Source organism: Canis lupus, chromosome 28, assembly GCF_011100685.1.
Source record: "Canis lupus familiaris isolate Mischka breed German Shepherd chromosome 28, alternate assembly UU_Cfam_GSD_1.0, whole genome shotgun sequence".
NCBI lineage: Eukaryota > Metazoa > Chordata > Mammalia > Carnivora > Canidae > Canis > Canis lupus.
Genome location: NC_049249.1, coordinates 1,359,161 through 1,422,500, shown reverse-complemented (window position 1 = coordinate 1,422,500; position 63,340 = coordinate 1,359,161). Strand labels below are relative to the sequence as shown.

Sequence of the window (63,340 nt, the reverse complement as noted above, 5' to 3'; positions counted from 1 at the left end):
CTCTGGGGCCTTGGCAAGTCCCTTGCCCTCTTCAAGGCTCAGTTTCTTCATCTATAGAATGGGATCAACAAAGATTAGGCAGGATGAAGCGATGCTGGGCACTGTGCTTGGTGCTCAGGGGTTACTGCTGTAAAGGGAGCATATAAGCTCTTCTAGGTAGTGATGATGATGAAGAGGTTCAGACTGATGAGGGAGAAGAACCCTATTATCTGAAGGAGAAGCCCTTGCGGGTGGAAGGGGATGCACAGTGAGAGCCTGGGGCACCAAGAGTGCTGTGCAGACGGGCCCTGATTTCTCCCCGGGTGCACCTTAGAAGGCATGAACGTCCTGCGTAGAGGTTGAACTGCAACTTACTCCTTATAAAGCCGGCCCTGTCTCCAGAAAGCTACACTATATCACAAATTCTTCAAATATTGGAGGCATACTTTTTAAATCTTTTTGTTATAAACTAATTTTATTCTTTTTTTTTAATTTTTATTTATTTATGATAGTCACAGAGAGAGAGAGAGAGAGAGAGGCAGAGACACAGGCAGAGGGAGAAGTAGGCTCCATGCACCGGGAGCCCGACGTGGGATTTGATCCCGGGTCTCCAGGATCGCGCCCTGGGCCAAAGGCAGGCGCCAAACCGCTGCGCCACCCAGGGATCCCCTAAACTAATTTTATTCTTACATGCAAGTTGCAAAACAGAAGAGTTCCCACGTACCTGTCACCCACTGGATCCCAGAGACACAGTTTACATAACCCTAGCTCAATGGTCAAAACCAGGAAATTGACATTAGTATAATACTATTAACTAAATTACAGACCTTAGTTTGGATTTCATCCATTATTGTCATGTGCTAATTTTTTTTTTGAGGGGGTGGATATTGAAATCTCATCACATGTATATTTTCCTGTAACCATGCTAGTGAGAGTACAAAACTGTTCTATACACCAGAGATGGTCCCCCACCCCAACCCCTGCAATAAAATCTTTAAAAAGATTTATTTTTATTTGAGAGATGGAAAGACAGATAGTGACAGAGATAGCAAGGAGAGCACAAACAGGGGGAGCAGAAGAGGGAGAGGGAGAAGCAGGCTCCTCGCTGAGCAGACAGCCCGACGTGGGGCTTCATCCCAGGACCCTGGAATCATGACCTGAGCTGAAGGCAGATGCTTAACTGACTGAGCCACCCAGGCGCCGCATCATCTTAACCATTTTCAAGTGTACAGTTCAATAGTCTTAAGTATATCCACATATTCTTCAGTATATTCTTGTGCAGACTATCTGCAGAACTTTTTCATTTCTCACAACTGAATCTCTATACTCATTAAACAATAGCCTCCCACTTCCCTCTCCCCGCCAGCCCCTGGCAACCACCGTTCTACCTTCTATGAGTCTGACTATTCTAGGAACTCATAAAAGTGGGGCCCTGTGGTACTTATCCCTTTATGGCCAGCTTATTTCACTTAGCATAATACCCTCAAGGCTCATCTATGTTGTAGATGTAGCCGTTATGTAATAGAATCCCCATCCTTTTAAGGCTGAATAATATTCCATTCTAGGCGTACATCACATTTTGTTTGTCTATCCATTAATCGGTGGACACTTGGGTTGTTTCCACTTTCTGGCTGTTGTGAATAATGCTGCTATGAATAGAGGTGTTCAAATATCTCGTCAAGACCCCACTTTCAATCCTTTTAGATATACATCCAGAAGGGAGATTTTGGATCATATGGCAGCTCCAGGTTATATGATTTTTTTGAGGAACCACTGTACTATTTTCCACAGTGGTTGCTCCATTTTACATTCCCTCTTGTACAGGCGTTCCAGTCTCTCCATAGCCTCATCAACACTTGTTAATTTATTTAGTTGATGGTGGCCATCCTAAGGGGGGGGGTGAGGTGGTATCTCATTGTGGTTTCGATTTGCATTTCCCTAATGATTAGTGATCTTGAGCATCTTTTCATGTGCTTGTTGGAGGAAATTGTCTTTGATGTGAAAAAGCCTTGCTGAAGGGGATTCTGGAAAGGAGTGAGAAGAAGAATGTGAGATTGACTTTGGTGATGTTTTATTAACTTTTTGGAATAATTGTCAAGAGGAGACAGAATGCCAGCCTGTTTGTCTTGGCCAAGGAATCTGTGGTAAGCTATTAACATGAGTGTGTGAATTTTCTCTGCATTTGGATCATTATACAACCTACAATCACATGCTATGAAAAAAGGAAGTGAATTATATTTCTCCCCATTGCCAACTTTTCCTCTTCAGTTTCTCTCTCTAAAGATGCCCATTGCTACCTGGTTCTGTGTATCCATCCAGAGATGTGCATATGGACATATACTTCTTTTCACATAAATAGTCATGTATCATACACACTGTTTAGTCTGTGTTTTTTTTTTTCTCTTAAATACATATTTTGGGGAGAGACACATATTAGTGTGTCAGCTTCTGGAATGTACTTCTGAAGCTAATTCTCAATCCATATGTTTGCATTCCCTCCATTTATATTTCCTTCCAGCATCTGGCCAATGCTCTTCTACTGGTTTATTCCTTGCTCAGGTGGACATTCAGTGCTTAGACTGGCCCGGTGACCATCACTATGGTCAAAGCAGAGGTTTGTTGGTAGCAGTGTGCCTGGTTTTAATATTTTCTTGTCTTAATTCCAGTTAAAAACTTGATTTCCCCCCTTTACATCTTACTTTTTTTTGAAGATGATAAGGACCAGTATTCGCTATAACACAAATATTGCTGTATTGATACCAAATTGTTAATTACTTAGATTACAATATCCATTCATCAGCTGATGTTTAAAAGTCCTACCTTTGGCACAAGAAAGTTGATTTGGAGGTTGATATAATGTATGAAAATTCTGCTTGTGGGAGTGTTGACATATTCATGTCAAGGGCCAATGTAGTCCCAAGAGAGAGGAGCAAAGCGAGGCAGGACTAGGGTGTTAGGAGAGGAGTGGAGAACATAGGCTGAGGGCAGACAGGAGGGACCTTGTGACGAGGGTGAGCTTTCCCCTGGAGGTGGTGCAGGAAGTCTTGGTGTCTGAAGCGTTGTTGGGTTGTTGTCTTTTATTGTAAAGGTAATGATCACTGATGGATACCATCTATGTGCCAGGAGTTCGACAAGATGCTTTCCATGTATTATTTCTAATGCTCACATGAATTTACAAGGTTTATTTGTTTTTCTCACATTACATCTGAAAAAAGCAAGGCTAAGAGGGTTTAAGTGACTTCTCCAGAGACAAACAGCTAGTGATTAGTGGAGTCAGCATTTTCACTTGGGGCCATCTGACACCAAAGCCATAGTTCTTTGCCTTTTGCAGTACTTCCTTCTCTACTATTGCTGCCTCAAAGTGGTGGCAGGTTCTGTGGTGAGCACCAAACTACTATAAGCCCTTCTGGTTGGAGGGAGGAAAGCATCCTGCTGGCTGCAGTGTTGGTCAGTGTATTGGTTGGTGCACTTTCCGTGGGCTTCCAAGCAGAGGCAGGCCCTCAGCCCTTCCCAGTCCAACCAGATAGCCTGATTCCCTGTCTGCTGATGGGCAAACCAGGTGCCCCACTTTCCATCCCTCCAAGGTTACTGTGGGGTTCATGCCCCTCCCTATGAGCAGATTAGGTGTCCTAAGCATGGAGCTGGAGGAGCTTCCCAGAGTGTGGGAAGTGGGACCTCAGTCTGACCCCAGTCTGTGAAGCAGCAGGACACTCCTGCACAGCCATGGATTATGCCTGGCTGGCTCAGCCTTTGGTCACCAGGGCCTCACTCCCCTCTGTCCAGTTATCACTCCTGCCCTACTCTACCAGCTCCCAGCTCTTGACAGATTCCAGTCCATCTCTAGCAGTCAGGGTCCAGCAGTTCTCCTCCCGTGGATGATGGAGAAGAGCTGAAGAGAGGGCCTGTTTTCAAGCACATAGGTGGGGTCAAGGGAAGCCAACAAGAGGTGGCAAAACCCTGAGGGATTGGCAACGGTGGAGAGCCATTCCCACCCGCAGACCCAGCACAATAGGATGGTATTGGAACAAGTGGGCTGTGTCACTTGGAGAAGGCTGCTGGGTAGGAGATGGGGCCTGGGGAGAGGAATCCAGACACTGCCAGCCCTCAGCTTCCCAGCAAGAGAGCCAGGGGAATAAATATTCCTGGCCCACATTCCTGCCAGTTTTCCATTGCCTTCTGGTGCAGTCTTCCACTGCCCTGGCTGGGCCTCCTGTTCTTTTCACCTCCATAGCAAGGAACACTTGACCCTTGTCAACATTTCCCTGACTTCCTGACAGGCATGGGTAGGTAGCAAATAGAGGACAAGAAGTGGAAGACAGTGTGAGAGTTCTTGGAGGTCCTGAGCAGAGTTATAAGGGCCTTTGGGGCCCCCCTGTCCTATCTTTGGGGAGCACTGAGGCTGTCCGCTACTCTTGCTCTGCCTTGCCCTTCCCTTACAGTTTCAGTAGTCATTGATTACTCATGGAAACGATGGCATGGCTACTCTTACGCTTTCATTAATGTCTATATCTCTTTCTCCAGATGTCTGTTCAGAGCTGACTCCCCATTGCCAGTCCTGGCCCAGAGGCCCGTGTTCCTCTGAGCTCCGTCCTCCCAGGAGCCAGGTAGAGCAACAGCTGCTCTGGGATGAGCCTGTGTGGAGCCCGTGAGAGGGAGCCCTGAGGATGGAGGGGGACCCCAACTGCCACACGAGTTCGGTGGCTTGTTCTTGTCCTGAAAAGGTGGTTTGTTTCTTGGTTCCTGTTTCTCCATGGGCCAACCCCTCTCATGGGTGCAGGGGTTGTGGGTGTGGCTGGAGGAGTCCTGGGAGAGAAGAGAGCGGGCATGTGATAGCAGGCCATGGCCACTGCCCCATTTTCTCCAAGGATCTTCTTCATTCTCTGTTTTTTAGAATCTGTGTTGCCATGTTTATGGGGGAATTAAGGAGCAGATGTGGGGTTGACATGATTTCCCGAATTCCTTGTTACTTTCTGAGCATTTTGTAACTGCTGGGGGAAATGGAACACAACTTGGGAGACAATATTGCATCTTGTTAATAAACTTCTTTCACCACCCCTTCTGTTTCTCCCTCCCACCCTCCCCCCACCTCCTTACCTTCTTTGGCTGTGGCTCCCTCTCAGCCAGAAGGCTCCTCGGCCTGTCAGCCCCATCTTGTCACCCCACTCACCCACATGTAATGACTTTGGAAGGCAGCTTCTAAATAGACCCCCAGTGACCCCACCTCCCACTTAATCCCCTTCTTGGGTAGGTCTAGATTTTGTAACTCGTTTCTAATGAATAGAAGTAATGGGATGTGTTTTGGTCTGTCTCTTTTTTCCCCCATGATTCATTTGTTTTGTTTCTCGAATCCCACATATGAGTGAAATCTTATGTTATTTGTTTTTCTCTGACTAGCTTTTTTGCTAGCATAATACTTTCTAGATCCATCCATGTTGTTGCAAATGACAAGATTTCATTCTTTCTTATGGCTGAATAATAATCCTGTGTGTGCATGCGTGTGTGTGTGTGTGTGTGTGTGTGTGTGTGTATCACATCTTTATCCATTCATCCATCCATGGACACTTGGGCTGGAATGTGGCTTCTCAGATTAGGCTATGAAAGGATGGTGGCTTCCACCTTGGGACTGCTCACTCAGGGTGCGCGTGTATGTGAGGAAGCCAGCTGACAAGTCGTGAAGCCATCCTGTGGAGAGGCCACATGGTGAGAAATTGAGGGGGCCTCAAGCCAATCTACGAGGATTGGAGACCCATGTAGTCACCTTGCACAAACAACTTCCCCTGCAGTCTTCAGATAAGACCACAGTCCGGGACAACAGCTTGATGGTAATGTCATGAGATACCTTGAACCAGACACCATTGTGCCCACTTCCTGCCTTACAGAACGGTGAGACAGATGTTGTTTGAGCTGCTAAGTTTTGAGATAATTTGTTATGCAGAAGTAGTCAGGGAGGTTCATTAAAGCATAGAAAGGAGGGGCTGACCCTCGGTGTAAGTTGGTGGTGGGATAGTACGAGTCCTGCCTGCCTTCAGGAGTGGGATAAAGGGAGCCAGGGGTGTCTCCATGGCTGTGGCGTCATGTGACAGCCTCACCTATCTTGGAGCTGATATTAGCTAGAGCGCAATGTCAAGGCTGAGGGACAGTGGATGACTTTATTGGGGGAGGGAGAAGGCTGAGGTCTCTTTCCTTTTATTATTGACAGAGCTCAATGCCTATTTTATTAATAATACATGCCTGGTGGTGATGTCTGTGAATGAATGTTTGTCTCCCACATCTAATTGTTCTGTCGGGCATCCCGCCTGTAGATTTATCATTCTGTCTTTTCTTTATTTGGTAGTTTTATTGCCAGTGATTAGTAATGGCAGCAGTTGGAGTTCTTCTTTATGGGAAATATTCATCTCTGTTTACTAATGGGATGAATCTGGAGGGACGAGTCTTGTCTCTACCCCTGCCCACATTTAGGAGTATCTACAGTCAAAATATCCCTGGGGTCCCTCCCCTCTCTCTCCCTCCCCAGCCCTATCTTTAACATCACATTCTTAAGGGGACTTTACAAGCTGAGGAGATGTCCCTGTTGCAGACCTGGAGGTCTGGGCTACTTGCACTGATACCACACAGGGTGAGATTCCCTGTGGCCTAACCAACCCATGTCCCAGGGTTAGAGCTTTCTAACTTTGAATCTGACCTTCTGTTGCAATGCCCTTGATGACAGCCTGCCTCCAGGCATGTCCTGAGACCTACAGGACTCGAGGCTGGGGTCCGAGGTGGGGTTCTGATCCCTGGTATGACCTGCCTCAGCATGATGCATCTTTCCAGACACACTTGTTCCCTGTGTGATTTCTGAGAGCTAAATGGGCTATCAAGTGAACCTCTTCTGCTTTTATGGAGAAGACAGAGAGCTGCAGAGGTGAAGCAGGTTGAAAGTGAGAGGTTTGTGGGGAGGAATATATTTCTGTGGATGGATGTAGTTATGTCTGCTTGTGGGGAAGGTAGAGGGCGGGGCAGGAAGAGGCTCCAGCTGCTGTGTAGCACACCGACCTCAGATGTCTGTTCAGAGCTGACTCCCCATTCAAGGCTGGTCCCCAGAGGGTGTCTGGATGCCCTTTCAGGGTTCCTCCCTACCTGCTCCTGTACTGGTGCAGCCTGCATGGCATGGCTGGGCTCTTGTTTGCAGATCCATGGTGTTGGCGGAGCAGCTCTGGTCTTGAAGCTGGACAAGCCTGGTGTTTGGATCCCAGCTCCATTCTGTGTATGCACTGAGCTGTTCGGACCTTAGATTTTTCTTCCTCACAACGGAGAGAATAACAACTAACCTGTAAGTGGCTCACCAGGCTCCTCAAGAGTGAGCCCAGCTCCTCAAGGCCAGAACTCATAGCCTTAACACCTGCCCCTGCAGAGACTTCCCTTGTTCTAGAGCTCACCAGCTGCTTCCTCCATGCTGACTCTAAGAGTTGCGTCTCCTTTAATCCCGTCACAGATAACTGTCTCTCCCTTTTCTCTATTCCTTTCTTCTTTCCTCTCTTCTCTCTTCAACACATATTCACATCTACTGTGCATCTCTGCATCTACTATGTTCTAGGTGCTTTGGAAAGAGCCAAGAACAAAATAGATAGAGACCCCTGTTCCGTGGTTTCTATTATCACAGAAGGGAAAGAGACAATAAATAATAGACATGGTTTAATCCTAAATTACATGGAATGTTAGTGGGTGATACACATGTGAGAAAAGTAGCAAAGAGGAATAAGGGAGGGGGGCTTGGCATGAGGTGGGCACTGGGTAGGTTTTGGCAGACAGCAAGATAGTCAGAGCAGGCTGATCCAGAAGGTGAAGACTTAAAGGAGGGGAATGAAGGAGCCAGGTGATCATCTGGAGAAGAACATTCATAGCAAAGGAAACTGCCAGGGTAGCCAGTGCAAAGGCCCTGGGGCTGCAGCATTAGAAGAGCAGTAAGAAGTCCCCATGCCTAGGGAGGATGGAGGAGTGGAAAGAGACAGGCTGAGGAGCCCTGATGGGGGGTTGGGGAGCTGATAGGAGCCTGAATCCTTCCGACATCTGGCTTTTCCGACACAGGCACTGTAAAGATCAGGGCCTGTCCCAGGAGCTTTGGGCAGAGCATCAGCCTCCTTTCCTCAGTGACCACTTCTCACAGGGAGCTCAAGGAAATTCTCTGCCTAGGGCCAGAGCTCGAGCCCAGGACACCATCCCAGAAGCAGAGCTCTGGCTGGGCCGCCCATCTGGCAGTATCTCTGGTTCTGCCTCAGGAGCAGGGCTGCACTGGGGGGGTGGGGGTTGAGGAAGGAGGGAGTAACTTTTTTCCAATTAAGCTGCATTTGCTTTGTCATCTGAATCCAATTCCCCTTCAGTCTCGCAGTCTAGGAATTATCCTTTATTAAACCCGAGCCGTTCCTGTGTGTGCAAGGCTGGAAGTGCAGCTACAGCAGAATCAGGAGCAGTCCCCCCTGGTGCTGTGTGGCCCTGCACTCCTGGAGGCTTTCCTCTTGCAGCTTTTTCAGGCCTGCTTGGTGGGGGGAAGCAGCCAACGAATGAGCTCAGCATCCAGGAATGGGAGCTGTGGGTGTGCAGGGGAGGACCCAGTCCTTGGAGGGCCCAGCCAGGCTGTGCGGCTTCTGTTGAGCAGTGTGGGGTTGTGGTGGAGGGAACCAGATGGATGAGCACTTGGTTTTAGGTAATGGGCTAAGTGCTTTACAGGTAGTAACTCACCTAATCCTCATTATCATCATATGAGACTGGGATTAGAATGATCTCCATTTTATAGACAAAGATACTGAGGGTCAGAGTTACAGTTACCTGCTCAATCACTGAGTACGTGGTCCAGTGGGGATGTAAGTCCAGGCATCCTGATTCCAGGCCCTGCCCGAGCTCCTCACAAGTGGGGTCTCTTGTCAGTAATGCCTGTGGTGAGTCTTTGTGGGATGGGGATAAGTTGTGTTTTTACTACCCTGGCATGCTTTCATTGCAAGTCTTCAGGGGCTCCCTTCTGGAGGATGGGGTGAGGAGGGTCCTCTACATCCTCTCAGACTCCTTGACTGAGGAAAGTCATGGGAATGTAGCCCTAATGGACATCTTGACTCAATTTCATGAGAGAAATGCAGCTAAACCATGTCTTCGCTCCTGCATTTGTGACCTGTGATATTCAGTGAGAAAATAAACATTTGTTTTAAGCCACTAAGTTTTGTGTTATTTTCTTACACATCAACATATAGATAATACAGTGTTTGTATGAATTTGTATTCTCACAAGCAGTGTATGAGAATTCCCATCACTCTGTGTCCTTGCCAAGGCTTGGAATCGTTGGGATTTCTTATTCTGCCAATCTGATGGGTAGGTCGTGCTATTTCATTGTGACTTTAATTTGATTCATTTACTTTAGAGTTCTGTTATTAGATGCATACACATTTGGGATTGTTATGTCCTCTTGATTAATTGGCCCCTTTATTATTATGAAAGATTTCTAGTTATTCCTTATTGTAAAATCTACTCTGATTGATATGACTATGTCCACTTCAGTTTTTTTTAAATTTTTTATTCTTTTGCCAGTTGATTTTATTCCTGTGAACATTAAATCAGTAAGTTATCTGTGTTTCTATGTGTAACTTAAGTTTATTCATGCTTCTTGCTGAATGATATCCATTCATTTTACTCTACTATTGGCTTATTAGTTCCATCTCATTTTATTTTTTAATGGTTGCTTGAAGGTTTGCAATATGATCTTTAACTTATAATAATAAGGTTATCCTGGGGCGCCTGGGTGGCTCAGCTGGTTAAGTGTCCAACTGTTGATTTTGGCTCAGTTCATGATCTCAGGGCTGTGAGATTGAGCCCTGCATTGGACTCCACATTGGGCGTGGAGCCTGCTTAAGATTCTGTCTCTCCCTCTGCGCTTTCCCCTGCTCATGCACATGAGCATAATCTCTCTCTCTATCTCTCTCTCTCTTTCTCAAAAAAGAGATTATCTTGCCTCTCCTATAGCATAAGAACCTGACAGCAGCATTCTTCCTTTTGCCTTCTTTCATCCTTTGTGCTACTGTGGACATATATTTTACTTCTGCTCATGCTGTGCACCCAACACCGCACTGCCATTATTTTTGTTTTAAACAGCTATCTTTTTTTTTTTTAAAGATTTTATTTACTTATTTGAGAGAGAGAGAGTGCACGCGCATGCACACATACTTGCATGAGTGGGGGGAGGGGCAGAGGGAGAGAGAGAATCCCAGGCTGACTGTGCTGAGCACAGAGCCTGGTGCAGGGCTGGATCTCATGACCCTGAGATCATGACCTGAGCTGAAATCAGAGTTGGCCACTTAAGCCACCCAGGTACCCCTTAACTATAGTAAATATAAGATAAAAGTCTTTTAAATTTACCCACCTATTTACCCACAAATTATAATTCTTTAGAGCTACCCTATGATCCAGCAATCCCACTGCTGGGTATTTACACAAAAATACAAAAACACTAAACAGAAGGGATACATGCACCCCTATGTTTATAACAGCATTATTTGCAATAGCCAAACTATGAAAGCAGCCCAAATGTCCATTGATTGTGAATGGATAAAGAAGATATGGTATATATAATGGAATATTATGCAGACGTTAGAAAGAGTGAAACTTTGCCAGCTAGAAAGTATTATCTTACTGAAATAAATCAGTTAGAAACAGACAAATATCATAGGATTTCACTCATATGTGGAATTTAAGAAACAACAACAAAAAAGGAACAAAGGAAAAAGAGAGAGAGATAAACCAAGAAACAAACTCTTAACTACAGAGAACACACTGATGGCTACCAGAAGGGGGGTGGGGAGAGTTGGATGAAATAGGTGATAGGGATTAAGAAGCGTACTTGTGATGAGCCTTGGGGGATGTATGGAGATGTTGGATCACTATATTGTACACCTGAAACTAATATTACACTGTATGTTAACTAACTGGAATTAAAATTTTTAAAAATCCCATTGATTGGCATGGTTTTCTTTAGATTTATTCTGCTTGGGGTTTGTTGAATTTCTTGGATCTTTGGGTTGATATTTATTACCAAATTTGGGAAAAAGCAATCATTATTCCTTCAATGTTTGTCTTCTCTCTTTAAAAAAAAGCATTTCAAATAAATGTATGTTAAACTTCTTGATATTGTCCCACAAATTGCTGATGCTCTGTTAATTTTTTAAAGTCTTTTTCTGTAGCGTATTTGGCACAGTTTCCATTGCTATATCTTCTAGTTCACTAATATTTTCTTCTGATTATATAATCTGATTTTCACTCATCCAGTGTATTTTTCACTTAAGCTCTTGTATTTTTTTTAAAGATTTTATTTATTTATTCATGAGAGACACAGAGAAAGAGGCAGAGACACAGGCGGAGGGAGAAGCAGGCTCCCCAGAGGGACCCCGATGTGGGACTCAGTCCCAGGACCCCAGGATCATGCCCTGAGCCAAAGGCAGATGCTCAACCGCTGAGCCACCCAGGTGTCCTGCTATTGTATTTTTCAACTTTAGAAGCTCCATTGGGTAATTTTGTATATCTTACATCTCTTTCCTCATTACCCTCACGTTTTTCTCTGCATACTAGAATATATATAATATATTTAGAATAGCTGCTTAGTGTCCTTATCTGCTCATCCACTATTCCTTTCATTTCAGAGTCTGTTTCTATTGAATGATCACCCCACCCCTGTTATGAATCATATTTTTCTACTTTTTTGCATGCCTGGTAATATTTGATTGAATAGTGAATATTGTGATTTTCGTATTGTTGGTTGCCTGGATTTTACTGCATCCCTTTAAATGGAATTAGGTTTTGTCTGGTAAGTAGCTAAGTTACTTGGAATCCATTGGATCCTTTGGAACTTACTTTGATGAGAAAACATTCTATAATCTCTGTTGTTCAAAATGATAGGCACTTCCTATATGGCTAGTGAATAGTATTAAATAGCCATGTTTGGCTAGTGGCTATCATATTGGTCATGGTAGCTTTAGAGGCTTGCTGTCTAGCTTTTTTTTTTTTTTTAAGATTCATTTATCTTAGAGGGGGAGCACGCACGTGCAAGAGAAAAAGAGAGAGAGAGAGACAGAGAGAGACAGAGAGTGCAGCAGAAGGGGCGAGGGAGGAGAGAGAATCCTCAAGCAGACTCTCACTGAGTGTGGAGCCTGATTTGAGGCTCAATCCCAGGATCCTGAGATCATGACCTGAGCCAAAATCAAGAGTTGGCTACTTAACTGACTGAGCCATCCAGGCACCCCACCTACCAGCTTTTTAAGGGCAGGTCTAGTAAGTCTTTATTCTAAGAGTCATTTCACTCCACTATTAAGGTGATGTTCCCCCGAAAATTCCATATAATGCCCTGTGTCGTGGGAGGCATTTCCACTCTAATTAGTGGGAGATGAACTGTCTCTACTTTGTATGAGCTCTGAGAAGTGTTCCATCTATGAATTTCTGGTGATTCTTTTCCTGGCATTGGTAGTTTTCTCTCAAACATATGTGTATTTATACTTGGCCAAAGACTTGAGGGGATCCCTTTTGCAGATTTCCAGAGCTTTCCTTCTGTACAGGCCCCTCCTCTCTAGTACTCTACCCTAAAAATTCTGGCTTTCTTGGTCTCTTGAAACTTTGATCTCTGTACCCAAAAGCCAGACTGCCGTTCCTGAAATCCAGCCTGGGAATTGCCTTTGGACAATAAACTGGTGAAATCTTGGGGTTCACCTTATCTGTTTCCCTTCTCTTCAGGATCACAGTCCTATGCTTCTTGCTGTCCAGTGTCTAAAATTGCTGCTTAATGTAGAGGAATCCCTGCTGCCACAGGAGAGGCAGATGAGGCATGCTTTCACAACATGTAGCTTAGTAGTGGTAATGCTTCATTTCAATGTTTGGTAAATTCAGTTAGGAGGTCATTCATGAAATATGATAAAATTATTTTTAAGAAGATTTCTGTTAATACCAAGTTTTCATTAAAAAAATCCCAAAGATTCTTGATTTAAATAAAGATGGCCAAGTTGGATGGGCCTACTGACATACCTTAGAGGGACACATCTCTTCTGGCTTGCTGGGGTTCCTGCTCAAGTGGCAGACAGAAGTCCCTGCTCAGGTGGCACAGAAAAGGGAGCTATACTGAAAGTCCTTTTGGACTTAGCAAATCTCCCCCAGGGCCAGCAATAAGGGCACTCAGATTTATATAGAAAAATTCTTTTTCTTAGCATCTTTTGCCAAAAGATGGAAGATTTGCCAAAAGATTATATCTTTTGGAAGATTCAGATTATATTCAAATATGTTGTGGGAATTGTGGGGGGGAATAGCATACAGCTTCTCTCTTCCTTCCCTCTGCTTCTGGTGGCTTCTGCCTTGCCTTCTCTATCTCTCCTGCAGAGTGCAGACAGGGAAAGGTCTCTCCCTGGACTGGACCTATCAGCATAATAACATGCTCTGGGGAGATGGTGTGGTAAGGGGGGCCTTTAACTAATGTTCTTAGCTGGGGTCTTCTAATTTTAACTTCTTAAAGCCTCAAGAATGCACCCAAAGGCAGCTGTTGAGACTTTTAGGGCCTTCTTAGTCGCTGATCTGACTTCCCAAGAAACTTTGGAGTCACCTTACTTCAAAACCTCTTAGAGAAATTGAGATGTGAAGATGTCAAGCAGTGTCTCCTCTAGGATTTCTAAAGCTCTTCCAAGCTTGATAATATTAAAATCCTAGGGGGAGCCCAGGTGGCTCAGCGGCTTAGCGCTGCCTTCAGCCCAGGGCGTGATCCTGGCGTCCCGGTATCGAGTCCCACGTCAGCCTCCATGCATGGAGCCTGCTTCTCCCTCTGCCTATGTCTCTGCCTCTCTCTCTCTCTCCTCTCTGTTTCTCATGACTAAATAAATAAAATTTTAAAAAAATATATTAAAATCCTATCTACAGAGTTAAACTGGATGTGTAGGTATTTTAGGTCGTGATGTTATTTGTCTTTTAGAGTCATTTTTTTCCCTGTCATAATACTTATTGCTCCATCTATGGAACTAAAACGAGACAGTTTCATTGGATTGAGGGGAAATGAGAAGAGGAGAACCAAGTGAATTTATCCTCCTTGTCCTGAAGGAGGACAACCTTGACTTTCCTTCAGTTCCTTAAGAGTTAAACCCCATCTAAACCAGCCTGGCCTTCCCACTTGGCAGCCAAACATGGTGAAATACTTCAGAAGACTGGGGTCTGGTGCTGAGTCCTCCCATGTCAATAAACACAGAGTTCAGGTCCACTCATTGCTTTCATTTAATGCAATTTGTCTAATATCCTCATCATTTCATCATCACCAAACCAAATAATAGTTGGTTTCTAATTTGAGTTTTGGATGTTGATGTGAGCACCAGGCAAGCCGTTGGCCTCCTTTTGTTGGCAGGTGTGAATTTCTCATCAAAGAAAATTAGTTAAATGTGAATGCTGACTTATGGGATACATTGTGGGACATCTGTTCTTGGGCCTCAGGTCCCTGAGACCCCATTTGTGGGGCACAGCCTGCCCAGCTGCTCCTCCTACAGGGTCAGGAGAGCAGAGTGCCTGCTCTGGTTTGGGAGTGGGTTGACTCATCCACATGGTGTCAACAACTAGTTGGGAAGGTAAGGAAATAAGATCAAGATGGCATGAGTTGCTTTCCCAAAAGATCCTTTTCACTGGCTTCAACACTTCTATTTAAAATAAGAATCCCTGGGGCATCTGGCTGGCTCAGTTGGAGGACCATGGGACTCTTGATCTTGAGGTCGTGAGCTCAAGCCCCATGGTGGGTGTAGAGATTACTTGAATAAATAAAATATTAAAATAAAATAAAATAAATAAAATAAAATAAGAATACCACTGAATTAAGTGATGTTCACCTGTTGCCTACCTTGGATCTCGCACCAAGGGTAGAGTGGTGCTAGGCATCAATGATGCAGATGATGATGTAGGCAAAATCCCTCTCTCCAAAACTGACCGTTGAGTAGGTGAGGGAGACAGTTAAACAGGCAATTATAATCTATGCTGTAATGGGGGAAGCACACAGACCAGCAGCCATGGAAAGTGAGGTGCCTGGTCAGGAAGGAGCGAGGGCGGTGGTCACAGCCTCCAAGAAGATGCAGTCTAAGTTGGAGGGCCCCAGGGTACACAGAAGTTAGACAAGAGGAAGCTGGCAGGGAGAGGGCGAGAGTGGACAGGGAATGGAAGGTTGGCGGAAAGAGAGAGTTCCAGTCATCTCTTGCTCTGTCACAAACTACTCTGAAGCTTAGTGGCTTAAAGTAACAGCAGCAATCACTTTATTATCTCTCATGGTCTTGTGGGTGAGGAATCAATCTGGCAATGGCTTGGTGAAATGGTTCTGGCTCAGGCAGCCAGAAGTAGGAGCTGGAACAGGAGAGCTGGGGTCTCTCCCTTTCTTTCCATGTGGTCTCAGGGCCTCTCCAGACCATTTTAACATGGTCAGTGTTGGCTTCTTTACAGAGGAGTGAGCCAGGCTATATGGACTGCTCCATGGCAGCTGGAGACTTAAGGAGTATGTGTTCCAGGGCACTGGTGAAGTTGGTGTGGTGTTTTTTTTTTTATCTGGGCTTGGGATTGCACACCAACTCTATCCTGTTGGGCATGGACCAGCAGGCAAGGAGACACAGATCCAACACCCTGTGGAGGGGTCAAAGAATGTGCAAAGGGTTAGAAATGGCCCATTTGATCTACTCAGAGAAGCCCAGTATAACTGGAGTCCAAGGAGACAAGTCATGAGGCCATTTAGAACTGAGGTCCCAGTATGTGACAGTCTTGCATGTCTTCCTTTAGAGCCAGCTCTGCTGAGGTGATCAGGAAATCCTGGAACACTCTGGATCAGGGTGGGGCATTTTTAATTTTATTTTTTTGTATGTATTTTTTTTATTGGACTTTGATATGCCAACATATAGCATAACACCCAGCGCTCATCCCGTCAAGTGCCCCTCTCAGTGTCTGTCACCCAGTCACCCCAACCTCCCCCACCTCCCTTTTCACCACCCCTTGTTTGTTTTCCAGAGTTAGGAGTCTCTCATGTTCTGTCACCCTCACTGATATTTCCCACTCATTTTCTCTCCTTTCCCCTTTATTCCCTTTCACTATTTCTTATATTCCCCAAATGAATGAGACCATATAATGTTTGTCTTTCTCTGATTGACTTACTTCACTCAGCATAATACCCTCAGTTCTATCCACATCAAAGCAAATGGTGGGTATTTGTCGTTTCTAATGGCTGAGTAATATCCCATTGTATACATAAACCACATCTTCTTTATCCATTCATCTTTCGATGGACACCGAGGCTCCTTCCACAGTTTGGCTATTGTGGCCATTGCTGCTAGAAACATCGGGGTGCAAGTGTCCTGCCATTTCACTGCATCTGTATCTTTGGGGTAAATCCCCAACAGTGCAATTGCTGGGTCATAGGGCAGGTCTATTTTTAACTCTTTGAGGAACCTCCACACAGTTTTCCAGAGTGGCTGCACCAGTTCACATTCCCACCAACAGTGCATGAGGGTTCCCCTTTCTTCCCCATCTTCTCCAACATTTGTGGTTTCCTGTCTTGTTAATTTTCCCCATTCTCACTGGTGTGAGGTGGTATCTCATTGTGGTTTTGATTTGTATTTCCCTGATGGCAAGTGATGCGGAGCATTTTCTCATGTGCGTGTTGGCCATGTTTATGTCTTCCTCTGTGAGATTTCTGTTCATGTCTTTTGCCCATTTCATGATAGGATTGTTTGTTTCTTTGGTGTTGAGTTTAATAAGTTCTTCATAGATCTTGGATACTAGCCATTTGCAAATATCTTCTCTGATATGCCATTTGCAAATGTCTTCTCCCATTTTGTAGGTTGTCTTTTAGTTTTGTTGACTGTTTATTTTGCTGTGCAGAAGATTTTTATCTTGATGAAGTCCCAATAATTCATTTTTGCTTTTGTTTCCCTTGCCTTCATAGATATATCTTGCAAGAAGTTGCTGTGGCCAAGTTCAAAAAGGGTGTTGCCTGTGTTCTCCTCTAGGATTTTGATGGAATCTTGTCTCACATTTAGATCTTTCATCCATATTGAGTTTATCTTTGTGTCTAGTGTAAGAGAATGGTCCAGTTTCATTCTTCTGCACGTGGCTGTCCAATTTTCCCAGCACCATTTATTAAAGAGACTGTCCTTTTTCCAGTGGATAGTCTTTCCTGCTTTGTTGAATATTAGTTGACCATAGCGTTGAGGGCCCATTTCTGGGTTCTCTATTCTGTTCCATTGATCTATGTGTCTGTTTCTCTGCCAGTACCACACTGTCTTGATGATCACAGCTTTGTAGTACAACCTGAAATCTGGCATTGTGATGCCCCCGGCTCTGGCTTTCTTTTTCAATATTCCCCTGGCTATTCGGGGTCTTTTCTGATTCCACACACATCTTAAGAAGATTTGTTCCAACTCTCTGAAGAAAGTCCATGGTATTTTGATAGGGATTGCATTAAACGTGTAAATTGCCCTGGGTAACATTGACATTTTCACAATATTAATTCTTCCAATCCATGAGTATGGAATATTTTTCCATCTCTTTGTGTCTTCCTCAGTTTCTTTCAGAAGTGTTCTGTAGTTTTGAGGGTATAGATCCTTTACCTCTTTGGTTAGGTTTATTCCTAGGTATCTTATGCTTTTGGGTGCAATTGTAAATGGGATTGACTCCTTAATTTCTCTTTCTTCAGTTTCATTGTTAGTGTATAGAAATGTCACTGATTTCTGGACATTGATTTTGCATCCTGCCACACTGCCAAATAGCTGCATGAGTTCTAGCAATTTTGGGGTGGAGTCTTTTGGGTTTTCTTTCTTTTTTTTTTTCCCTGTACAGAGATCAATATATGTCTTTTGGGTTTTCTATGTACAGTATCATGTCATCTGCAGAGAGGAAGAGTTTGACTTCTTCTTTGCCAATTTGAATGCCTTTTATTTCTTTTTGTTGCCTGATTGCTGAGGCTAGGATTTCTAGTACTATATTGAATAGCAGTGGTGAGAGTGGACATCCCTGTCTTGTTCCTGATCTTTGGGGAAAGGCTCCCAGTGTCTCCCCATTGAGAATGATATTTGCTGTGGGCTTTTCATAGATTGCTTTTAAGATGCTGAGGAATGTTCCCTCTATCCCTACACTCTGAAGAGTTTTGATCAGGAATGGATGCTGTATTGTGTCAAATGCTTTTTCTGCATCTATTGAGAGGATCATATGGTTCTTGTTTTTTCTCTTGCTGACATGATCTATCACGTTGATTGCTTTACAAGTGTTGAACCAGCCTTGCATCCTGGGGATAAATCCCACTTGATCGTGGTGAATAATCTTCTTAATGTACTGTTGGATCCTATTGGGTAGTATCTTGTTGAGAATTTTTGCATCCATGTTCATCAGGGATATAGATCTATAATTCTCCTTTTTGGTGGGCTCTTTGTCTGGTTTTGGAATTAAGGTGATGCTGGCCTCATAGAACAAGTTTGGAAGTACTCCATCCCTTTCTATCTTTCAGAAAAGCTTTAGTAGAATAGGTATTGTTTCTTCTTTAAACGTTTGATAGAATTCCCCTGGGAAGCCATCTGGCCCTGGACTTTAGTGTCTTGGGAGCTTTTTGATGATTGCTTCCATTTCCTCCCTGGTTGTTGGCCTGTTCAGCTTTTCTATTTCTTCCTGTTCTAGTTTTGGTAGTTTGTGGTTTTCCAGAAATGCATCCATTTCTTCTAGATTGCCTAATTTATTGGCGTATAGCTGCTCATAAATATGTTTTTAAAATCATTTGTATTTCCTTAGTATTGGTGGTGATCTCTCCTTTTTCATTCATGATTTTATTAATTTGAGTCTTTTTTCCCTTTTCTTTTTAATAAGGCTGGCTAATGGTTTATCTATCTTATGAATTCTTTCAAAGAACCAACTCCTGGTTTTGTTGATCTGTTCCACAGTTCTTGTGGTCTCTATTTCATTGAGTTCTGCTCAAATCTTTTTTTTTTTTTTTTTTTAATTTTTATTTATTTATGATAGTCACAGAGAGAGAGAGAGAGAGGCAGAGACACAGGCAGAGGGAGAAGCAGGCTCCATGCACCGGGAGCCTGATGTGGGATTCGATCCTGGGTCTCCAGGATCGCGCCCTGGGCCAAAGGCAGGCGCCAAACCGCTGCGCCACCCAGGGATCCCGAGTTCTGCTCAAATCTTTATTAACCCTCTTCTTCTCCTTGGTGTAGGTTTTATTTGCTGTTATTTCTCCAGTTCCTCTAGGTGTGAAGTTAGCTTGTGTTTTGAGTTTTTTTCCAATTTTTTGAGGAATGATTGTATTGGGATGTATTTCCCTGTCAGGACTGCTTTTGCTGTATCCCAAAGATTTTAAACAGTTGTATCTTCATTCTCCTTAGTTTCCGTGAATCTTTTTAATTCTTCTATAATTTCCTGGTTGACCCTTTCATCTTTTAGCAGGATGGTCTTTAATCTCCACGTGTTTGAATTTCTTCCAAGTTTCTTCTTGTGATTGAGTTCAAGTTTCAAAGCATTATGGTCTGAAAATATGCAGGGGACAATCCCAATCCTTTGGAATCGGTTAAGACCTGATTTGTGACCCAGTATGTGGTCTATTCTGGAGAAAGTTCCATGTGCACTTGAGAAGAATGTGTATTCAATTGCGTTTGGATGTAAAGTTCTGTAGATATCTGTGAAATCTATCTGGTCCAGTGTATCATTTAAAGCTCTTGTTTCTTTGGAGATGTTGTGCTTAGAAAATCTGTCATTTGCAGAAAGTGCCGTGTTGAAGTCTCCCAGTGTTAGTGTATTATTATCTAAGTATGTCTTTTCTTTGGTTATTAATTGATTGATATACTTGGCAGCTCCCACATTAGGGGCATAAATATTCATGATTGCTAGGTCCTCTTGTTGAATAGATCCTTTAAGTATGATATAGTGTCCCTCTTCATCTCTTACTACTGTCTTTTGGATAAACTTTAATTTATTTGGTATGAGGATTGCTACCCCTGCTTTCTTTTGAGGAGCATTTTAAGGATAAATGGTTCTCCAACCTTTCATTTTCAAGCTGTAGGTTTCCTTAGGTCTCACATGAGTCTCTTGTAGACAGCAAACAGATGGGTCTTGCTTTTTTATCCAGTCTGAAACCCTGTGTCTTTTGATGGGATCATTAAGCCCATTCACGTTCAGAGTTAGTATTGAAAGATATGAATTTAGTATCATCATAATACGTATTCAGTCCCTCTTTTTGTGGATTATTTCTTTGGGCTTCCTCTTTCTTTTACAGAGTCCCCCTTAATATTTCTTGCAGAGCTGGTTTGGTGGTCACATATTCTTTCAGTTTCTGCCTATCTTGGAAGCTCTTTATCTCTCCTTCTATTCTGAGTGAGAGCCTTGCTGGATAGAGTATTCTTGGCTGCATGTTCTTCTCATTTAGGACCCTGAATATATCCTGCTGGCCCTTTCTGGCCTGCCAGGTCTCTGTGGAGAGGTCTGCTGTTAATCTAATAGTTCTTCCCATATTAGATAGGGATCTCTTGTCTCTTGCTATTTTAAGGATTTTCTCTTTATCTTTGGAATTTGCAAGTTTCCCTATTAAATGTTGAGGTGTTGAACAGTTTTTATTGATTTTAGTGGGGGAATCTCTTTATCTCCTGGATCTGAATGCCTGTTTCCCTTCCCAGATTAGGGAAGTTCTCAGCTATGATTTGTTCAAATACACTTTCTGGTCCTCTGTCCATTTTGGCACCCTCTGGAACCCCAATTAAATGTAGATTTTTCCTTCTGAGGCTGTCATTTATTTCCCTTAACCTTTCCTCATGGTCTTTTAATTGTTTTTCTCTTTTTTCCTCAGCTTCCTTCCTTGCCATCAACTTGTCTTCTATGTCACTCAGTCTTTCTTCTACCTCATTAACCCTCGTTGTTAGGACCTCCAGTTTGGATTGCATCTTATTTAATTGATTTTTAATTTCAGCCTGATTAGATATAAATTCTGCAGTCATGAATTCTCTTGAATCCTTTTGTTTTTTTCCAGAGCCACCGGTAGCTTTATAATTGTGCTTCTGAACTGGCTTTCTGATATCGAATTCTGTAACTCTGTGGCAGAGAGTACTGTTTCTGATTCTTTCCTTTGTGGTGAGTTCTTTCTAGTCATTTTGCTCAGTGCAGAGTGGCTAAAAACGAGTTGTACTGGAAAAAGGAAGTAAAAAAAGAAAAGAAAACAAAAACAAAAACAAGGAGGGGGTGGAAATCCCTCGACCTCTCCCTGGAGCTTTCCAGCACTGCTCGGTCAAGAACTTGCTCTTCCCCTGTCCTTCCCGCTGGTCTTCTGGGGGAGGGGCCTGCTGTGCTGATTCTCAGGTGTGTGCACGGCTCAGTGGGAGCTGTTTATCCTGTGAGGCCCCTGTTCCCTGGCAACACCCCCCCCCCCCCAATCCCGCTCCGTCCCAGGCACAGGGTGACACCAGGAGGAACAGCAACACTGGTGGTGGTCAGCGCTCCAGCCCTGGAGTCAGCTCCCCTAGTAACCACCCACAACTCCCAGTCCACAATGGTCTGGATGCTCCCAGGGGCGGGGGGCGCTGATCTGCACAGCTTGGAGGGCGCCCGGGGCAGGAGCGCCCTCGCTGTCCTGTGCCCTCCCCTGCTCCGCCTGTCCCAGGGGGGAGCCCAGTATCGTGGGCGGTGTCCCCCGGCGCCCTGGGATCCGGGGCCTGCGCTGCTGGATCGCACTCCCGGGGCGCAGCTCCCCAAGGCAGCAGGGCGCAGCCCCCTCCGCCCGGAGCCGCCGCCGAGCTGCTCCCGGGGCCCCGCCGGGCGCTCCAGCCCTTTACCGAGCTGGGCCCCGCGGTGTGCGGCGCGCTCTCCCCGGGCGCCCCTCCTCTGTTAGGGACCCCGGGGGACTGGAGGCCCCCCTGCCCCTCCTGGGATCCTGCCTGAGCTTCCTGTGAGCGCCTTTCCGTCCAGTAAGACTGGTAAAGCTCCTGCTTCTCCGGGACTGGGCCTTCCTGTCCTGGGGGCACTAGCCTCAGGGCCTTAGCCTGGCTCCTCGGGGGCCCCTCCCCCTTGGATGCTTTTTTATTTCTTTATTTTTCTGTCTTCCTACCTTGATAGAAGCGCGAACTCTTCTCACTGTAGCATTCCAGCTGGTCTCTCTTTAAATCTCAGGCCGAATTTTAGGTTTTCAGGATGATTTGAAAGTTATCTAGGTAAGTTGGCGGGGACAGGTGACTTGGGGACCCTACTCCTCTGCCATCTTCAGATTGGATCCCCAGGGTGGGGCATTATTCAGGGCTTTGGATTCCTTGTAGGGAGAGTGGTTTGGAAAGGGGTGATATCGGGAGTGGGAGCAGTGAGGAGGCTCTAAGAGCAGTCAGGATGAGGGTTGATGGGGTGCAGATGAATGGTGCATATTGATAGATGCCTGGAGATAGAATTGACCGCTTTGGGGTCTGACTGAAATGGGGGCAAGAGATTGGGAGCAGTGGGGATGGGGACTGTGGCTTGGCCACCAGGGAATGGCCATTGTGGCGCTGATCTGGGAAGTCAGGAAGGGGAGGACCTTGTTTGATAGGAGAGCCCCGGAGCTTTTTCTTTCCCCTTTTCTCTCTTTGGAGTTAGATATAGTTGCTCTGCCATCACCAGAATGTGGGTCTGAACAGGCCCCCCACCCTTGGTTTGGCCCACAGTCCTGAATCCTGCCTTCCTCTGGCCCCTGCAGCTTTGTCTCCAGGAGAAGGCGGAGCCCAGTCTGTTCTCATCCCCACGAGGGGCATGGTTTTCTTTGAACTCCAACCCTGCTCTAAGGCCGCGAGGTGAATGGGCTGTTTGTGCTGGACAAAGGCTTTATTTATGTTTCTGTTCTGTTTTTTAAATCATGACAAAATATGCACATCATAAAATTGACCATTTTAACCATCCTTAAGTGTGCATTTAAGTACATTCCCCACCAACCATCTCCAGACCCTTGTGATCTCCCCAGCTGGAACTCTGCAGCCATTAAACAGCAACTCCTCATCCTCCCTCCCCTGCCCCTGGCAAGCACCGTTCTACCTTTTGTCTCTGAATTTGACTCCTCAGGCACCTCATAAAAGTGGAATCATGCAGTATTTGTCTTTCTGTGACTGGTTTACTGTACAGACAAAGTGTCCTCAAAGTTCATCCGTAAAGCGTGTGTCAGAATTTCCTTCCTTTTCAAGGCTGAATAATATTCCATTGTATGGATAGACAACATTTTGTTTGTTCATCTATAAATGACATTTGGGTGGCCTCCAACCTTTGGCTGTTGTGGGAATAATGCTGCTATGAACACAAGTGTGCAAATATCTGTTTGAGTTCCTGCTTTCAATTCTTTTGTGTATCTACCTTGGAATGAAGTTTCTAGATCATATAGTAATTTTGTTTAGCTTTTTGAGTAATTGCCATACTGTGTTTTACAGTAGCTGCACCATCTTCTACTCCTGCCAGCAGTGCATAAGGATTCCAAGTTCTCCACATCCTCACCAACAGTTGTTTTCTTTCTCTTTCTCTCTCTCTTCTTAAATACTAGCTATCTTAATGGCTGTGAGGTGATACCTCTTTGTGGTTTTGACTTGCATTTTCCCAATGAATTGTGATGTTGAACATGTGTCAAAAAAGTCTCCATCAGGAGATATCCATCTTCTGGGAAGTCAGCAAACTTGGCAGAAGAGATATGGTGAATGTGTATGGGTCAGGACTGGTGAAGAGGCCATTGAAATCACATTGCCCAGTGTAGTGGATCCCTTGGCTGGACAGAGGGCCCTCCATATACTCTGCACACATGGGTACACAATAGGTGACCCCTGCAAGGAAGAGCAAAGGTGGGGCTCCACTTATGGCAGTGTTGGCTGAGAGTCTCTGCTAAAAGCAGACCGCTTGGTCAGTTCTTGACTTGGCTTGCTGGGACTTTCCATCAGCGGAGAAGAATGGGCTGCTGGAAGCACAGGAATGCAGAGTGAGACTGATAATGTCATCTAGAGTTTGTAAATGTGAAAGAAGAGCACATCAGCCTAAAATTTTCCAAACTCAGAAGAAAATATAGGACTAGCCATCGAAGACAGGATGATAGGCACCAACAACATCACTCAACACCTTTTTACAAAGGGGAAAGGGAGGGCTCTAAAGAGAGCAAGGAACACTTCAGAACTTGGGAAGAAGGATGGGAATGAGAGATGGAAGTCAGGGCTGGGACCCAGGAGGAGAACCGATGGCAGGGAGTACCTGGAGGATGGTGTTTGTGTGGCAGTGCCCAAAATAAACTGAGCTTGAGAACAGTGCTAGAACAGTGAAAGGACTTAAAATCTAGACTGCATTTGGACAAATGATGCAAACAGCAAGACTGACTTTGCTTGGCAATGATGATGTGTGTGGCTCCTTAACCCCCCACTATCTCCTTGTGTGCCAGGAGTGCTGGCTCTACCACCTTGGAAGGGAGCCCCGTTCCTCACAATGCCCCCTTCCTCTCCTCTGAGATCAGGCCATGGCCTCCTTTCAGAGCTTCAAGGACATGAGCTTGCGCTTCTGTAATTCCGGAAATCCCTGCCTCGTTTGCTGCAGATACTACAGTTTCAGAATCTGGGACCTGCTTTGTCACAGAAATGTAGTGCCTAATGTTCTTCAGGATCTGCAGCTCCAAATCCCATAGTAAAACCTGCAGGTCATCTCTGCTCACGAACTGAGAAGAAACTGTCTGTAGCAGCCATTTGAGAGAACCACCCTGGAATACCTTGGAAGGGAGCCCTGTTCCTCACAATGACCCCTTCCTCTCCTCTGAGATCAGGCCATGCCTCCTTTCAGAACTTCAAGGAATACCTGGCTCTGGCAGGGCTGGTGGCTATGCTGGACAGTCCCAGACCCTGGCTGTGCCTTTGCCCATCCACAGCTTTCCACCCGGAGAGGGAGTGCCTGTGTGTTCTCCCTGCCCATAGGCAAACCCAGATGTGCCCTTCCTCCTCATATCCCTCCACTGGCTAGAACTCTAGGCCTGGGCAGTGCAGGGCCCTTTGTGTGGGAACACTTCTTAGGATGGTGTTTATGAATCTGAATGTACCAGAGTCTCTGGGGGAGCTTTTCCACTTACACTTCCCACAGAGGCTGATGAGGTGAATTGGAAGTGGAGCTGGTGCTGTCCTTAACAAGTGCCCAGGTAATGGTAAAGCCCAGAAAGGCTTGAGCTTCCTGTCTGAGAGCTGGCAGGTGAAGGAGAGAAACCCCACCAGAATCAGCTGCAGTTCTGGATCTACACAGAGGAGTGCAAGAAGGAGGCCTCTGCTTGGATGGCTCTGCTAGGGTGATACTAAGGACATGTAAGCAGGTGGTGACAGGCTCTAGTGATATGGCCCGGGGCTCTGCTTACCTTGGACTTTATATCTGAATGATATAGATGGCCCACATAAGACAATCATGTGCAATGTTACAATGTTATTTGGGCCAAAATGCTTTTCGCCTGCATAGAATTTGGGTTTTGCCTAGAGCTCTTTTTTAAAAAATATTTATTTTTTTATTCATGAGAGACACACAGAGAGAGGCAGAGACACAGGCAGAGGGAGAAGCAGGTTCCCTGCAGGAAGCCCGATGTGGAACTCGATCCTAGGTCCCTAGGATCATGCCTTGGAGCCGAAGGTAGACGCTCAACCACTGAGCCACCCAGGCATCCCTAGAGCTCCTCTTTCAAATTGCAAATGTTTCACTTCTATATTTCACTCCTGTGGCCATGCCCTGTTTTGACTTTGGACTCATGACATTGTCATACCCGAGTCCCACATGCAGCCTGGGGACTCAAAAGATGTAGTTAGGACATATTTGGCATTGAATCTATCCGTGTCTTGGAAAAGGGGTCACTAGCTTCTATGGCACATTTGCAGTGTTGGGGAGCTTAGTGCACCTCAAGCCCCTGTAGCCAGGTAGAGAGGGCTGTATTACTAGACACACCCTTCGTATAGGGGATGTGAATCGGCTTCCCTGCAGCTCTCCCCCGCAATGTGTAACTCTCTTTCCATGCCCCTGGAGAAGCTATAGACATGAAGGCATGGACGCATCTCCTGGAATCTTTACCCTTCCAGGCCAAAAAGAGTCTCCTCGCACTTCTCAAAGTTTAATGTGCAAATGTATCAGTGGGGACTCTTGTGAAAATGCAGACTGAGATTCTGGATTTCTAACAAACTCCCTGGTAATGTGGAAGCTTCCTTATCCATTGACCACACTTCGAGAAGCATAAGGGGTGTTAAGAGTGTCCACCTGCTGAGAGTGAGAGCCGCCCGAGTTCCTGGTGTGGCCCCCTCACTCAGTGACTGTGTGACTGTGAGAAGTTACTCAGCAGATCAGTGCTTTTGCAAACAAGGATACCTCTCAGAGGTTTGTTGCGAGGATGGAGGCCAGTCTCAAAGCTCCCGGCTCCAGGGCTGGCACATAGCATGTGATGGACAGTGTGAATTCCTGGTCACTTTCTACTGAATAGCCCCAGGACTTTTGATTGTTCCCTTGAAGTACATTTATGTACCTTCCTCAGGAAATACTTAGAGGAGTCATAACTCACAGGAGGGCCGTGCACTAAATAGAAGATGCAAGCATGGCCTTGACCTATAATTTCCACAAATAACTGTTTTCACAGTTCTTGCCACTGTTCTATTAAACACAATAGTAGAAATAATGTTTTTTTTTTCCAGGTAACTCAGAAGAGTGAAATATTAATTCAGAAGCTGAAGGAATATATCAACAAAGGTCTATCTTGTGAGGCTACCCTGGTTTCATTCTTGTGCTGATTAAAAATGCTAAAAAAAATTAACAATTAGCTAAGCCATTATACTTTGACATCGTAAGGCAAATCTATTAGTATTTAACAAATGTCATCTTTGTTTGATGGATAGATTAAAGCTGGGGAAATTCTGGTTTCTTCAGAAGCTCATGTACTATTTGGTATTTGCTGACTCAGCTTGGGTGCCATCTCCTGTAGGAAGCCCCTTATCCTTCCAGGCTGAGTTAGATTCTCCTCAGACCGGGATCCCTGGGTGGCACAGCGGTTTGGCGCCTGCCTTGGGCCCAGGGCGCGATCCTGGAGACCTAGGATCGAATCCCACGTCAGGCTCCCAGTGCATGGAGCCTGCTTCTCCCTCTGCCTGTGTCTCTGCCTCTCTCTCTCTCTCTCTGTGTGACTGTCATAAATAAAAAAAAAAAAAAAAAAAAAAAAAAAAAAAGATTCTCCTCAGACCACTGTTAAATTGCTTACCATGCAGGACTATAACTGTCTTTCTTCTTTGTTAGATTTTAATTCTCTGGGTGTGAAGACCAGATCTTATTATCATGGTATATCTTTAGGTGCCCAGTGAAGTGCTTGGCAGCGAGTAGGGACTCTGAAAATGTTTGTAATAGGAGGGAGAGAGTAAAACAGAGAGTTAGGGAAAAGGAGAGGAGGGGAGGAAGAGAGGGAAAGAGGAAGGAGGGAAGAGAACATGATTTCCAAATGAGTTGGTGTTCATTGCTTTTGTCCCCTGGAAGCATTACCTGCTTCCTAGGAACATAGGCACCTTGCTGTCAGGTGGAGGTCTTCCCTCCGGCTGACCTGCTGCAGAGCCAGGTGTCCCAGGAATCCCTGCACCCTGAGTGGATGTTGCTTTCTGCCAGACGCAGTTCTCGCCGTTCCTCTGGCACATTCACAGGGAAGTTGGCCTTCATCTCCAAATATCTGCCTTTATGCTTTCAGCTCTACCGTAGCTCTGCTTCTGTTGTTTCTAAGACAGATGATGACTGCTTCCGCAAACATGAGCTACCCTTAGTGAAAATATATTTTTCCTTGTGGGGACACAGTTACCATTACTATGGTTTTAAAAAAATTTTTATTTATTTATTTATTTATTTATTTATTTATTTATTTATTTATTTATTTATTTAACAGAAGGATTCTACTTTTGTTAGGCTATTCTTTTCCCTGGGGCCCTGAGAATTTAAAAATGAGATATCACATTTCCTATTTGAATAAGATGAAAGCAAGGTGGGAGGATGCTTAAGCCACAGTGGCAGAGCCAAGATCGTAGCTTGTTTGTCTCACTTGCACCCCGATGAGTGACTCCTGGGAACCAGACTTCTCGGACGGCAGCCTGCCTGTGTTCCTGGCTAATCATCTGGTTGACTCATCACGGCATTGAGCCAGGGGGTTGGTGTAGTATTTTCACAATGAAATTAAGGTGTGGCTGTACTTGTTGGGAAAACAAATAGGTAGAAATTCCTGAATCCAATTCATGACCAAGAATAAGCTAGAGCCCTTGTATTTGTGCGAATCTGGGACTTGGTGAGTTCTGTGCCATTTTTTCTAGCCTGGGAATAGCATCTTTGCCAAAAGAACAAGGATGATGCATTTAGTGGGGTCCCATGGGACATGGGCAGCACAGTCCCGACAGCTGCCATGACAGCTGCCCTTGCTAAACAAGGAGGGAAGATGTGTTTGCCCCTGTCTTTCCCATAGCACAAGAATGAAGTTGCTTCAGCGAATGCCCTGGGTGGAAGCCCATGAGGACCAGCCTGCTTTCCTTCTCAGCACAGTTGCCCACAGTGGGCTTGTGCTCACAGACCGTCCCTGTTCTCAGAGGTGCAGAGATGGTTATTGCATTTTGCTCCCTTGACCTGGATCAGAGACTTCCCTCCACTTCCTCGAAGGCCAGGGAGTTGGGAAAATACAATTTCCTTTTGAGCACAGGGCACAGATAACAGTCATGAAATTGGGATACCTGGGGCCTGACTCAGGCCTTGATGGGGAGCCCAGCCCTGGGAAGGCAGGGATGATGCTGGGAGCTCGAGGAGGAGCATCAGAATGACATTAGGTGCTAAGGCTGCTCTGCTCAAATGTGAAGCCCCCGCGTGGCTGGCGGTGGGGGAAGGCTGGGAGAGCACAAGGCACTTAACCTACCAGTGGAGACCCGCCACTGCCCAGAGATGGAAGGTGGGAGTGGGACAGAACCATATCCACAAGCTTGTTTCACTTTTTAAAAGGTAGCCTTTTCTTTATCAGAAAATAGCTTTCAGAGGAAAGCTTCCTCAGTAAAGAAAACCCATTCTATCCAAATAAACATTTCTGCAGGGTTGCCTGGGGCCAGTCCTGAGCCATTTCTGCCTGGTGAGCTGGAAATGGCTCCTGCAGTGGGGAGGGATGGAGGCCCTTCTCTGGGCCCACTGGACCTGGAGGGGCTGGGCTGGGTGGTCTGCTCGCTGGGCAGGGCTGGGCACAGTGCAGTGTGCTGTTTCTGGGGGTCTTGGGAGCTTTCTCACTGCGTGAGCTGGCCCTTGAGAAGAATTAGGTGGGATGCCGGAGCAGAGCAGTTACGGTCATTAGGAATAGGCTGGACCCACCGCAGTGGCATGGCCAGAGGGGGACAGAGTAAGGGAGGGGAGAAGGAAGAGGGAAGGAGGCCAGATCCAGGATCAGGGAAGGAGCTTAGGAGGGACCCGGTCATGCAAACTGTGCCCTCCCAGGGAGGGGAGGCCCAGGAAGCCTTTCAGCTGGGGTTTTCTCAGAATCCCCACTTCCTTTGAGACTTTAGGGATCCCACATGGCTAAGTATGTGTTGATTTGTGTATGTGTGTGTGTGTGTGTGTGTGTGTGTGTGTCTGTGTGTGTGTGTCTGTGTGTGTGTATGTAAGTGACTGTTTTGGGGAAAGGGGAAGTAAGTTCTTCTGGGTTTATTTGAGGGGGGTTAGTCTGCTGTGGTTCTCAAGAAACGCCTTCTGTGGCAAAGTCCTCTAGGTCGTTGGTGGAGATGATGCCCAGGTGTGAAGCATCTCCCTCCTCCCCCAGGCACCGCGGAGGTGCTTCAGGGCACTGGCCTGCGGGGTGCTGGGTGGGGTCGCCTCGAGGCTTTGGGGCCAGCTGCAGGCCGGCCTCACAGGCTCTCTGGGACCCAGGGCTGGCCGCCTCGGTGGGGTGAAGGCCCTGCCTTAAGAAGGTGGGGGCAGAGAGCTGAGAGGAGCAGCGCAGGGGCATCAAGGCTGTCACGGGCAGGGGCCGGAAGTGGGGGTACAGCATGTAGCGAGCAGCAGGTGTGTTGGGTGGGGGCAGCTCGGGGGAACCTCCCTCAGAGGATGGGATGGGGACCTTGACATATTTGCCCGTCTCTGGGTCATAGAAGGTCTTGATTTTCACCTGGAGTGGCAGATCGAAGACAAAGTACTCTCCAGATTGGGGATCTTGGAGGACCTTCTGGGTGGCAGGGTAAGGGGGCAGAGGTGTAAGGGACTGGGGTCCCCCAGGCTGCCTCCTGAGTGGCTCTGAGAAGGCAGACACTGAGTGGCGGTGGATGGGAGGCGGCAGGGAGCGGACCGTGGGGAACCTGGGTCGGGGTCTCTCTCCAGGGGACGGTGGCCTCTGCTCCCAGTCCTCCAGGCAGGGCTTTTCTTCTCCGGTTTCACCATGTTTTTCTTGCAGTTGGTCGGTCTTTCTCCTCTTGCTGGCCAGCTTTTTCGCCCGCCGTAGGGCCTTCTCTGTTTTGGGGGGCACCGCAGGTGGCTTGCCGGCCGCTCTCTCCAGCTGAGCCGGAGGCTCTGGTTTCTCAGGGAGGCCCACAGAGCTGGTGGCCGTGTCCAGCACCAAACCTCTTGGAGAAAGTGTCCGGAGGTCTTCTGTGCTTGGCTCAAGTTGGGGGTCTGAGCCAGCTTCCCATGTGAGGGCATGTGTCAGGTCCTCCCTGCGGGCAACCCCAGCAGAGTAGGGGCTGGCCCAGGGGCTGGGGTGAGGAGGCTCCCCTGGCAGCAGGCCTGGCTTGGTGGGGGCCTGGGAAGCATCGTCCCAAATGCTGCTGGTGGCAGGGGAGCACGCGCTGCTCTCATCCAGGGAGCTGGCATTAGGGGAAGTTGCCATCTCACCAGGAACCAATCTTCTCCCTGGGGGCCCTGCTCTAGGTGTAGACAATAAGTGACTTTTGAAATCTTGTGTGTGCTCTTCCCAGCACATCCCCAGCTGCTGTGGGGGTGGCTGGTCTTCTGGGTCGCCTTGGGGCAAAGCGATGGTGGGGATGCGCCTTGGAGCATCCGGCTTCCCCTGGTCCATGGAACTGTTCTTGCCTTCCTTTGCCGCAACCTGTCGTGGCTTCAGCCCTTTATCCTCTCCCATGAGTGGAGGAGATGGGACATTTCTTGTTGGGACTGGCTGAGGAGTCTCCATCCAGCCCACCATGCTGGGCACCTGCCCATGGTCCATGCCCTCCCAGGCTGTGTGCTTCAAGTGTGTGCCCTGCGTGCTAGCGGGTGTCGGGGTATTGGCCATTTCCTGGCTCTCAGGGCCACAGAGACCACCAGCCTCTTCTCCCCAGCCTGGCTTTGGCAAGTCCTCCTCTTTGTGGCTACTGCCCAGTGGGTCCTCTGATGACAGGGTCCTCAGAAGGGGCAGCATGATGGGTTTTATCACGGGGGTGGCCCTGAGGGTGTTGTCTTTAATTGCAAACAGTATGTGCTTGTTTGAAGTGGAAGATGGTGAGGGGGTAAGGTCTTTGCTTGTATCCTTACTTCCCCCCATCCAAGTGCCTCTGAAGTTAGCTTCCTCTCTCGACGTCTTCCTGGGCCTACATCCAGACAAACCTTCCCCTTCTCCTTGCAGCAGTCCCCCCTTGCTGTGCTCCTGTATGCACACCGGCCCGTTACGTAGGGCACAGTGCGGCAGCTCATCTTTCCCCATCGTCTTCTCCTTCTCATCCTTCTGACTGTCTCCTGCACTTCCATCATTCCTCCTGTCTTCCTGCTGGCTCTCGCTGAACCACGTTTTCTGCTGATCCTCAAATGAGGCAAAGGACTGGTCTGAAGAGCTGGTGCTGAATTTGGCCTTACTTTTGAAGCCTGGCATGAAATCAGATTGTGTGTCACTGTAAAACACATCTTCTTCCTCGGGAGAGAGGGGCCCTGGGGAGAATTTCTGGTTAAAGTTCGGATTCTGGAATCCTGCCTCTCTCTCGGATTCTGTTTCTTGAGACACGGATCTCAAGAACCCCTTCTCTAGGCTGGGGGTCCCTGATTTCTCTGCAGCCTTCCCTGCTTCAGGCTCTCTGCTGCAAAGCCTCAGGGACAGGTGCTTCCTGGGGCAGCGTTCCCCAGAGTCTGGACACTCGGCGGACTTGGCAGTGCCCATCTCTGGTTCTCCGTCATCCTTCTCGTAGCTGTTTCTGTCATCTCCCTCCCCGTTGACACAGAAGGGGGCTTGGGTGGTAGCTGGAGGTGAGCTAAGAGTTAGATAGCTGTCTTCAGAGGCAGCACCAGGGTCAGCCTTAGGGTCCTTCTGGGTACTGATGTGTGACCCAGAAGGGCCGTCAGCTGGCCTCTCCTTAGAGAGCTCGTTTGGAGAGCTCTCCTCAAGCCCATTGGGAAGGATGACGCCATTGCTCATGGGTTCTTGCTTGCCTCTGGTTTTCTCCTCAAGGCCTTTCAAGAGAGGTGACGGACTGTATGTGCTCTTAACACGCTTCCGCACATCCTTAAGGTTGAACAACAGGCTAGGGGCTTTGGATTTGTAGGTGTCCCAAGATTGACATTCACTGGGCTCCTTCTCTTGGTACCCGTTGAGCTGTCCTGAGGGAGATGGGGTTATCTCCACCAGCTGACTGTCAGGTGGATCCAGGACATGCTTGGTGGGTATGACAGGGGTCAGAAGCTTACTGATGTTAAAAGGAGGACTGTAATGCTCATTGGGGTCCATGGGCATGTCAAGAGCCTCGTTTTCTGGAAATTGTCCCTGGGGATTGTGCTTTGTATACAAGGCTGGGCCTCTTCTGGTGGCCTGCTTCTTCTCTTCCGAAGCATCTGGTAGACTTTCTTTCCTTCCCTTGCTAGGCTTTGGTTTCCTCCATGGGGCCTGGGTCGGCTTCACCTGAGGGTCAGGCTGTGAGCTAGAAGCTTCTCCCTCCACAGGGAATATCTGGGCTCCTGGATCTCTAGCTCCCCAGGATCCAGATGTGGTGAGAGCCCCTGCTGTCAGCCTGTTCTCATCCTGACTACAGCTGGCCTGGGCTTGGCAGGGGGAAACATGGTGTTCAGGGGCCAGGGGCTCTCTTAACAGGGGTGTGTCCTCATAGTGCTTGGGAGCCTTGCTTTCTGGGACAGGGTCAGCAGCCTCCTTTCTCTCAGGCAGCCTCGGTTGGTGGGCATTCCATGACTCAAAAGCACTGTTTTCACTATGAAGAAAGGTCCCTTTGCGAGGCCAGTCCTTACCCCTTCCAGGCTCGCCCTTGGCTGGCTTGTGGGGCGAAGAAGGGAACTTTGGCTCAAACGAGTTGGCCACATTTTCGGGTGTTGGGAGGAAGCTGCTGGAGTTGTGACTGGCCATTTCAGGATTCTTGGGGGACTCCTGCTCTCCGTGCTTCCTGCCAGGCTGATGGCTATTCTGATGGGCACTAGAGACTTCAGCAGGCACCCTCCTGACAGTCAGAAAGGCAGAATCGAAGCAGAAGTTGATGCCACTTTCTGGAAGAGGAGCAAATTTGGGGGGATTTTTGAGAGCTGGGGGCTTACTGGTAGGAGGCCGGCTGTCACAATGTTGGCTCTCGGTCCTGTCAAAAGATTTGATTAGCGATGACACTTTAGAAACAGGCTTGTTGCTGCTCCTCAGGCCAGAAACTGGCACCTCCAGTCTCCTCTGGGCTGGTGTCAGTGGGGGGCTGCTTTTGGGATACTTTTCCTCTCCTTGAACATACTTGGGTAGCTGTTGGAATGTGGCCGCCCAGCCTGCATGCTCGGTGCCTTGTGATGGTAACTGGCTCCAAATGCTGCTCTTCCTGTGGGTGTGGCTCACCGTTCCCTGGTGAAAATTTCCAAACACCTGGCGGCTGATATCCGGGGACAGGGTCAGGTCAGAGTCGTTAAAAGATGTGTCCTCTGAGATGCACAAGCTCCGGAACGCCCGGTCTGTGAGGCTGCTCACTTCCCTGTCCGCATCGTCCAGCACACTGCCGATGCTTGAGGAGTCGCTGAACCCGTCCGTGCACTTCTTATTCCCCTGCATCATCCACCAGCTGGGAAGACTGTCCCTGGTCAGCCAGAGGGTGCCTCTGTGTGACGATTCTGGAAGAGCAGCCCTCTTCCCACAAAACTAGAGCTTCCTATTGACCAGATGCAATCAATTGCACAGTGTGGTTTTTTTTTCTCTGTAAAAGAAAGACGTGTAGGGTATGAATAGGATATCCAACTTAGTGGCTCCATATGAGAACTACATGCTGGTCTAGATGGGTAATCGTACCTTTGATGGTTAATTTTATGTGTCAAAACCTGGTCAGGCCCCAGTGGCCAGTTTTTGGGCAAATATATCTAGATGTTGCTATGAAAGTATTTTTTAGATGTAATTAACATTTAAATCAATGGACTACGAGTAAAGCAGATTCCCACCTTCTGTAATGTGGGTGGGCCACATCTCAAAGACTGAGCTCCCCAGAGCACGGGAGAATTCTGCCTCAGGTCTCCGGACTGGAGCTGCAACACCAATCCGCCTGGGTCTCCAGTCTGCTCTGCAGATGTCACACCCGCCAGCAACCATGACTACATGAGCCAGTTCCTTAAAACAAATCTCTTTTTATATCTACACATGCTATTGGTCCTGTTCCTCTGGAGAACCCTGCCTGGTACAGTGCCTGTGGTTCAGATGTGCCATTTTTGTGGAGAGGTCTTCCCTGACATTCCAGGGGGTGTCCCCTCCCCACATTCTCTCACTGTGCCCAAGAGGGTACAGTCCCCAAGAGCCTGTAGCACCTGGGCTCCTGAACTCTCTAACTTACCAGTTAGAGAGTTGGGTGACCAGTGGAAGATGCTGGGGGGAGCCTGGAGGGAGCCAGATTCCCCAGCATTTTCCCTCCATCCCTGTTCCTGGCTGTGGCATGGGGTCCTGGCAATGCTGCAGTCTTCTCTAACTACGGCCCCCTCCCCTGGGCTCAGACTCTCACTGCTCCCCTTGCCCCCTGGGGATGTGGGGAGGATGGCTTCCTCACTTCCTGAGTGGCTCCACATGCTGGGCTCTCCCTAATTCTTATACCTCTGTTATGGTCTCTTCATTAGATTTTCTTCTTTTAAAAAAAAAATGTGGTGAAATACACATGAAATAAAAGTTACCAACTTAACCATTCTAAGTATACAGTTCAGTGGTGTTAAATGCATTCATATTGGTGCAGCCATCACCACCATCCAACTCTAGAACTTTGACAGCATTCCCCACTGAGACTCTGTATCCGTCAGATATCAATTCCACTCTACCCTCCACCTGCTGCCGATGCAGCCCCTGGCAGCCACTGTCTACTTTCTGTCTCCATGAATTTTATTATTCTAGGTCCTTCATATGAGTGGAATCACACAGTATTTGTCTTTTTGTGACTGGCTGATTCACTTAGCATGATGTCCTCAAGGATCATCCACTTCCATTCAATTTCTTTCCTTTTTAAGGCTGAATAATAGTCCACTGTATGTTTATTCTCTTTTGTTTATCCATTCATCTCTCAATGAATATTTAGGCTGTTTCCACTTTTGGGTACTGTGAACAATTCTGCTATGAACGTGGGTATACAAATTACCTGTTCAAGATTCTGCTTCCAATTCTTTTGGGCACGTGGAATTGCCTAGACATGGAATTGCTGGATCATATGGTAATTCCATTTTAAATCTTTTGAGGAAGTTCCTTACTGTTTTCATGGTGGTTCTATCACTTTGCATTCTCACCAGCAGTGCACAGAGTTCTAGCTTGTCCACAGCCTTGCCAGCACTTGTTATTTTATGTTTTTGTTTTTTTTTTTTCATGGTAGCCATCCTAATAGGTGTGAGGTGGTATGTTGCTTTTCCTTCTGGGTCCTGTCTGAGGAAGCTGCTTCTGCTGGGACCCTGACCACTACTGCTGGGGTACATCCTTCCACTGCCTGGAACAGTTCTGGCCCAGACAGGGAACAAGTCAATGAATACATTAAAAGTTAGATAAAATAGCAGGTATAGACCCTAGAGTGGGCCCAAGTGGTGGGCATTTGGGACAGTGAACATCTGGCAGGGTGCTCTGAGTCCTCAGCTGACAGATGACATTGTCACATGGTAGCTCCGTTCACATCAGCAGCAGAAGCCGGCAAGGCTGCATGCTTCCCTTCTTGCCTGGCTGGTCAGAGTGATGACACCACCAGGGCTTTAGGGGATGGAAGATGAAGATGCTCCCAAGGGGGAGGTAGGGCCTGCACATCAGGCATCCCGTGTCCTCTCCTGGTCCCCCATGGGGGATAGTGCATGAGATGTCCCACCCAGGTCTGTTGCTGCTGTGCCAGTGGCATTGTGTTTCGGTCCTGAAGGCCAGCCTTCTTTGGGCTTTTTGTTTGCTTGTTTTACTGTATCTTGACCACAGCCTGATGGTGAGTTTCCAGTGCTGACTTGTTGGCAGGCTGACCTGGTTTTGTGAATGAGAAAACTGAGCTGGCTGTGCTGGAGGAAGGAGGGACCCTGAGTTCTAGTGAACTGGATGAGCCAGCTCTGTGAAAGCTTCTATTTACATGTTCCTTAGCCCTGCCTTGAAAATCAGGGCTGTGTCTCCCCAGAGAGGAGAGTCCAGGCCTTTTAGAAGGCCAAGGACTTCTGCTTCAGCTTTCAGACCCTGCTGGCTGGCCAACCTCACTCCCTTTCCCACTGGCTTCTCCTTCTGGGTGGCACAGCGCCTGTCACAGGGATGGAAGCATTCTGATGTTGGGGAAGTTCTGGCCTTTCTTTTTTCCTTCTTTTTTAAGGATTTTATTTATTTATTCGTGAGAGACACACAGAGAGAGGTAGAGACATAAGCAGAGGAAGAAGCAGGCTCCCCAAGAGGAGCCCGATGTGGGACTCGATCCCAGGACCCTGGGGTCACGACCTGAGCCGAAGGCAGACCCTCAGCCATTAAGCCCCCAAGGAGTCCCTGGCCTTTCTTTTTTTTTTTTTTTTCCTGGCCTTTCTGATCAAAGGAATAGTCCCTGTTGTTTCCATTCTGTTGGTGCTGTTTCCTCCTGCTTCTAATGCAGACACAAAGCCAGAGACAGAGTGTGTTTGTTTGCTATGGCCAACGATGAACCACAGAGTGCTGGCTTGCACAACAGAAATTTAGTATCTCACAATTCTGGAGGCTAGAAGTCCCAAATCAGCTGTCAGTGGGGTTTGTTCCTTCTCTGGGCTGTGAGGGAAGGTTCTGTTCCAGGCTATTCTCCTTGGCTTTTACATGACCACCTTCTCTCTCTTCATATTGTCTTTCCTGTGTCTGTGTCTCTGTGTCCAAATTTCCCCTTTTTATGAAAGCACCAGTCCTGTTGGAGTAGAGCCCACCCTATGATCTGATCTTAACTAATTACATCTGCAATCACCCCATTTCCCAAATAAAAGCACATTCTGAGGTCCCCGGGAGTTAGGGCTTCAACATATAAAAGTCTGGGGGATACAACTCAACTCATAACACCAAGGCATTGACTTTGCAATGACAATTAAAAGGCAACTTGCCTGGTGAGCAGAGTAGCCCTGGGTCCCTGACAGCATTGCTGAGCTGTGAGCATGTGCCAGGACTACCTCTTCTGGAAGTTGTGTTATTGGGGTAGGGTGGGGGATCTTAATGGCTTCGACCACTGTGAGTCAAGTTTTCTGGACCTTGAGGTTCTACGTATATAGTTAGGGGAGGCTTCAGGTGTCCTGAATGCTGGGATCTTAATCTTAGCAATGGCTGTACTTGTTAATGGTGATACTGGGGTTTCCATACTTCCACATTTTAGAGGAAAATAAAATAGTTGGAGATTTAAATTTAGAATCTTGGAGTTAAGTAAAAAACCTCCAGGCAATGAAATCCACCCCCGCCCCCGCCTCACTATTAGCAGATACTTGTTATTTTTTTGAACACTCAGCTTCCATCTTTCTCCCCTGAGTAAAAACATTTGATGGTTTGGGGGGCAATTTCTTCTCCCCACTGTGTTTAGTGTTGGTGGGGCTGAAAGTCAAGGTGCTTGCTGAGACCTCCCTGGGCCAAGCGCAGATGTGAGACCCAGGCCATGCCCCTGTCCTGTTTCTCCTGGGATGACACCAGGATGGAAATACGCTTGGATGTTCTCTCCAGTGGCTGTCTGTCTGCTCATCTTTTCCCAGCCTGGAACTTCAGCCTTCACCTTGAGTCTGCAAGGGCTCCAATTTCCTTTTACCACCTATTTCAATTGAATTTGTCCAGTTTCTGTTTCTTTTGTGCATAGTCAAAGAACCCTAACTGGTCTGAGGTTTGTGTCATAATTCCAAACAGTAATAAAAGATGTTCACTGATATTGGAGTATTCGGAAAATATAGTAGTCTCCCCCTTATCCATGGGGGATACATTCCAAGACCCCCAGTGGGTGGCTGAAACTACGAATAGTAGTATTGAATCCTATACATACTACGATTTCCCTATGATAAAATTTAATTGACAAATTAGACACAGTACAAGATTACCAATGCTCAATAGTAAATAGAACAACTGTAACAATATACTATAATAACAGTTATGTGAATGTGGTCTCTCTCTCTCTTTCAAATCTTATTGTATTATACTCACCCTTCCTGTGATGATGTGAGACGATAAAATGTCTACGTGACAAGATGATGTGGGACGAATGACTTGGGCACTGTGATGTAGGATTAGGTTACTATTGACTTCTGACCATATGTCAGAGGGAGGATCATGTGCTTCTGGACCGTGGTTGACCGTAGGTAGCTGAAACTGCAAAATATCAAAACCATGGATAAGAAAGAACTGCTGTAACCACATTTCTTCTGGCTCAGGAAGGAGACCTTTATTCAGATAGCTTTGTCAATTCTGATTTGATTTGCCTGGGTTGGGATGGGACACTCATAAAGTAGTCTCCAAGCCTGGTCCCACTCCCTCTTCTCCCAACGCCCAGTGGAGCCCTTCAGCACAGTAGCTGACAATGGAAGGTGTTTCTTTGGGTTGGTTCCATACCTGTTACAGCAGTGGGGGCTGCATGTGCCTGCTTTGCTGGGATTTAGGATCTGTAGTTTTAAAACTTCTTCTCATGCTTACATTTGCTATCATCATAGCCCATCTAGAAAGAAGAAAAATAGTGTCAGTGACCCCAACTGACCAACTGGTCAAGATGCATCAGGTGCAAAACATGTCTTTAAATGTCAATAATACAGTTGGGTTTCAAATATATATTTTTAAATCCACACTTGACCTCAACAAAATTCCAGACATAGGCATTTTTGGTGAAAACAATATAGAGCCCATATCTATTGCTTTCAATATTCATTAAATCTTTAGGAACCTGTTTTAAGCCTTTGGGATTTCTAATATGGTTGGCACAGTTGTGGACTATTTTTTGCTAGTCGAATCTGACCAAAGGCCTTTTCCCATGTGGATTAATAACTCAGGTTTTGCAATAAAGAGAACTCAAGTGGCAGAACTTGAATCCACTCAGCAAGCAGTAGCACAGTGTTCGATTTATTGTTGGCAGGAGGCTTGAGTATCTATTTTGACAGCTTAAAGAACCAAAAAGCTGCCCAGGAGAATTTTAAGAGTACTCAGAATGAAGTGTAAACTAATTAAAATAAATCCATTATGCAAATTTTCAATGCAGACCACTGGGGCTTCCTGAAGGACCTTCCTCTTCTCAGCTCCTGGATGTTAACCTAGTCCATGGTATTTTATTAATAATATTAATAATCACAGTCACTCAGATTTGTGGAGGACATTTCTTTGGAGGCCCACAGAGGGCCTTGTGTCTACCACTGTGGGGCCGGCCTCGTCCCTGACTCCCAGACTGTCATTTGTCCTCACACCATGCTGGGCGTCCTGTTTCCATAGCTCATGCTGTATTGTCACAGGTCACACATAAAAATCCATATGTCTTGGGAATGGGTGGTTGTTTTGTTTTCTCCTCAACTACAAAGAAAATTGCTTGACTCAGAAGAGAAGTCTGATTTGCTTTTGTGGAGTCAGCTTGTCAACATAGAAACTGAATAAATGTGGTAATGTTCTGAGCTGGGTATCCTTATGCTCAATTTTTCTGGAGGGCAAACTGAAACAGAGAAAAGAAGGAGTGAGACTGAAGGACACATTCTCTTGAGAAGAACCACAGCCCTTGGGTATTAAGGCCATCAGAAAAATTCGGACTGATCCTTCTGTGTCACGGAATAGTGGGCCCATTCCACTGCCTGCTGCTCCCCCGAAGTATAGAGCTTAGGGCTAAGGATGGAACCAATCCAACTTGCACCTGGCTAAGATGTGGGCGCAGAAGGATGTGGTAGCATTTGTTCTGTGAACAGTTAGGGAAACTGTCTCACAGGATCTCTGTCATTGCCGCTGAAGCACACTTTTTAGAGGCCAGTGTGGATCTGTCCTGCTCACTGCTTTGGGCTACTCCCTTGGGCTATTCTGTATTCATTCTCAACACTGCATTCAAGAACATCTTGTAAAACTCAAATCTGTTCATGTCAGGCTCTTGCTTAGAATCCCTCCATGGCCTCCCAGTTTTATTTTTATTTTTTATTTTTTTTTAAGATTTTATTTATTCATTCATGAGAGACACACACAGAAAGAGAGGCAGAGACACAGGCAGAGAGAGAAGCAGGCTCCATGCAGGGAGCTTGATGTGGGACTCGATCCCAGGACCCCAGGATCACACCCTGGGCTGAAGGCAGTGTTAAACCACTGAGCCACCAGGGCTGCTCGGTCTCCCAGTTTTAAAGAATGAAAATGAGCTTCCTTAAAAAGAGCCTCCGTTTCCATCCTCCTCTTGGGCTGTCTCCCTCCTCATGCTTGGCTTTCAGAGCATGCCTCAGGGCCTTTGCACACATTGCTCCTGCTCCCTGGAATTCTTTACTTTTATTTTCCACTGTTACCTGCTTGGGTCTTACCTATGCTTCAGAACCCAGTTCACATGATCCTTCAGTAAGGCAGCTTCTTTAGGCTATTTTAAGTCTTCCTGTTATATGCTTTTGTAGCTTGCTATTCCCTCTCCCTTGCAATACTTACTGTAAAGTAGTCAAGTACTGAAATGGTTAACTGGGTGATTATTACTTAATGTGTATCTTTCCTGATAACCTGGGAGTTTCAAGGAGTCTGGGTCCGTCTGTGTCCGTCTGGCTCTCCAGTCTATCCTTAGGGAGCATAGTGCATAGCACAAGAGAAATCTGTTAAATGAGTGGGCAAATCATTCCACTTCAGTCATCTATTTACACTATTGACTGCTTAGCAGGACTAATTTTATTGAAAGTCAATTGTAATTGGATAATTCCAGAATTATCACAAATTTCAAATCAGTTAATTTGGATTCAAGTGCATTTAACTTACTTTTTGATTCCAAGCCCTAAAATTTATAAAATCTGCCTGTGGTAAGAGATGGAAGCGGGTGGAACAGATCAGTTTTAGAGAGGGCTCCCAGGTTGGCACAGTGAAAGGTATTCATTTGTACCATGGCACAGACCATTTAAGTCAGGATTGAGTTTCAGGATAATCAGGGAGAAGTAAGAAGTGACTTCGTGACTTCTCCATTTTCCTGGTTGTCATTTGAATTGCACTCAGGACTCCAGTCGGGGATAATTTGATTACTTCTGGAGGGCCAGCATCCAGCAAATATTTGTTGAGTACATTAACTGGGGTGTTGTTTACAACCGCATTGCAAATGGTCATTAACTGATACATTATCTAAATTGCAGGTGTCAGCAGATGACTGTTGGCATCTGCCCTGTGTTGTACACGCAACCCTGGAGAACACCCACAGCCTTGGCTTGGTTATCAGGTTCTCCAGCACTTCATCCACTGATGCTAAATGTTGGTCAAGCTTGCATCAGGTAAAGCAGGCTCTGTAAAGCATCAGAATGCAGAAGTTAGTGGACTGGACTTTCCAGTTCAGCCCTTGGGGAGAGGTAAGGAGGGTTTGGTGACACCCCATCCTATAGTTGCTCGGTGGGGAACTGGGGGCCTGTATGTGCTCCTGTGGCCTTGAGACAAGGAGAATTATACATGAGGATGTGTTTTGTTTTCCCTTATTGCCAGGATCATCTTTTTTTTTTTTTTTTTTTAAGATTGTATTTGAGAGAGAGAGCAGGCACGTATGAACAGGGGGAGGGGCAGAAGGAGAAGCAGACGCCCTGCTGAGCAGGGAGCCTCATATGGGGCTTGATCCCAGGACCCTGAGATCATGACCTGAGCTGAAGGCAGATGCTTAACTAACTGAGCCACCCAGGTGCCCAACTAGGGTCATCTTTTTGAATCAGAATATATCAAATAAACCAGATCTGAGCGTACATCCTCGTGAATCAGCTTTTTCTCCCGACGAGCAACAAAATATCCTTTGCATGGTCCTTACTGAATTCCACCTCTTCTGAAATGTTTCCTCACCTGATGCTTTTTCCCATGTCACGTGGTTGAACTGGAATACATTGCTCTTTGCAGGTACAGTGTTCTCTCTCCTGGTCCCTTACAAATGCCTCTGGGTGACCCTCACGAAGTGCCAGCTCTCCTCACACTCCCTCCCTGCAGGCCTGTGGTGCATGCACTGGGGAAGCAGCTACAGGCCCAGGTGGGTCCCGGCTTGGCTCCTGGGAGTGCTACCTGCCTGCTGTGTCTCTTTCTGTCTCTTGGCCACCAATGGCTGACTGCTTATCCTCAGCTCTCCTCTTCCCTGTTGGGTTTTTTAACCACTTGCACTGCTGTATTCCACTTTATCTGCTGTAAATCCAGCTTTCCAACAAGGCTTTGAACTCCTGGGAGAGAGGGCCCCGACCTGGTTTGTCTTTGACTGACAGGATTGCTAGCGAGTGGTGGTCATACCAGGGTTTCCAGCTGCTGATCCTGAGTGAGCCTCCTGGATGCCAGGTCTGGAGGACAGAGCTTTGCGGTGAGCATGCAGTGTGGTGCAGGACAGCTTAAAGCACTGCCACCCCACGTTCTCCTTTCCTCCCACGGGGCTCCTGGCTGGGGCTGGCCCAGGCCTGAGAGAGCATGCAGCTCGGCTTCTGCTGGTCGGTCCCAGACAGTGAGGACAGGAGGTGGCTGGAGGAGGGACTCATTCTGGTCACCCTCTACAGGCCCTTCTTCAGATGCTCCACCTACAGCTACTCATCCAAGATCCAAAGCTGAAGTGTGAGGGGCCCACAGAACCAGAGCCCTGCTCCAAGGCCCCAGATCCAGCCCCATAATTGCCTGCGTGGCTGTGCACTATCAGCTTCCTTTCTGGCATGAGACTGTGGACCCTCAGAGACGTGAAGCGAATATTCCATGTCACACAGCTGATGAGTGGCAGAGCTGGGCTTGGGATCCAGGGCCTGTTGTGGTTCTGGAGTTGGACATAGCAAGGGAGAGAGCCATTGGTGGTTTGTCCTGGCTTGGTTGCCAGATTGAACAAATTAAAAATACAGGACATCCAGTGAAATTTGAATTCCAGATAAACAACCAACCTAGTATGAGTGTGTCTTGTCTAATAGTGGAATATACTTTGTATTAGAGTTCTCCCTAAAATTAATCATCACATACTTCTAAAAAATAGGTGTCCATTGTTTATCTGAAATTTAAGTTTCACTGGACATCCTGTTTTTTTATCTCACAATCTGGGGTCCTCACCAGCTTTTGGGACCCAAAGTGGATCACCATCAGAGGAGGCCAACACCATGAGTCAGTATGGGATGACTCATGTTTGCATATCACCCTGCAGTTCAGGACACATTCAGTGGACATTATCTTGTTTGAACCTTGCAGTCCCTATGAAGTGGGGCGAGCAGGCCTTATTGTCACCATTTTCCGGGTAGAGAAGGAAAGACACAGAGAGGTGCAGACAGCGTGTAGAGAAGAGAACGCAGGCTGGGATTCAGTTCAGGCTTGCAACTTGGTTACCCCACGCTTCCTCTGACAGGCAGCCCTGACCCTCTGGTCCACGGGCTCAGGGGGGGTAAGCAGAGGGCCCTCCTGCTGGGGAAAGCAGACGGCAGGAAGGTTCAGGTGGGCCTTGTAGAGCCAGCAGGGATGCTCTCGACCTGCTAAGGAGGTCGTTTCACTCCCCTCTGGTCCCTGCCTGTCTTTGCACAGGAAGCTATTGGGGTTTGCTTTGCTGCTGGGTTTGACCACTTGCCTGTAGTGTGGTTTCTGAACCTGAGCTCTTTGGGTGGATTTAATTACCTTAATTGAATGGTGTTTTCACTTCTCAGTAAGGGGAAGCAGGAAGCTGGTGGAGATGACAGGGGGTGGCTTTACCACACCCAGAAAGCCCTAACAAATTGGAATTGATGCCTCTTGGTCTTCTATCTAGGTGGTTTTTTTGAGATGTTGAGGCGGGTATGCCTTGAGGAACAGCTGAGTGTAGTGAATCATGACAGTCCCCTGTCTGTGTGCCAATGGGTCCTGGTCCAGCTCATGAATACCCAGACATCCCACATGCAGCCTTCACCACCCTACCCCAAACCAGGCAGGTGCCTTGCTCTGGAACACTGCCCTGCTGATCAATCTTGGGCCAAGCTCTTGACCCCTCTGTGCAATTGCCAATAGCCCTCCCACCTTGCAGTTTCAGAGACAATGCCCTTGTCTACATTTTGTAGACAATGGTGAACAATGATGGCAAAATTGGCTTCTACAGTCGGGGTCCTCCAGAAGGGGGAGCAGATGCCTGTCGAGTGTCTACAGTGTGGCAGGCCTCAGGCCCGCTACTATGTGTGCCTGTGTTCACCCATTCCTCATGAAAACACTTCAGGGTAAGCGCCTCTCCCTACCTTACAGGGACAGGAACTGAGGCTACCACCTGGGTTCCTTGCTGTGTCGTGCCGAGTGCTGGAGCTGGGGTTGCCTGCTTTTGGCTCCAGGGTCCTGCTTCCTGGCCCCATGATGATTCCTCCTCAGCTATCCTAGTGTGATGATTGCTCTATCCTTTTAACTTTTGGAAATCAGAAATTTCAAGGTCATTACATTCTGCTGGAAGAACACATGGGCTCTCATAAGGCAAACTTGAAGGTCTGTCACACATGCACTCCTTCCCTTGGCCACCTCCCACAGAGCATCACCGTGTGCCAGACCTGTCCTGGTGCTGGAGATGTGGCCCTGCCGGGACTGACCTGGACCTCACCTTGTGGAGCTGTGGTGAGTCGCTGAGGGTACTGGGCCACATCTACCTCAGATGGCCTCTGATTGGCTTCCACTGGATGGTGTCTCTCATGCACGGAAAGCACAGCTTTGATTTGCTCATGGGTCATCGTGCATCTGCTTTGGCCATTTTGGCTCCTCTGGTCTGAAACTTGTGAGCAGGGGATGAGTGTTGACCTGCATCCTGGCCTGGTTGAACGGCCCCAACCTAGGAACTGGACTGGGGAAGCCAAGGGCTCTTAGGCTGATCCCCAGACCCCTGTGCCCTGGGAGATGACAGGGCCAGCTTCCTCCAGCCCTGGGAATACAGTGTGGTTGGCACTGGGGAGCCCTGATTGTGGCACTGGCCTGGCATTGTCTGGATCCTCCCTGAATCACATCACATGCACAAGGAACTTCAAAGCCCTGCTGCATGGGGTCCAGTGGTCAAAAGGAATGTGGCTGAAGGAACCAGCATGTCTGAACTTGCTGGGCTCATAGAGCCCATTGTGGGCAGGCAATCATAGCTACTGTGGGCATTTTGCTGCCCGCGACAGACAGCTCAGGAAGAGAGAGTCTTTCTCCCATGAGCTCGGCCAGCCTGCATCCCCTTCCCACCTGGGTTATCAGTGTGCTGTGACTGGAGGGGACATTTCCTTAGGAGCCTCTGAGCATCACCCATGTCTGCAGGTAGAGGTCAGGGAGCCTGGCATAGGGAATGCCTGGCCTGCTCTCGCCAAGCTCACCACAACAGAAGAGTGACAGCACCTGGCATTGTACACCCAGTGGGTGGCCCAGTTGCAGGAGGAGAGGGGAGAAGCAAGATCTGGAGGCCAGGGGAGGTACATGAAAGAGGTGGATAATGCTGAGTTCCAAGATGCAGTGAGCTGCGCATCCTGGCTTCTGTTCCCATTCCCTGATTGCATGACCTGGGGCTGAGCAGCCTCTGGAAGGGGGACACACAGCTCTTTCAGAAACGTGGGGACCACCAAAATGGTGGGTCTACTTGGGTGTGAGCCAGGTCCTGGGGGTCTGACACAGTCACTGGGGATGGTCTTGGCAAATTACAGCAAGTCCGTGAGCCTCAGCTTTCTCATCTGTAAAATGGAGCCAACGCTACCTACCTTGTGTATAAAAAATGGGTTCTCAACCTTGGCAGTATTGACTTTGCTGAAGTCCTCTGGGGCAAAATCACCCCTGGTTGAGAACTGCTGTTATGGAATCAAGGAGAAAGCATAGACCCACCCCTGGAACATCAGTCAGTCAGTCAGTCCAGCTGGTCATCCCTTCATATTTCCCAAGAACATCTTGCCCTGAATTGTGGAAACGGTAGTAGCTGAAGTGAGATGGTAATCAAATAAGCACTTTCAGGGAGTAGAAAGAGTGGGGGACTTGGTGCCAAGCCAAGGTGGTCTTGGGCAAGTCACTTTACTTCTACATATACCTGTAAAATAGGAATAGTAAAGACCCACCTTGGCTCTGGCTCTGCCCACCCCTTCAGGGCTGCTCCCCGTGCTGGAGAGAATGGAGAAAGGAATGGTCATGAAACTGGTCCCTGCAGCAGCCACTGCCTGAGTCCCCAGATGATTGGAGCCCCCTGACTCACTAGGTCCTGGGTTCTCTCCCTGGGCGGGGGGGATGCCTGTCCCAGAAGGAGGCCCAGGGAGCCCCAGGCACCACAGGTCTGTGTTTTACCTTCTGGTCACAGGCACCAAGGGAATTATGTGCATGCCCTTTGCTACACATCTCTCAGGAGCAGATGTTTCATACTTGCTTGTTTTTCCCTCAACATGTAGTAGGAAATATATTTACATTAACGGCATGGAAAATTCTCAGAGACATACAGTTGACCTTTGAACGATATGGCTTTGAACTGCGTGGGTCCACTTATGCACAGACTTTCTCAATAAATGCAGTACAGTACTGTAAGTGGGCTTTCTCTTCCTTATGATTTTCTTAAAAATATTTTCTTTGTAAGAATGCAGCGTATAATACATATAACACACAAAATATGTGTTCATTGACTGTTTATGTTATCAGTAGTTACATTGTTGGCAAGTCAAAATACTCAGATTTTTTACCGCTTGGGCTGGGTGTTGGTGCCCCTAACTCCCTCCGCCCCATTGTTTAAGGATCAACTAGACATCAAGGAAAGTCCATGAAGCAAAATTCACCCTACTTATCTGTACTACTCTGATATCTTCTGTTCTATTCTATTCTTTCATTAAAAAAAAAAAAAACCTATTTGCAATTTGGTAGGTAGGTGATTTCAGACCTAATAATGAATTATGATCTACAGTGTTTTTTTATGAACTTCTCTGGACCAGTAACACCAGGCATTCCTGCTTCGGTTCCATTGCCGCTGCTCTGTTTATAGCGATGCTGGGTTTTCATATGGATGGAGAAATGGGGACCCCAGACATAGCCGCTGTGACTGGCAGGGTCTGATCAGATTCTTGTTGGGCAGGGGAGGAGACCACCTCGGGTGGTGGGTTTACAGGCTGGGCCTTGCCTTTGCTGTGTCTCCTGGCCCTGCTCAGTGCCTGTGCTTTTGTCAAAGGAGCAAATGAATGAATAAGAGAAATCCCCATGTACTAAGTATGTCTGGCATAAGACAAGCCCTTTATATACTCTAATATTATTGTTCATGTTTATTAATATGCAATTAATATTTGCAACAGCTTTGAGAGGTGGAAATTAGCCTTGTTCTTTACAGAGGAGGAACCTGGAGTCCAGAGAAGTTTACTCCCTGAGGGCATGGGGTTTGAGTGGGTTTGAGTCCCACTCCCTGGGACTGCTGAGAGGGAGAGGGTGCCTGCAACCTGCATTTCAAAGGGTTCCTCCAGGAGCTTCTGAAATGCCTCCTGCAGGCTGAGAACCTCTGCTCAGTACTACCCCACCCCTGGCTTCCTGTAGCCTCCATTCCTGGTTCTCTTTGGAGCTCATCTTAAGACCCTTGGTCACAGGCTGTCCTATTGCTCACACCCCTTCACACCTGAGATTCTGCATAAGGGGTGCAGACGCCATGAAAGCCTACCCTGTGTCTCATTGGAAAGTGGGTCTCTCTGGTTATGAGCTTTGTAGTCAGACAGACTTGGGGCAAATCTCTTTGTGTTTCTGAGCCTCCATCTCCTTTTTGTAGGCTGGAGCTTATGGGTAGGGGAACCCAGCAGCCCAGGACTCACGACATCTCTATGACTGATGAAGCAGTCTTGCAGGGAGAAAGGGTTGTAGCCAATGGCCTGAACTCCATCTTGGAGAGCCTTGTCCAAAGAGGAGGCCCCTTCAGGGTGTCCCAGGGGAAGAGACACTTGGCTTTGTTGAGAGTGGAGGTCTCTCAGCACCCATCCTCTCTCCAACCCCTGGAAGGATAGCCAAGAAATTTGGGGAAGAGTACCCCCTAAGAGGAGCCCTGGAGTGTCCCAGGTTTGGGCGATGAGGGGAGATTCTGGGCAGGGCATCCAGACCACAGGGTCAGGGGTGCTACAGCTTTCACCATGTGCCCAATTTCCCCATCTGTAAACTGATACCATGAGGCTGGGCAGCAAAGGGGCAGAAGCTGAGCTAGAAGAGGCACTGCTGAGTGCCAGCACTCTGCTGGACAATTCTGGGTGTCCATGCCATTTATCCAGCTCCTACTACCTGCTACAAGGTCTTGCTCAGAGGTCACAACCAGAGGCAAGTTAGGTAGGGCTGGTGCCAAAGGAATTTGAGGCAGGAAAATTGAAGGTCAGAGAGGTTGAGGAACTTGCTCAAGGTCACATAGCCAGAGAGTACCCATGTGGGGAGTCAGACTCAGGTGCTACATGGCTCTGCCCTTCCTAGGCAACCAAGGCAGAGGGATGCCTTGAGTTGCTGAGGGTGTCTCCATCTGCCATGGTGTCCACACGGGGTGGGGAGGGACAACAACTTCTCACTTAGTACCTTCTCTTCTACCTTCAGTGGCTCTCCTCTTCTTCCCATCAGGGAGCATTGGTTTTGGCAAAGCTAGAAATGGCATCTGTCGTATCTGGCTATCCTTCAGGGAGCATACTGCAGGGTGCCATCTTGCTTGTCCCTGCACAGCCAGGAGGGCATGACTTTCTGGGATGGAGAGTCAAGGAAGTCCTAAACCCAGGAATTTCTAAACTCCATGTGGGTGTGCGCGTGTACACACACACACACACACACACACACACACACACACTTGTCAGAGCCCAGCTGTCCCTGGCCTTCCCACTTCCTGCTGGAAGTTGGAAGTAGATGGGAGACGTCTGTTTGGTAGATGACAGCTGTCCTTTCTCCAAGGGGAGTGGCAGCAGAGAGCCCAACTCTTCCAGGGAAGGAGAGACAATCATCCTGCTTTCTTTGTGGAATTCCTCAGGGGAAGCTTGGAAAAGAATCAGATGTGGACATCCAGGTTATCCTTCTAAAAATTAACACTGAACAATGCTCTTCCAACAGGCAAAGTTATTTAAGATTACAGCTTAAGTTGATGGGAAAAGATCAGCTTCTCGGAGCATCTCCTACTATGTTTGGGAACAATGCAGGGAACAATGTTCCCAAACACTGAACTATGTTTGGGAACAACGTCCCCTCTTTCCCCAAGGCAGTGGTCCTTCTCAGAAGTCCCCAGAGGGCTGTCAGAGTGCTGGGCCCTACCACAGAGATGCCCACTCAGGAGGTCTGGGTGGGGCACAGAAGATGCTGGTGCTGCCAGTTCTGGGACCGCACTTGGAACACCGCTGCCCTAGGTTGGAGGCTGCAATCCCTTTTTCTGGGAGGTTGTACTGATAAGCCATGGGCTCTTGGGCCACTTGGGCCCCATGGTCATCAACCACTGTGGTTTGGGCTGTGTCTGCCTCACTCAAGGCTCAACTCTAGGCAAGCTGGGCCTGTGTGGAGTACAGAGGTGGATCAGAGATGCTGTCCTCTTAAAGGGACCGTCACCTAGGAGGAGAGAGCAGCAGAGGTGAATGCAAGCTGTGGGTCCAGAAGTTGGAAGGAAAGAGGTGTCACGGGGCAGGGCTTGTGTGAAGGCAGCTGCAGGAGACCTTTGGCTGCCAGTGTGTGCATGAGCATCCACCTGGTCCTGCCTGGGCACAAAGCAGAGGGTGGTGGAAGAGCACAAGATCTAGAGTCAGACCAAGGCTCCCCTTTCCTAGCCCTGGGTGATCTCAACAAGTTATCTCCCCTCTCTGAGCTTCCGATGCTTCATCTGCAACAGTTCCCACCTCACTGGGTGGTTGTGAAGGGTGGGGGTAAAAGAAAAAATATCAAGAGCCCAGAGGAGACTTACAGAGCATGAGGACTCAATGAATGGAAGCTTCCACCAGTCCAGTGACCTTGGGTTTTTGAAGCTGACAGCGCAGGGAAGGAATCACGTATCGACCACGGTATTACTAACACCCACCAACAAGATTGCTGAGTGCATTAAATCAGTATACATGTGCAAAGCACATGGTAGGTGCTCACTAAATGCCAGCTGGCATCATTTCCAATCCCCAGAGAGGGGGAAGTATAGCATAGTGGGAATGGCACGGACCAATGCCAGATCCCTTTGGGCAGGGCTCCTGGTTATGCTAGCTGTGAGTGACCCTCTGCAAATTACACACCCTATTTGTGCTTCAGTTTCCTCATCTGTAAAGTGAGACTAACAGTAGTACTTACCTCATGGGGTCATTGTGAGGACCTAATGCATTGTGCAAGGTGGCCGGGCCCTGGTAACTATCTGTAAATGTTGCTATCTTTGCCACCATGCATCATGCCCAACTTAGGGCAGGAGCGCGAGGGTCACTAGGATGACATTGCCTTTTGCCAATGTAAAAGGGGGCCCTAAGCAAGGTGGTGACTGACCAGCGTGCCAATCGGGCTTCTCTGCTCTGGGATCCGCTGCCAAGTGTGTCCTCTCCACCTGGTTTCTCTGCCTTAGCAAACCACTCAGCTCCCTCATTCTCAGACTGGATCTTGGCTGACCTTTCACAGCATTGGTGCTTGTAGGGCGTTCCCCATAAACAGTGAGTCTGGAGTTCCTAGGCAGTCACCAGAAGCAATTGGGGGAAGCCTTCTACTCCAGTTAAAATTTAGACTCCTACCCTTGCCCTTGAGATTTAAGTTAAAGTTAAGTAAATTTAAATTACCTAAAATTAAGTAGTTTTAATCTCCTTTCTCTCCCTTGGGAGGGGTTGGGGGGCAGAGCAGGGGGCTGATGTTGATGTGCACTGAGTCGCCCAGATACTGCCCAGGTTGCTGTGTGGGTGGGAACCTCGCTTCCCCTCTAGAGTCTTCCACCGTATGTGGTGAAGGTGCACAGGGCCACAATGCTATTTGGTATACGAGGGAGGGTAACAATGATGTGTGAATGTCCAGCAGTCACTGTGAGGATGGGTCAGTCCTCCATGGCGCCAGCTACTTTACAGCTAAGCAAGGAACATGAATCAGCAGTGGGGTTTCTCTTGAGTGACCTCTGGAAGGAAAAGATCCAAGTTGGAGTCTAAGCAGGAGAGGAAAAAAACTGACAAATAGGGCAGTGAGAAACCAGGTATCCTGTTTATTATGTGCCTGGTACTTTTCATATGTTTGCTCAGTTAATGCATAAAGGAGCCCTTGAGATGGATTCTGATTGGTTGGCATTCCCATTTGACAGAGGAGGAAAGTTGAGGCCCAGGGGCTGGCTAAGAAGGGTGGAGCTGGTCCAGATCTGCCCTGCCCTAAAGCCCCTCAAAGCTCCTCCAGCAGGCCTCTTGGGAGCATCAGGGAATCTCTGAGGCTCTAAGGGAAGCAGCCTGTCTGAGTATGCACGGCTTTTTGGAGGACAGTTTTGACCCTTTGGTAAGTGGACTGGCCTCCTCGTAGAGACTCTTTTGGATGCAGAAGAGGATGGGCTTTGGACTCCGGTCCTGGGTTTGCATCTTAGCATCTCATTAGCTGTGCCTCCCAGGGCAAGTTACTAAACCTCTCTGAACTGCAGTGCCTGCCTTTGCGAAGGGGATCCTAAGACCTACCACGCTTGACGACCCCGGCAGTAAACCTCAGACAATCTATGCAAGCGCTCTGCACATGAGAATCAGGCAGCCGGGGCCAGCCCTGATGGAAACGATGTGGAAAAAGGGAGAGAAGCGGCTCTGAGCCGGTGGGTTTAGTTCAGTGGGTTTGAATCCTGACTCTGGGGCCTCTGCAGCCATTAGGCTTGACCTGCCTCAGAGAGGAGCCAACAGGCAGGTGAGGGGACCTGGTGCTGCATGTGGCCAGACTGCCCCAGGAGAGGGCAGACCAAGGGGCCACTCCAGCATGACCCGGCCTCTGCATTGGCAGTCAGCAGGGAGTGCGTCGTTCAACTTGATCTCAAGGTTTCCTCTGCCCCGGGCCTTCCCGAGGCTCCAGGTGAAGACATGGCTGAAATAAAATTCTTGTTAGCTCAGCCTTGCAGTCACTCGGAAACTCAAGCCCCACCCCTGGAAGGGGCTCCTCAGGGACCGAAGGGACCAACTGAGGCAGGAAACAGCATCCAGGCGACAGAGCCCCTGGGCTGCTGCCGCCACCATGTACAGGTGTCTCAGTGGGATTTGGAAGCCCTTCTGGGCCAGACCTTTGAGGGCCTGCCATGTAGAGAATGGAGGACAGGGAAGCTCCCCACTTTCACATGCTCTGGCCCAGAAGGGTCCCTTGCCCTCTCCTACCAGGAAAGGGAGGTCTGTCCGTCAAGTCCTGGGGAGAAAGCTATCATTGCTTGATGGTCTCCTCAGATCCTCTTGCTGCTGTCAGATTCCCGAACGCTCTGACTCCGTGGTCAAGCTCTCCAAGGCTGACAGACACAGGCTTAGAAGGGAATGCACTTTGCGCCAAGCGGTCTGCAGGCTTCCACCTGAGAACCTAGGTCAGCTGAGAACCTGCTCTGCCTCCACCTTAAATCAGAAACATGTATTGCTCCCACACGCACCCCTCCAGGGGATGTTCCATAAGGATACCGATGACTTACGCTGGGGGTGACACACGGCTCAGCAGTGCTCCATGCTCTCCATTTTTGGGACTTGATCCATGTGCCTTGACAGATCCCTTGTTCCCCCCAACCCTGTCTGTCCTCACCAATTTGTCTCTTGCAACCCCTGGGAACCAAGCAGAAACTAAGAGGTATTTTGACAAGCAGTGTTCTCAAGTAACTAAATGAAACATACAGTTGAGTTTGTAGGGTTACAGATTGGCTGGATTTGGTGAAAGGTGGCTTTAAACCGTCAAATGGAAATAAAACCAAGATCCTCTGTAGCTCATTGGGAAATGTCAGCTCTGATGTCTCCACGAGGGCCACCTTCTCTTAAAGCCCTTTGCATCTCTCCAGTAACCCTTGGCGGACGGAGCGAAATCCCAAGAGACAATGAAGAAGCTGGCCTAGCCCTGTCTTTGGTGGCTGGCAGGTGTTGGTTACTGAGATTTCTGGCATAGGTTGGAGGAAAGGGCTATTTCTAGACATGGGGCTTCCCCTCTCTGTAAGGGTCTCTATCTAGGGCTTCTTAGGGTTAGGAGCAAAGAAGAGGAAGAGGCCAAGACACTTGCCTGCATACTGGTGAATGCATTCATCCTCTGAGGACTGATGGCCCTCTGTAGCGTTCCCAGTCTCCTCCACACACACCTGTCTCCCCAGGTTTCCAGGAGATCCAAGCCCCTGTTTCCAGGACCCAGCGTCTCATCACCCCCCTTTCTTTTCTTGCCTCCCAGTAGTCACAGTTGCTCCCATCCCAACCAGCTTCTGGCCACCAAATAGCAGGCACGATTGTTCTCCTCTCAAAGACCCAGGGGCAGAAACATGCTGGACTTGGGTCACCCAGAGATGTCTATTTATAAACCATCCCGATAAGCACAATCTGCTCTGCTCAGCCCAGGCCACACTCCACAGCAAAGCTGACATCCCAGGGGCAAACGGAACATTTCCTGTACCAGCCAGACTGGAAGAACCAGCCCAGACTGGGGTTCCTGAGCCGGTCACTGGTACTGAAGGGTCTAGCTGTTTTAACAGCTGGAAATTTCCCTGCCTTTTTTGTGTGGGTACCAGATGACCCACCTCAAGGAGTGTTCCTGTACAGCAGGGGTCACACACTTTTTCTGTAAAGGGCCTCATAGTAAATGTTTCCGTTCTAGCTGGCCGAAAGGCCTCAGCCTTTGTAGCCATGGGCAAAATGCAAATGAACACATGTGGCTGTGTGCCAATAAAACTTTATTTACAAAACCAGGTGCCCAGCCCGCAGCTGTGGTTTACCAGCCGCTGTTGCAGAGGGAACTCAAATGCTGGCAAGTTGGACCTCATATAACAAAAACCTTTGTTTAACCTACTCTCTAGGATTCCTATACTTACGGGTCTTAGAAAATATTACTTCAAATACAGTTTGTTATAATTGGGTTAGATGCGTTGAAAGAAGTGGTCTATAATTTAGTTTTAGAAAATAGCTTTTATTTTCTAGAGAGTCTTAGGTCTGCAGTGGAACCGAGCGATTTGGTGAAAGGTACAGAGATTCCCCACGTCGACCTTGCCGCCCCCTTCTACGCCTGGCCTCCTCCATGACCGACGTTCATGGGAGAGTTTCCAAGTCCTAAATCATAATTTTTTAGGGCTCTCTAGTGTCCCACACCTATTCAGTACTGTTCTCGGGGGATCCGTTCCTCTCCACGAGAAAGGAGAGAGACGGTTTTAGGTCTGGCCCAGTGTGAATCGGGTCGAGGCCCGTTCTCTCGGAGCTCGCGGCCCGAGCGCCCCACGACCCGCTGTCCCCTGGGTCCTGGCCTCGCACCGGAGCCTCCGGTCCGCCCGTGGCCGTGGGCCGGTCCCCATTCGGCGCCCTGAGACCTCGGCTCGTCCGCGGGCCACGTGTGGGAGCGAGGAGCCCGGCGCGCGAGGACCGAGCCCCACGTCTGCGCCGCGGCTCCGGGCGCCCGGGCCCCCGCGCCCCACGCCACCCCGGCGGGGCCCCCAGGACCGCGCCCCGCGCCCCGGGACCCGGGACCCGAGCCCTCCCCCCCCGCGGCCGCCGCCTACCTCCGCGCGTCCCGCTGCGGCTCCTCCGCCTCCCGGGCAGGGCGCGGGCGGGACGGACCCGGCGCCTCCCGCTCGGCCCGCGCCCCGCGCCCCGCGCCCCTGGGCCCCTGCGCCCCTGGGCCCCTGCGCACCTGCACCTGGGCCCCTGGGCAGCCCCGGGCTGGTCCGGCCGCGGCGAGGCGGTGAAGCGAGCGTCCCGAGCAGCCGCCCAGTGCCGCGCTCCGCGGGGAAGAGGCGAGCGGCGCCCGCAGCCCCCGCGCGGTGTCGAGTAACAGTCAGATTAAACAAGCAGCCTCAGCAGCTATTTTTACACCCAGACCGGCCGCGGGTCATAGATAACTTGGGGAGAGAGCAACGGCCTGCGCGGAGCCGGCCCTGACCGAGAGGCCAGCCTCCGCCGAGGCTCCGGCTCCGCAAGCCGTGTCAGCACTTGGCCCCACAGGCCCCGAGGTGCGAGGGCGACGTTTGTTCAGGGACCGTGGAGAGCGCGGTGCGTGCGGGCCGGGCCGGGCCGGGGCGCGGCGGGGCGGGGCGGGGGCCCTGCGGACGTCCCGGCAGAAATAGCCGGTTTCATCATCCCCGCCGAGGCCCGGCCGCATTCCTCGAGGAAGACACTGCCTCGCTGGGCCCTGGGCCCTTGCAGCTAGATAACAGGCCCAGCCACAGGCTGGGACGTCAGGGGCAGAGTTCCAGAAAGATGGGAAGTGATCAGGGAAGAGGCAAGGTAAGTGCCCACTCGGGAGCCCGGCTGCAGCGCACCCCGCTGTGGGCGAGCCCCGTCCTAGGGGCCAGGTCTGGTCCCGCAGCCCAGAGAGCCCCTCCCAGCTCCCCGCGGCCTTCTCTGTCTTGGCTGGGGCTCACCTGCTCTCCGTACTGCCTGCAGACCCCCAGACATCTTCCTGCCTCTGCCTTTGCTCATGCTGTTCCGACCCCTGGGAGCCCCCCACCTCCCCCTCCCCCTCCCCAAATCGGCCCTGTGACAGTCCACTCACTGCCAGGATTTAAGGCAAGAGTTTTTGTCTTTGTGTCCAAGAGCCCTTTCTCGTGTTCCCCCTCCCTGGTAGCCTGGCAAAGCGGGGGTGCTGGTCCCTGCCAGGTGCCCTGCCATATGAGGTGCTCAAAGCCCCTGAAAGTCTGCACTGCACGGTATCTCTGTATCTATTTGTGAACTGCTCCTCCTCCACTCCCCGGCCTTGTGGGCTCCTCATGGCCAGCAACCTGTGTCTCAGCCCTAACTCAGGGCCTGGCACCACCTCCAGCCTTGAATCAGCTGGTAGCCAGGGTCACAGGGACCCGGGTCCATGCGCTTCAGTTTGAACCAACTCAGAAAGAACAGTTCCTTGTTCCCTGCAGACGGAGGGGCCAGACCCCAACCAGCAGGATTATCCGGCCCCTTTTCTTCCCTGGACCCTTGAAACTTGCTTTTTGCCCCTGAGCACTTAGGACCTGACTCCGGGAACACCTACTCACTCATCAGGACTCAGAGACAGTTTGAGGGAGGCTCAAAATGAACCCCTGGATTTTACCCCATCCCACCACCCACTTCCTTTGCTTATCAAAACCAACACTAGCCAACTTGGCCAATGAAAGGAATCAACCTGAGAGGTGAGCCACTGTTAAAACAACACAACACAACACAACACAACACCAAAGACTCGGAACCCTGAACTCTTAGATTTCCGAGCTATCTGACACCAGCCAAATCACTTAACCTCTCTGTGCCTCAGTTTATTCATCTTTAGGATGGACAGACTGCCTCAGCTCTGCTGGGTCGAGGATCAAATAAATTCATGTACACAGATATACTCGCATATTGCAAAGCTTCTCAAATGCTAGTCATTTGGTTTTTTAAAATGATTTTTGCCACACCTTCACCCACCCATACCATCACTTACTATGTTTTTGTAAGAAGAATGTAGATTGACTTTTTTAAAAATACAGCTTTGCGGTAAATAGCAATCCCTGCAAAAACATAGGCTTGATGTCCTGGTTCATTTTTTCCCTCTATTACGCATTGAAACAAATTCATAGCCAGTTCACATGTTATCCGTGTATGACCCAAATCATTTTGTTCCAGATTTTAGGGAAGGCTCCATCATTAAACCCCATTTTATGGGGGAGTTTGCTTTGGAGTGTGAAACCATTTAGCAGGGCCCTGGTCTTCCTAACTTGCTTTCCTCCCGCTCCTTAGCACATTTCTTCCCCAGCTTACTTTTAATTCTTCACAGGTAGAGAGCCTGACCACATGTCTGGTTTGGGTCCTAGAAGCCGTGAGCTTTGAAGTGCAGCAGGAGCTGGCGGTGTTTGCTTGAAGGGGCTGTTTGAGGAAAGAAAAGCAGTAGGATGACCCAGGGGACTTTCAGGGGGCAGGACCGTGGCTGGCAGCTCTGTCAGCGTCAGCAGGAGGGGTCGGGAGAGAACAATAAAACACAGTTGACCTGCTCCTGGAAGCAGGAGCCCTCAGAGCTTGGCCAGCGGCCCTGTCTGGTTCGCCTGACCACAGCTGACCGCTGTAGAACCTGACATATCCCAGAATGTGCCCTACCTACCCCATGCCATGGACTCTGCATCTGGTTCCGTCTCGGTGGGCACAACCGGTGTGGATCACCCCAGCACAGAGCACCGCCAGAGACCTCAGCCCCAGCTTGAGACTGGGAGCTCGAGAGGAGCTGGCAGGCTTCCAGGGCCCAGGCCCAGGCAAAGTGACCACTCTCTCCCAGTCCAGGAGCCGTGAGCTGCGTGGAAAGAATGTGAATGAAGACACTATTCTAAATGTAGAACCATGGACGCTATGTGAGCTGGCTCCCTAGTCATCCAGAAAAACAAGACCTGCATGTATATTCTGCAGGAGCATAAATAAAGCTGTCCTCAGGCGGCGGGCTACGGCATCCCGACCTGGCAGTGATGTCCCTGGCCCCAGCTCGCAGCAGAACCCCGGGAACATTGTGGGAAGGGCCCTCCTGCCTGACAGCAAGTGTGAAAATGGCCTTGCTCTGGCCTCCATGTACATGGTGCTTACTAACCTAATTCTGCAGCAAATCAGCTCTGCTTTGCATCTGTGTTATTCAGGAATGTTCAAAAGTTGGTAGCGAGAGCCATGCAGAATTTCCAGGGCAGGGTGTTTGAAGCACATGTCCCCTGCGAATGACAGGAGGCATTTTCCCCAGCTCTTCCACTATTGTGGTTACACTGGCCTGCTCATCAGGAGGCCCCAGCCTTCTTTAGGACTTATTTGCAAAAAGTTCTTCAGGAGGGTGGAGCATTTCCTGGGCCTAATAATAGCAACACAATAATAATGCCAGCTAGCACTTACAAAACCTTTACTCCAGGCCCTGCACTATCCTGAGCCTTGACCTAAATTAACCTAGACGCTGTACGCTCTTTCTCTTAGGGCCTGGCGCCATGTTGTTCTAGCCCACACACTGCTACCTGTCAGGGAGCTAAGCTAAGACACGATAAGGAAACCAGTAATTTCCCGAGTGTGCATTATGTGCAGGCACTGCCTGTGTGTTCTTTCACTGAATCCTCATGATATCCCAGTGTTGATGTCTGTTCACACCTCCACTTCTGAGCAAACTGAGGCTTGCAGTGGTCCTGGATGTCATTCAGTGAACTGAGGATGCAGATGAGGGTCCCTCTGTCTGCCTGTCCGGTGTGTCTACCTCTGTTGTGCCCCCCTACCCCCGACACTGTCCCAGCCCACATCCAGGGAGCATGGCTGTCTTCCATCCACCTGGTTTCCTTGCCTGTCTCTGGCAAGAGAGCAAAGTCTTGCCAGGGCACCTCTTTAGCTACTGATTTGTTATGGGAACTGAGGGGATTCTGTACCTCAGTGTCACCACAGTGAAAGTATATCCTCAGGGCTGATGGCAGGATGAGACGTCACTGTAGGAGGATACTTCTGGAGCTCAAGCCTTGCTGGGCTACTCACCTGCTGAGGGCTTGGAGCAATCAGACCCCTCCCTTCAGATGGATTTTCTTACCAGGAACCCTGAGTTGGCTCCTTTGGGAAGGGATGTTACATGATACTGCGTGCCTAGCTCAGGGAGGCTGGATTTATGGAGGTGGGAGGGGGGCATCCTGTTTGCAGCTCACAGCTGGAAAACAGACCACTGGCTCAGATTGCTGGTACCCCTTCCCCAGGGTTGTCGCTCTTCTAGCCTAACTAGCCCGGTGCCAGGTGGTAGTGTCATAGTCCATTGAGAGTCACCTGGGCTGGGGGGTTCTCCTTAAGAATTCTCTCCTTGAGAATTCTTTGCTTAGGACTTTCCAATGAATGATTTCAATGCAAGAAATAGAACCTGTGCTATGAAATGAAGTAAAATCCAGTTTATTAAAATGTTATCGAACACCAATGAAATCCTGGTGGCCAGCTGAGAGGTCAGCCACAATGCATGTGGAGTTTATATAAGTCATCTCTCCTATATGGAGGGATCTGAGAGTCTGGAGTCAAAAGGAGCAGGGGGTGAAGAGGTGTGCTCTACTCTTTAACATGGGGTCCATAAACTTTTCCTGTGGTAGTCAAAGGTTGTCAGCTTTGCAGGCCAGAAGGTCTTTGTTACAACTGCTCAGCTTGGCTGTGCAAAGTGGTCAGAGATGATCTGTAAACAAATGGGCATAGCTGGGTTCCAATAAAACTTTATTTATGGACACACAGATTTGACTTTTATATCATTTTCACATATCACAGAATACTCTTGTTTTGATTTTTCCACTTAAATATGTAAAAGTCATTTTTAGCTTATGAGACTATACAGAATCAGGGGCAGGACAGATTGGCTCATGGGTCTTAGGTGTTGACTACTGTGCCACTGAATCCCCTTTGGCCACCGCCAAGCATGTGTGGCTTATTGGCACTTGAAACCTGGCCAGTCTTAACTGGGACATGCTGAAGGGGGTAAAACTATGCACACTGGATTTCCAAGATAGTGCAAAAAAAAAAAAAAGTCCCCCCTGAAACAAAACAGAATGTGAAAGATCTCCCTAGTCGTGTTCTGTATAGAATAGTGTGTTGGGTCTTGTGTTGATATTGGCTTTAATAAAATATATTATTATTTTTTAAAAAAAGATTTTATTTATTTATTCATGAGAGACATAGAGAGGCAGAGACACAGGCAGAGGGAGAAGCGGGCTCCTTGAGGGGAGCCTAATGCGGGACTGGATCCCGGGACCCTGGGATCACCCCCTGAGCCGAAGGCAGATGCTCAACTGCTGAGCCACACAGGCATCCCAATAAAATATATTATTAAGATTGTTTTCACGTATTTCCTTTTATTCTTTTAATGTGGCTACTGGCAAATTTAAAATAACACATGTGGCTCATACCATGTATTTCTAGTGGGCGGAGCTAGGCTGCTCTTCTCCTGGCTGTGACCCTGACCCTCATTACCCACTGCTTCCATGAGGCCAGTCTGTTCCTGGGATCAGAGCTGATGTGGTTATGGTGAAAATGTCCCAAAGTGTCCATCACCAACCACTCTGAGTTTGGAAGTTAAGCAGGAACTGTGTATTCCTAGATTACTAGTATCATTGTTTCTATTTGGTTCTTTCATTATCTGTAAAATATTGAACCTTAAGAAATTAAACTTTTTGCCGATGAAGAAAAGGGGAGATAGTTACTATTTTCCAAGCACCCACTGGATACTGGGTTACCTGTCTCCTATCCAGTGGATATTTTAATTTTCACAATCACTCAGGGGGATGGGCAGACCATTCCTATCTCCATTTCCAGTTGCAGAACAAAGTCAGTGAGGAAAAATCCCTCGTCCCAAATTATGTAATTGATGGCAGAGCTGGTCTCAAAGCCAGGTCACTCTGTATCCCTGGACTGAATCTTTTTCTTGGGGATATAATCACTAAAGTGCCCGTAGAAGCAGGGCCTCCTGGAAGAATTGTTTCTCCTTACAGTGCAGAGAGGTGATGGAGGGAACTCACAGAGCAGCCTGGCTGTGGAGGAAGAGGATCATAAGGCAGGGCTGGTCTCTCTCTCTCTCTCTGTCATGAATAAATAAATTTTAAAAACTTTAAAAAAAAAGGTAGGCCTGGGGTGCAAAGCCAAAATGTGTTCTCTTGCTGTTCTGTACTCCCAGGCATTGCCTGCTCTGTCCCCCAGCAGTAGCTGGGGAGGAAAGCCACTGTTTAACTGTTCCATACTCACCTCTGGTCCAGGAGTAGTATGATAGTTTTGACCTCAGAGATGGACCAATATAAGAATCACTTCTCTCACCCTGGCTCCAGGCTTCTTGCTCCTTTTCATGTATGCAGCTCCATCCTGCCTCAGGGCCAATGCACCTGCTGATCCTCTGCTTGGAGCTCTCTGCCCCTGATCTTTACAATGCTTCTTCTTTCTCCCCATTCAAGTGTCAGCTCAAGTGTCACTTCCTTCGAGAGACCTTTCTTGACTCTCACTCTCAGCTCCCGTCCATCCTCCATCCTGTTTATATCCTTCATGGCACCAATCCCTAATGGGACCATCTCCTTCTTCGGTCATGGGTTTATGCCTTGTCTATGCTCTCTCCAGAATTCAAGCTCCAAGAGGATTTTAATTTTGTCTGCCTTCTTGTCCCCACCTAACACATGCTAGTGGATGAATGGGAAAGCAGTGCAGGTGAGGGGGCTCCTTACCGCCTTGCATCTCACCCCACCATTACCAACTAAGAGTGTGGGCCTTATCTCAGGGCAGCTGTTCTCAAAGCAGCTGGAGGGCTGCTGAGAACACAGATTGCCATGACCCTCCCTCAGAGTGTGTATGTCTCACAAGTTCCCAGGTGGGGCTCACCCTGCTAGCCCAGGAACTACCTACCCCTGGAGAAGAAGGAGCTGCTCCTAAGCAAGCACAGCCAACTCCACTATTGTGACAGGTGATTTTCCAGGAGTTACTGCTCCAGAATGGCTTCCCACTCAGGGTGGTGAAGCTTTATCCTCACTGAATCTCTGAGGTCAATTTATAGGTAAGAGGTCTGAGGACATGAGTTAAATAAATAGGAGAAGATGAGGCTGGGGCCTGAATTCAGGAGTTCGGCACTGAGCATCAGTAGGCTCCCACTTGTCCTGCTGCCTCTCTGTGGTCTCGCCTCCTGGAAGCCTTTGGATGTGGGTCATAGGTGCCAGGTAGATCCAGCCACCTATTTCCACTTGTAATCTTCATGATACTTGGCAGAACTTGGCAGAACTTTGGGAGGCATGGCCAGGAGAGTATGTATAGCTGAGTGGCTAAGATTGTAGATTTTGACCTTAGAGATGTACAGATTCCATTCCCAGACCTACCAACAAGAGCTGTGTCATCTCCGGCATGTGATTTGGCTTCTCCAAACTTCAGTTTGATAATTCCTTCACATGACTATTGCTAATGGTAAACAAGAGGATGCAAATGGTTGACCCAGGTAGCTACTCACAGTGCGACATGCTGATGAAGGCTCTCTTGTGATGGAATTCTGAGCACCTGAGCTGGATCTCAGTTGGGTAGGAGAGTGACAGCCAGTTTGCAGTGATTGAGAAACCTGGGAGCTCGGTGAGGAACTGATGAATGGAGGACCATGAGTGGGGCTCCACCACAGGGTAGAGCACTGCACAGCTGTAGAAAGCAATGAGGAGCATTTCTCCATTGCTCCCAGGGCTAGAGGGAGACTCTCAGGACCCTATGCTGCCATTTACTTAAAAAGAAGAGGATATAAATCTGTGAGTATTTATATATTTTTGCTTATATTATAGAAAAACGATAGAATAAATAAAAACCCATAAATGGTTACCTGTAGGGAAGGGAAGGCAAAGGTGTGTGCGACAATGGGAATAGGAGCTGAGCTTCTCTGAGTCCCGTGTTTGGTGGATTTGATGTGGAGCCATGTAGGTACCTGCCAGATTATAAAGCTAGATTAAACCAAAACTTTAAAAAAGGCAATCCCTAAAAATTAGAGTAAAATGAAACAAATGAATTTAGTGTGTAGGTGGCCTAATTTCACAGAGGGGAATGATTTAGAATTATTTGGGAATACATTAATTTGACTTAACATCCATAATCAGGACATAGCCTAACACAAAATTAACTGTTACGTAAAATTTTGAACTGTTCTCAGAAATATAGATGGAAAGAGATAAAACAAATTAGTAAGTATGTTAATGACATTATAAAGCAAGGTTTTTGTTTTTGTTTTTTAGTGTTAGAGAAAACAGATGCAGATATAAAGTCAAAATGGTGGGGATCCCTGGGTGGCGCAGCGGTTTGGCGCCTGCCTTTGGCCCAGGGCGCGATCCTGGAGACCCGGGATCGAATCCCACGTCGGGCTCCCGGTGCATGGAGCCTGCTTCTCCCTCTGCCTGTGTCTCTGCCTCTCTCTCTG

The 63,340-nt window shown here is 48.2% G+C and overlaps 1 protein-coding gene across 4 annotated transcripts; it reads right to left on the bottom strand.

Annotated features, from left to right (window-relative positions):
• Positions 1-28,940: 28,940 nt before the first annotated feature.
• C28H10orf71 (chromosome 28 C10orf71 homolog) lies at positions 28,941-57,323 on the bottom strand. Of its 4 annotated transcripts, none has more exons than XM_038578049.1 (4): positions 57,217-57,323; positions 38,894-38,996; positions 38,489-38,653; positions 28,941-34,085 (listed from the first exon to the last, which is right to left on the bottom strand). In XM_038578049.1, exon 4 carries the CDS (start codon positions 33,944-33,946, stop codon positions 29,675-29,677), a length of 4,272 nt encoding a protein of 1,423 aa, XP_038433977.1. In that variant the 5' UTR covers positions 33,947-34,085; positions 38,489-38,653; positions 38,894-38,996; positions 57,217-57,323; the 3' UTR covers positions 28,941-29,674. The 4 variants fall into 4 exon arrangements, with proteins under 4 accessions (XP_038433977.1, XP_038433974.1, XP_038433975.1 ...); XM_038578046.1 differs by lacking the exon at positions 57,217-57,323 and adding an exon at positions 55,136-55,493; XM_038578047.1 differs by lacking the exon at positions 57,217-57,323 and adding an exon at positions 55,005-55,096.
• Positions 57,324-63,340: the final 6,017 nt, after the last annotated feature.

Excerpts from the sequence above, each read along its gene's own strand:
- C28H10orf71 (XM_038578049.1), bottom strand. The coding sequence starts at position 33,946 with ATGATGCAGGGGAATAAGAAGTGCACGGACGGGTTCAGCGACTCCTCA.